General features: G+C 38.5%; 3 protein-coding genes across 13 annotated transcripts; 2 read left to right on the top strand and 1 right to left on the bottom strand.

Annotated features, from left to right (window-relative positions):
• The first annotated feature begins 26,110 nt into the window (after nucleotides 1–26,110).
• Nucleotides 26,111–30,300, top strand: LOC110879610 (xylose isomerase). Of its 10 annotated transcripts, none has more exons than XR_004867848.1 (10): nucleotides 26,111–26,720; nucleotides 26,930–27,015; nucleotides 27,398–27,632; nucleotides 27,715–27,823; nucleotides 27,911–28,002; nucleotides 28,123–28,173; nucleotides 28,377–28,788; nucleotides 29,109–29,258; nucleotides 29,358–29,431; nucleotides 29,693–30,300. XR_004867848.1 is itself a non-coding variant. In XM_022128100.2 (10 exons), the coding sequence occupies exons 3-8, from the start codon at nucleotides 27,615–27,617 to the stop codon at nucleotides 29,162–29,164; spliced, it is 378 nt and encodes a 125-aa protein (XP_021983792.1). In that variant the 5' UTR covers nucleotides 26,111–26,720; nucleotides 26,930–27,015; nucleotides 27,398–27,614; the 3' UTR covers nucleotides 29,165–29,258; nucleotides 29,358–29,431; nucleotides 29,693–30,300. The 10 variants fall into 10 exon arrangements, 9 of the variants coding, with proteins under 9 accessions (XP_021983792.1, XP_021983791.1, XP_021983796.1 ...); XM_022128100.2 differs by having other exon boundaries at nucleotides 28,377–28,428; XM_022128099.2 differs by adding an exon at nucleotides 27,256–27,311 and having other exon boundaries at nucleotides 28,377–29,258.
• A 2,536-nt stretch (nucleotides 30,301–32,836) lies between these two features.
• On the bottom strand, nucleotides 32,837–33,757 carry LOC110876768. Its single transcript, XM_022124929.1, has 2 exons — nucleotides 33,176–33,757; nucleotides 32,837–33,082 (listed from the first exon to the last, which is right to left on the bottom strand). The coding sequence occupies exons 1-2, from the start codon at nucleotides 33,755–33,757 to the stop codon at nucleotides 32,837–32,839; spliced, it is 828 nt and encodes a 275-aa protein (XP_021980621.1).
• Nucleotides 33,758–39,663: 5,906 nt separating this feature from the next.
• On the top strand, nucleotides 39,664–57,816 carry LOC110879611 (cytochrome P450 83B1). Of its 2 annotated transcripts, none has more exons than XM_022128108.2 (2): nucleotides 39,664–40,597; nucleotides 41,585–42,238. In XM_022128108.2, exons 1-2 carry the CDS (start codon nucleotides 39,707–39,709, stop codon nucleotides 42,191–42,193), a joined length of 1,500 nt encoding a protein of 499 aa, XP_021983800.1. In that variant the 5' UTR covers nucleotides 39,664–39,706; the 3' UTR covers nucleotides 42,194–42,238. The 2 variants fall into 2 exon arrangements, with proteins under 2 accessions (XP_021983800.1, XP_035833767.1); XM_035977874.1 differs by lacking the exon at nucleotides 41,585–42,238 and adding an exon at nucleotides 53,358–57,816 and having other exon boundaries at nucleotides 39,683–40,597.
• Nucleotides 57,817–72,089: the final 14,273 nt, after the last annotated feature.

Here is a 72,089-nt window from a genome sequence, read left to right as displayed (position 1 = left end):
ACTTAAATAAGTTTTAAATAACCTTTTATGGTTTTATATTCACAAATAAGCCACTTGTTGATCAAGTGTAGCCGTTTGTGTATTTAATTGAAAGTTTGCGCAATAAAGGGTTAAAAGCGTCAACATGTAAATTCTTACCTCTGAGTGACCTTTTAACAAACCGAGAGCTTCATCATATTTGATTATGCTCTCGAGAATGCCAATCGTTGGCCGTCCAAGGATTTTGTGCCTTTAAGTGACGTTACGCGCAACTTTGTAAGTATAAGGGACTAAAAGTGTCAATATGTTTAATTATACCTCTGAATGACCTTTTAGAGAACCCGAAGCATCGTAATGTTTAATAATACTTTCAAGGATGCCTAATATGGATTAGATGAGGCTTCAATGCTAATAAATGATGAAATGCGCAAGTTTGCGCAATAGAGGGGCCTAAAGCGTCAACTTTTAAATCTACGCCATTCGGTGACCATTTAAGCAAACGGGAGCGTAGTAATATTTAAATATATGCTTGGGAATGATTATTATGGGCCATGGAAGGCTTAGATATCATTAAACGGCATTTCGCGCTACTTTGCGCAATTAAGGGACTAATTGCGTCAAACTGCAAAAGGAGGTCGAATCGTCTGGTAACGGACCTTCCGGAATATGTCCATAAGTTAAACATACCCTATTTATCCTTTATATAGCTTAGATATAGGTTTAGAGGTGTTTGGTACGCAAAAATAAACTTTTATGTCATGCAGGGACTAAAAGTGTCAAAAAGTGCACAAGTTTGCACTTTTGCGCATATCTCGCATTCTGAATATCCCTGGACACCCAAAAATTTATGTAAGCACTAAAATATTTTATTTTAGTGATCGCCATGATAAAATTCCATTCGTCGCGTCGTTTGAATCATTTTTCGCGTCCGTCCGTGTTCCATCGTAATTAGCCGAACAACATGACCGTACGACCAAACGAACCGACATCCGGCATATTTTTGAGCATGTTTCATATTCCCTATGCTTAGGCATCATTTTATAGCCTTAAAAATGGTTTAACGGGCCTCAAACGCATCAGAAAGGGGCTAGAAGCATGCAGGGACCAAAACTGCCATTTCAGAAACTTGATTTCCAGTTGTTACCAGCTGTTACCAGCTGTTACAGCCGTTTTAATCAATTGAAAATGGTTTTCTTCAGTCCTTGGGCAGCCCATAGATTGCTAAAACAAGGGGTAAAGGTGTACGGTTCAGATTTGATCACATTTATCGAGGAACGATCCTAACGGTCATCTAAATCCTATAAATACCCATTGAATGTTTGGCTCTCATTTGCACCTCTCCTTTAATCTGATAAACTCTCTTTATTGTGAGGATCTTGAACTCTTTTGAGAACCTCCCTCAGTCCTTTGGACCCTTTGTAAGTCCCCTTTCGTGCTTAGTTTAATTATTTAGCGTTTATAGCCGAAAAGTCAAGCGTTTTCGATAAACGCTTTGACTTTCAAATGGCTGAGCCATTGTTCGCAACGAACATGGCTACGTGACCGTAATTAGGTGGGTGTTAAACCCTCAAAAGGGCACCTCCTAATTACCACGTTTACTTAGTTAAATTGTCGGGTCAAATAAAAGTCAAACGGGTTAGTTTTAAATAAATACATAACTATTAATATAGAAGCCATAAAATCAGTTTTCTCATATTAATAACTTGGTAATTATTAATTGAACATGTCTAAGCATGTTCAACCCGACAATTCTAAGTATAGGCTCGGTTCGGAACCGAAAGTCGCAAAAGTTGACTTTTGCTTTGACTTTCAGTTCTGACCCGATTTAGCTTAGTTTAGATATGCCTTAGGATTCCATTAGGACCATATTATAAGTTAGTATAACCCTCCGAGGTTATACAACTTGGTTCCATAGAAATCCTAGTTCATGCATGTTTCCGTTAAATGCCTAAATGTTGACCGTTATGCCCTTTTGACCCTAAAACGAGAATTTTGAAAATGTGAGAGGACAGTAATCTTTATTTCTGATTTATAGACTTGTCCCTAAAATTTGACATTAGTTTGAGGTCTAGAATAGGAGTTATGCTCAATAGCGTAATTAGAAAGCCTTTTATTAATTAAACGGCGTAATTAGCGTATATCCTATCTAAACCCAATTTTTGATACCAAACTTTTTACCTACTGATATAAAATAATATTTTGGGATTTTAAAGATTTTTATTTATTTTTAGGCTGAGCATAACATAGGGTTATAGGCTTGATTCGGTAATTGCCGGTTTTGCCCTTTTGGGCTATAAAATGAGTTTTACAAATCCTTTTGACCCCAAACCTTTTTCTACTGATCTAATATGATAAATAAAATATTTTGAGCCTTCTAGAATAATAAAAATATCAGCTTTCTATACAAAACCCGGAAATGGCTCCAAATCGCCTTTTTAAGCGTTTATAACGCATAGTATGTATCGAAACTAGTTTAAATATATAAGGGTTGATGCCTACTGATATTTTCAGTAAATTTCTATATTTTAATAGTAAGCAAAAGTTTTAAACTCAGATTCTCTGTTTTGGCCTTTTAAGCCTATGTGAAATTACCAAAATGCCCCTACGGTGCATAATATGGTTATAATTAATAAATTTCACATATGTATGATACCCCACTGTTATAACTTATTAAGTTAAGTATATTTACTAATTTAATCAGACCTGTAACTCAGATTAATATTTAATCTCTTTTATAACCGTTAAAAATGACCGAAATACCCCTACGGGGCATAAATTGGTCCTTAATTCGTTTTGGGCATAATGGAAGGTATCTTACTGATATCACAACATATATAAGGCATATTAACTTTGGAAACCTGTATATGACTCTTATGGTTACCCGTTACGCTTCTTACGCGTTCGGTTCGGTTTATGTAACTAGTTTGCATAAATTAGCCAAAACGGGTCAAACCTTATCATTTTTATCTCAAAATCCAGAATGTGTTTAGTTTACCATATTATACAAGTCTTCAAACTTGTCGGGTCTAAATCACATTCTATTCCGGTCTTCGCTTAATCGTGCGTAAGAACCGTGAACCGTTCCTTAAAAACTAACCGGTCTAAGTTACGACTTAAATAAGACCCGTTAGGAATCTAATAGGTTAATAAAACCTCTGTTCCAGATTAAGAGCCCAGTAGAAGTACTTGTGCTTGCTGATTTGAATATACGGTTGAGTATAAATTGCATTGCTAGCTCAGGTAAATACGTTTAACTTATTTTCCCTATACGGGCTTGGGGTACGATATATAAAATACCGCTTGGTCGGGGAATTGACCTTAACCAGTTGATGGCTAAGTGTTGTCAAATTAACCTGTTTAAAAATGTTGTTTTGTTTGTTTAACGCCTTTGGGGGTTTAATGACCATGTCCCGGATATCCTTGGCTCATTTAAAAAGTGAATGGCCACAACGTAAGCACAAGGTGTAGGCATAACACCTCCTGTTGCTTATGTAAAGCATATACTCACTCGTAAGGGTGTCTTCTTGTGAGATTATATTTGTGGTGTGTCTATTAATTTTGACCGGCTTGTACTATCATCGGCCTTATATGTTGGCCAAACATGTAAATCGGATACAAGATTTTTATTAATAAAATTATCCCAAGTTACAAAAATATTGTGTGCCTTGTGCATTCAAATCAATTTTCTAAACGTTTTCAAAATGAGTCAGTTAAATTGTATTTACCAGTGAAAACTGACGTATTTTCCAGAAAGGTTAAGTGACAGGTACTGTACGTAATTGGCTGGGAGCTCAGGGCGTCAATAGGGAATCTTGCAAGTTTTAGATGCCCAAAGTCTGTTGAACAGTTTTTTTTATTTTGATCCGCCTGTGGATCCCTTTGCATACAGTTTGTAATACTTTGATATTCTCATTCGGTTGTAATAAAATTATCTTTTGCTTCCGCTGTGCATTTAAATTGTGTTGTTTGACTATGATGATATCAATTACGTCACGATACTCCCCACCGGGCCCACCGGTAATATATGGAAATTTCGAGGTGTGACAGGTTGGTATCAGAGCCAACATTGAGTGAATTAAACACTAGCCTTTTGTGTTTAGTCTCAATGACACAGTAGCACTGTAACGCCCGGCTCTTTTGTACTTTCCTTTTATAGAAAGTTTTGTTCGTATTTCTATTTTTGGAAACCTTGTATTCTTGTAATCGTTCCTTTCATTGTAATCATTATCAAACCGAGACTTGGATCATTAATGAAGCTTATATTTTGTTACGTTTATGTTATACGCATTCTATGTGTGCTCGTATGTTCGATTTGGTGAATCAATAGTTGTTTAATCGTTATTTTTGGAAACTATGTGCGAAACTTGTAATTAATCTAAACTTATGCATTGAACGTGTTTTGAACGAGAACGATACTTGGTTATGATATTTATACGCTTAATTATACTTTGATTTTGATCGTCGTACTTGATTTCACCTTATACTATGCTTTTATATCAAAACAAGTCCCTAAACTATCAAAAATGCATCAAAAAGGATCAAACCTAAACTTCAGGGGCCAAAGTGCAAAAAAATGAAACTTGTCGGAACTAGGGCGCCGCGTGACGCCAAGCCCCCTCGCGTCACGCTAGGCCCCTGTTTCGGCAGAATGTGTGTTTCCTGGAGCTGCATGCACGAAATCCCATTAATCTAACCCACCCAATCACCTTTAATCCACCTCTAATCACCTCCAATCATCTTATAACTCTTCCATTATAAATACCCACCTTCTCCAACCCATTTGACACTTTCACAACTTTCTAATCTTCACAAAATCACTCTTAATCTGCAGTAAATCTGAGTTTTGGACAGATTCTTGTATCTTCACAAAAGTGAGTGTAACTTGCTCATTTCTCAACCAAATCACTTGGTTCTTCTTCCTGTTGCTTTGTTATGTCCTTGGGTTTGAATCCTTGGTTTTTCCTTGGAAGAATCATGCTTGGATTTGCCCTAAAATGGACTGAAACTTTCTGTTTTGTTTATTATTAATCAACAACTTGTTATTTCTTATCCAACTTGTGTCTAACACATCTCACACCAATGTCATAATGCTTACAACCTCTCCTATGGTTGGGTAAGCTTAAAAACATGGTTGAGACACTTAAAATCAGAGGATTAAACCTCATAAACTTGGTGTTTTGATTAGGGTTTTAACCCACAAGTCATGTCAAACTTAGACTTTGATACATGAGTGATTATGGAACAACTTGGGTTGTCCAAACATACAATCCTCACATGATTTGATGATTTCTATTAGTTAGTTTATCTTACATATTCGTATAAACCTTAGTTCGTGACCCTCCTTGGTTGTCTTTACATCAAGAGAAGTGGTGAACTTCAAAGGGGTGCCTAAATGGAAGCTTAGTCTTCCTACCCCATACATGACATCCTTGTAACTAAGAGGTGCCTAAATGGAGATTTAATCTTCTACCTCCTACTTGAAATATTGGACCTAAATAATATGTAATATTTAGCCTAAGTATAAGCATATACTCATTCGAACCTTTGATGTTAAACTTGTGTTTACATGTTAAAGAAGTAGAATATCATCCAAGACCTAAACCTTAATATGATTCTAGTGGGTTCACTACCCATGAAAAACATTAAATAACCATATTGGTTACCTAGTGTCATATGATGGTTATAAAGTCTAAAAGATGATTATTTTCACATACACATATACTTTCGTTATACTAAGTTATTTCCACATTCTTAATCTTCCGTAAACGCCAAACTCACACACCTACGTTTCCTCGTGTAGAAGGACTAGGTGCTCCAAGCTAAATCATCCACCAAACTTACTCTCGGATCTTCCAAGTCAAGACTTGTAAACCGTGAGTATACTCGATCCCTTTTTCCCCTTTACACTTTGGGATGCAACATGTATACCTATTCAAAACAACTTTTATGCTTAAACAAAACATACTTTATCTATGAACGTGACATGAAACTATTATGAATATTTGCTATGCTTGTATGCTCTATGAACGATTTGGAATGTTATATGCTCATTAACTTTGCTAGCCCACCTTAACAATTATAGCGCTATATGATTAACGCCCCGCCCGCTATTCTAATTGGGTATTGTTAAGTTAAACATTACCACCCCGCTGAACGATTGGGATTAGGCTATTTTTATGCGTTGTATTCATGGGTTTGATCATATTGTACGCCAAAAATTGCATTGCTAGTAAATTTATTCACTTAGTAACATGTTGGATATGAGTTTTATTCTATTATGCTATGTAGTCAAACTTGTATACTCGCCTTTGCTTTTGCATTGAACTCTATTTTAATACATGTTGCAGGTTAATTATTGAGATGATACTCAAGACGAAACAAGATTTAGGGTGGACTAGATACACACCTAGATTAATCTATCTTTTGTTGTTATGTTACAATTTGAAACAATGTTGTTAATTCTATTTGAATCTTGTATGACAATTTAGTTTTGAAACGAAATTTGAATCTAACTAAATATTGTCACATAGTGTTATGCGTCTCTAGCAATCTATACACACTTCGTCTCATCCCGATGTTTCCGCCAACGGTTGGGGTGTGACAGATTGGTATCAGAGCCATAACTATAGGGAATTAGGAAAAAAAATTGCCATGCTTTTGCCCTAATTTATAGTTCTAGGAAATTTTGCCTCTTATTTGTTGTTTAAAACTTTTGTGCTCTACCATGCATGCTTCCTAACTATACTTTCTATTAAAATTATGTGCCTTCCCTAAGGCTAACACTAATACACTTATGCTATTTTTATACTCTTGTAACACCAACGAGAAGAATTTACCAAAATAGGCGTGAAACCCACAATTTGGTAAAAGACTCTCATTCTACCTTTAATCTATTTTGCACGAAATTTCACCATTAAGCTAGGAGTGACATCCACAACTTAATGGTAATTTCCATTTCAACTCTAGTGGACCCTCGTCAAAGTGTTAAAATTTTATTTTGATCGACGAGTACCAACCACATTTAGGGTACGAAATCGTCAAGTTAGGGGTGAAACCCGCATCTCGTCGATTAAGTCCCATTCCTCGATTTTTATTCTCGCCAAAGTCCCGAATGTTTCAATCATTTAGAGATGTGTAGTAACCGGAAGAGTAAGATACCGTTAATCGCTTCTCGACGAGAGTATCTTACTTATAGGCCATAGCACAATATCTCTAAATCGAAAGAACTTTCGACCCACTTTGGAATAGTCGACGTTTCTCTACCCGAAACAATCCAATGTTTTATTGAGCCTCTCTTTTATGTATCTCAATTTACATGTGATTTTATACTTGAACGTTCATTCATTTCCAAATGTCGTTTTAATCATTTCGCACGTTATCGCAATCACAAACAATAATAATCCCTCGTGAACAAACTAAATTTACAATGCTTTCGTTTATTCATGTTATGCTATGTGGAATTCATGACTATGCTATATGAAACGTTTGAACTTTTATGCTATGTAAATCAAGTTGAACCTTTCATGCTATGTGAACCTTTATGCTATGTGATCAATTTCGTTTTCTTAAACAAACATTATGACCAAGTCTCACCTATTCGTTCTTTTGAATCTTAGATGTCTTCTCGTCACTCCAACGCGTCTAGGAAGTCAAAGTCTCGCTCCACCAAGAAGATGATGGTTTTCATGACCGATCAATTTGCTCGCGTCGTTCCAAAGGTCATTTCCGAGATCCGAGCCTCTGAAACTCCTCACTCTTCCGTCGACTCTAAGGTCGAAGCACGCAAGCCCGTCTCGTTCAATTTCAAGCACTTTTCATCGTGCAATCCAAAGCCATTCACTGGCAATGATGGGGTGACCGCCATGCTTGAGTGGTTTGACAGCATAGAGGTCACATTCATCAATAGCGAGTGCCCTGACGAGCTCAAGACGCGCAGCGCGACTGGGGTATTCCAAGCCCGAGCTCTCGATTGGTGGACGAATGAAAGAAACATACGTTCGAACGAGCTGGCATATGCTTTGACATGGGAAGAGACTAAGGCCCTAATGATGGATGAGTTTTGCCCTCCGCTTGAGCAACGAAAGTTGGAGGAAGAATTTTGGGTATTAAAGCAGATTGGTGATGACAACCTAGCCTATACCACCCGTTTCAAACAACTCTGTTTCATTGTCCCTCACCTTGTCTCGACCCCTGATCGCAAGAAAAGCAAGTATATCAATGGTTTACCCCCTAGTATGCGTGACACAATCGAGGCAGCCAAACAATATAGCATCGAAGACATTTACCGTTTGGCCGCGTCCTTGAACAACAACCGTGTTCGCGATAAGCAAGCCGCAAACCCCGTTCCTTCGAAGCCAGCCAATCAAATCACCCAACAATCGAATAACAATAGGGGAAAGAAGCGAAAGCAATCCAACCTCGTTTGTAACGCGATTGTGCCACCTGTTAACCTAAACCCTGTTGCTCCTGATAACGCCCAAAGGTCGTACACTGGGATTCACCCCAAGTGTGCCACTTGTAACTATCATCATCCCGTCAACGCTAGGTGTCGCCGTTGTGGCATTTGTAACCGTTACGGACACGACACCGCCTTTTGTCGATACCAACAACAACAAGCACCACAAGCTCAGCAAGCACCACAAGCTCAGCAAGCGCCACAAGCTCCACCTGCTCCTCAGAACGCAAGACGACCTAGGGCATGTTTCAAATGTGGGGATGTTAATCATCTTCGTCCCCAATGCCCTCAATGGATCCAAGAGCAGCAGCAACCTCCTCGTGGACACGCCTTCAACCTAAACGCGAATCAAGCACGCAACGACAATGATGTCGTTAGTGGTACGTTTCTTGTTAACCATCTTTATGCTTCGATACTATTTGATACTGGTGCGGACAAAAGCTTTGTGTCCCTAGAATTCGAATCATTGTTAAATTGCACACGCTCTAAGCTACCTAAGTCGTTTTCCGTTGAAGTCGCCAATGGCAAGTCCATCTTAGTCGATTCCATTCTCCTCGATTGTCGTCTTACTCTTAACGAGCATGCTTTCTCTATCGATCTTATACCCATGCAATTGGGTAGTTACGACGTCATCATAGGCATGGATTGGCTTCAAAAGAATCATGCTGAAATTGCTTGTCACGAGAAATTCGTTCGCTTACCTCTTCCATCCGGAGACGTTTTGCACGTTTATGGAGACCGACCTTCAAGGGGACTAAAGTTGATGTCCTGCACACAAGCGAACAAGTACTTACGCAAACAGTACTTTGCCTTTTTAGCCCACGTTGTGGAAGAAAAGGGCAAGGGAAAAAGTTTAAGTGATGTTCCGGTGGTGCGCGATTTCCCTGACGTCTTTCCTGAAGATCTACCCGGTCCTTCTCCTCCTCGGTCTGTTGATTTTCGTATCGACCTCGTACCTGGTGCGACTCCTGTTGCCAAGGCTCCTTATCATCTTGCACCTTCCGAGATGCAAGAATTGTCTTCTCAGCTTCAAGAACTCCTCGATAAGGGCTTCATTCGTCCCAGTACCTCTCCTTGGGGTGCTCCTGTGCTCTTCGTTAAAAAGAAAGATGGTTCTTTCTGCATGTGTATCGACTATCGTGAGCTCAACAAACTCACCGTTAAGAATCGTTATCCTCTTCCGCGTATCGACGACCTCTTTGATCAACTTCAAGGCGCTACCTGTTTCTCCAAAATCGATCTTCGTTCTGGTTATCACCAACTTCGAGTCCTCGAAGAGGACGTTCCCAAAACCGCTTTTCGCACTCGCTATGGACATTACGAGTTCGTGGTTATGCCCTTTGGCTTGACCAACGCACCCGCTGTGTTTATGGATCTCATGAATCGTATTTGTAAACCATACTTGGATCGCTTCGTGATCGTCTTCATTGATGATATTCTCATTTATTCTAAATCTCGAGCCGATCACGAGCGTCATCTTCGCCTTATACTTGAACTTTTGCGTGTTGAACGTTTATATGCTAAGTTTTCTAAATGCGAGTTTTGGATCAAAGAAGTTCAATTCCTTGGGCACGTTGTTAGTGAAAAAGGAATCCATGCCGACCCTTCAAAAATCGAAGCCGTGAAGAACTGGACCGCGCCTAAATCTCCTTCTGAAATCCGTTCTTTCTTAGGATTGGCGGGTTATTACCGTCGATTCATCTCGAACTTTTCAAAGATCGCCGTTCCTCTCACTTCGTTGACTCAAAAAGAGAAACCTTTTGCTTGGGGTCCTGAGCAAGAGGAATCTTTTCAAACTCTCAAGGACTTGCTTTGCAACGCTCCTATCCTTGCTCTCCCTGATGGGAATGATGATTTCGTAGTGTATTGTGATGCCTCAAATCGTGGTCTAGGTTGGGTACTCATGCAACGAGACAAAGTCATCGCTTACGCCTCTCGACAACTCAAAATACATGAGAAGAATTATACTACCCACGACCTCGAGCTTGGCGCAGTTGTTTTTGCGTTAAAGATTTGGCGACACTACCTATATGGTACTAAGTGTGTGGTTTTCACTGACCATAAGAGCCTACAACACATCTTTGACCAAAAAGAACTCAATATGCGACAGTGATGTTGGGTGGAGTTGCTCAACGACTACGACTGCGAGATTCGCTACCACCCTGGTAAGGCGAATGTCGTGGCCGATGCACTTAGTCGTAAGGCTCATGTAGATGTCATTCGTTGTTTTCATATCTCGAGCGATCTTCACAATCGCATTCGTGAAGCGCAGTACTCCTCTATCAATGAAGGTTCCATGGCTGTAGAAATACGTGGAGCATCTGAAAGTCAACTCGTTTCAAAACCTGATGGTCTCCTCTATTGTTGCGATCGCGTTTGGATACCAGATTGTGACAATCTTCGTGACCTCATCATGAACGAAGCACACAAATCTAGGTACTCAATTCACCCTGGCGCTGACAAGATGTACCATAATCTACGTGCATCCTACTGGTGGCCTGGTATGAAGAGAGACATTGCTGTGTACGTTTCCAAGTGTCTTACCTGTTCAAAAGTCAAAGCCGACCTTCTGGCCTACTCGAACAACCCGAAATTCCCGTTTGGAAATGGGATAGCATTGCGATGGACTTCATAACTAAACTCCCACGTACGCCTTCTGGTTACGATAGCATTTGGGTAGTCATTGATCGTTTGACTAAGTCCGCACAATTCATTCCCATTCGCGAAGATTTCAAAGTTGAACGACTTGCTCGTGTCTATACCAATGAAGTCATACGCCATCATGGTGTTCCTCTCGACATCATTTCTGATCGTGATGGTCGATTCACTTCGCGTCTCTGGCAAACTTTTCAGTCCGCTATGGGTACTCATTTGAATCTTAGTACGGCCTTTCATCCTCAAACGGATGGACAGACTGAACGTACTATCCAAACCCTAGAGGACATGCTCCGTTCTTGTGTCATCGACTTTGGTGGTAGTTGGGATGTGCATTTACCTTTGATCGAGTTCTCGTACAACAATAGCTACCACTCCAGTATTCAAATGGCTCCTTTCGAGGCATTGTATGGTCGCAAATGCCGATCTCCTTTAAGCTGGCACGAGATTGGTGACAAACATTTTACTGGCCCTGAGATCATACAAGAAGCAACGGATAAGATTCTCCAAATCCATGACAATCTACTCAAGGCTCGAAATCGTCAAAAGAGCTACGCAGACAAGGGACGCAAACCTATGGAATTCGACGTTGGGGACCATGTCCTACTCAAGGTGTCTCCTTGGAAAGGAGTGGTTCGTTTTGGTAAAAAGGGAAAACTTGCCCCTCGCTATGTTGGTCCTTTCAAGATACTCGAAAGGATTGGTAAGGTGGCTTATGGACTTGACTTACCTCAAGAGCTCAGCAATGTTCATCCAACGTTCCACGTCTCTAACCTAAAGAAATGTCTCGCTGACGAAGGACTTCAAGTTCCTCTCGAAGATCTTCAAATCAACGATACTATGCATTTCGTGGAGAAACCTGTAGAAATCGTGGACCAGCAAGTCAAGTTACTAAGGCGCAGTAAGATTCCTATCGTCAAGGTTAGATGGGAAGGAAAACGTGGCGCCGAATTTACTTGGGAACTCAAAAAGGATATGAAGCCAAAGTATCCTCATCTTTTCCCTACGTCTTCCAAAATTTCGGGATGAAATTTCCTAAAGGAGGGGAGACTGTAACGCCCGGCTCTTTTGTACTTTCCTTTTATAGAAAGTTTTGTTCGTATTTCTATTTTTGGAAACCTTGTATTCTTGTAATCGTTCCTTTCATTGTAATCATTATCAAACCGAGACTTGGATCATTAATGAAGCTTATATCTTGTTACGTTTATGTTATACGCATTCTATGTGTGCTCGTATGTTCGATTTGGTGAATCAATCGATGTTTAATCGTTATTTTTGGAAACTATGTGCGAAACTTGTAATTAATCTAAACTTATGCATTGAACGTGTTTTGAACGAGAACGATATTTGGTTATGATATTTATACGCTTAATTATACTTTGATTTTGATCGTCGTACTTGATTTCACCTTATACTATGCTTTTATATCAAAACAAGTCCCTAAACTATCAAAAATGCATCAAAAAGGATCAAACCTAAACTTCAGGGGCCAAAGTGCAAAAAAATGAAACTTGTCGGAACTAGGGCACCGCGTGACGCCAAGCCCCCTCGCGTCACGCTAGGCCCCTGTTTCGGCAGAATGTGTGTTTCCTGGAGCTGCATGCACGAAATCCCATTAATCTAACCCACCCAATCACCTTTAATCCACCTCTAATCACCTCCAATCATCTTATAACTCCTCCATTATAAATACCCACCTTCTCCAACCCATTTGACACTTTCACAACTTTCTAATCTTCACAAAATCACTCTTAATCTGCAGTAAATCTGAGTTTTGGACAGATTCTTGTATCTTCACAAAAGTGAGTGTAACTTGCTCATTTCTCAACCAAATCACTTGGTTCTTCTTCCTGTTGCTTTGTTATGTCCTTGGGTTTGAATCCTTGGTTTTTCCTTGGAAGAATCATGCTTGGATTTGCCCTAAAATGGACTGAAACTTTCTGTTTTGTTTATTATTAATCAACAACTTGTTATTTCTTATCCAACTTGTGTCTAACACATCTCACACCAATGTCCTAATGCTTACAACCTCTCCTATGGTTGGGTAAGCTTAAAAACATGGTTGAGACACTTAAAATCAGAGGATTAAACCTCATAAACTTGGTGTTTTGATTAGGGTTTTAACCCACAAGTCATGTCAAACTTAGACTTTGATACATGAGTGATTATGGAACAACTTGGGTTGTCCAAACATACAATCCTCACATGATTTGATGATTTCTATTAGTTAGTTTATCTTACATATTCGTGTAAACCTTAGTTCGTGACCCTCCTTGGTTGTCTTTACATCAAGAGAAGTGGTGAACTTCAAAGGGGTGCCTAAATGGAAGCTTAGTCTTCCTACCCCATACATGACATCCTTGTAACTAAGAGGTGCCTAAATGGAGATTTAATCTTCTACCTCCTACTTGAAATATTGGACCTAAATAATATGTAATATTTAGCCTAAGTATAAGCATATACTCATTCGAACCTTTGATGTTAAACTTGTGTTTACATGTTAAAGAAGTAGAATATCATCCAAGACCTAAACCTTAATATGATTCTAGTGGGTTCACTACCCATGAAAAACATTAAATAACCATATTGGTTACCTAGTGTCATATGATGGTTATAAAGTCTAAAAGATGATTATTTTCACATACACATATACTTTCGTTATACTAAGTTATTTCCACATTCTTAATCTTCCGTAAACGCCAAACTCACACACCTACGTTTCCTCGTGTAGAAGGACTAGGTGCTCCAAGCTAAATCATCCACCAAACTTACTCTCGGATCTTCCAAGTCAAGACTTGTAAACCGTGAGTATACTCGATCCCTTTTTCCCCTTTACACTTTGGGATGCAACATGTATACCTATTCAAAACAACTTTTATGCTTAAACAAAACATACTCTATCTATGAACGTGACATGAAACTATTATGAATATTTGCTATGCTTGTATGCTCTATGAACGATTTGGAACGTTATATGCTCATTAACTTTGCTAGCCCACCTTAACAATTATAGCGCTATAGGATTAACGCCCCGCCCGCTATTCTAATTGGGTATTGTTAAGTTAAACATTACCACCCCGCTGAACGATTGGGATTAGGCTATTTTTATGCGTTGTATTCATGGGTTTGATCATATTGTACGCCAAAAATTGCATTGCTAGTAAATTTATTCACTTAGTAACATGTTGGATATGAGTTTTATTCTATTATGCTATGTAGTCAAACTTGTATACTCGCCTTTGCTTTTGCATTGAACTCTATTTTAATACATGTTGCAGGTTAATTATTGAGATGATACTCAAGACGAAACAAGATTTAGGGTGGACTAGATACACACCTAGATTAATCTATCTTTTGTTGTTATGTTACAATTTGAAACAATGTTGTTAATTCTATTTGAATCTTGTATGACAATTTAGTTTTGAAATGAAATTTGAATCTAATTAAATAATGTCACATAGTGTTATGACGTCTCTAGCAATCTATACACACTTCGTCTCATCCCGATGTTTCCGCCAACGGTTGGGGTGTGACAGATTGGTATCAGAGCCATAACTATAGGGAATTAGGAAAAAAAATTGCCATGCTTTTGCCCTAATCTATAGTTCTAGTAAATTTTGCCTCTTATTTGTTGTTTAAAACTTTTGTGCTCTACCATGCATGCTTCCTAACTATACTTTCTATTAAAATTATGTGCCTTCCCTAAGGCTAACACTAATACACTTATGCTATTTTTATACTCTTGTAACACCAACGAGAAGAATTTACCAAAATAGGCGTGAAACCCACAATTTGGTAAAAGACTCTCATTCTACCTTTAATCTATTTTGCACGAAATTTCACCATTAAGCTAGGAGTGACATCCACAACTTAATGGTAATTTCCATTTCAACTCTAGTGGACCCTCGTCAAAGTGTCAAAATTTTATTTTGATCGACGAGTACCAACCACATTTAGGGTACGAAATCGTCAAGTTAGGGGTGAAACCCGCATCTCGTCGATTAAGTCCCATTCCTCGATTTTTATTCTCGCCAAAGTCCCGAATGTTTCAATCATTTAGAGATGTGTAGTAACCGGAAGAGTAAGATACCGTTAATCGCTTCTCGACGAGAGTATCTTACTTATAGGCCATAGCACAATATCTCTAAATCGAAAGAACTTTCGACCCACTTTGGAATAGTCGACGTTTCTCTACCCGAAACAATCCAATGTTTTATTGAGCCTCTCTTTTATGTATCTCAATTTACATGTGATTTTATACTTGAACGTTCATTCATTTCCAAATGTCGTTTTAATCATTTCGCACGTTATCGCAATCACAAACAATAATAATCCCTCGTGAACAAACTAAATTTACAATGCTTTCGTTTATTCATGTTACGCTATGTGGAATTCATGACTATGCTATATGAAACGTTTGAACTTTTATGGTATGTAAATCAAGTTGAACCTTTCATGCTATGTGAACCTTTATGCTATGTGATCAATTTCGTTTTCTTAAACAAACATTATGACCAAGTCTCACCTATTCGTTCTTTTGAATCTTAGATGTCTTCTCGTCACTCCAACGCGTCTAGGAAGTCAAAGTCTCGCTCCACCAAGAAGATGATGGCTTTCATGGCCGATCAATTTGCTCGCATCGTTCCAAAGGTCATTTCCGAGATCCGAGCCTCTGAAACTCCTCACTCTTCCGTCGACTCTAAGGTCGAAGCACGCAAGCCCGTCTCGTTCAATTTCAAGCACTTTTGCTAAAGATCCTTTCTTTAATAGTCCTTATAAGGACATATTTATCTTTTAGTCCCTTCAAGGACAACATCATTCTTTTCAAGTCCCGTTTAGGGCAGATCTGTACTCTAATTTTATATAGTAGAATGATTAACTTTAAATTTTCATGCTAAAACATGAAATATGAAATAAATAAAAATAACATTCCTTTTATAAAATCTACCATTTTAATAGAATGGCAAAAATCTAAAAAGGACAAGACCTAGCCACGTGTCATGTAAAGACAGGGCCAAGATGGTAGTTCCTCAATCAGATTCAGATCCTTATTAACATCTTAATTTAGGATTGTTCTGCGTTAAATATTAAAGAAAATCTTAAAGGGCATAACCTAGCTTGAATGTCATTAAAGACCTGGCTAAGATGGAAAAACCTGTTTAAAAGAGATTTAGATTCTTGTTAACACCTAAGAACATGTTAGCACTCCTGACAAAAGTGATTCGAGAAAATCACAATAATCATTCCTATATTGGAATTCTTCAAACTTCCTGATCTAGCCTAATGATCCAGAAATCATGGCTTATATCATCCTATAAGATGATCATATTATAAACATCCATTAGTGATGAAGTGCCTACGGGCTAAACTTATTGTCTGATAAGACAACGACAGTGGTGGTCTTTACCCCCTGTCTAAAGACGTTGGATTGCGTCCAAGCATAATAGTCGGTAGGATCTATACGATCTCGACTAATAGCATCTGAAAAGATAATCATACCATAAACATCCCTCAGAAGGGAAATGCCTATGGGCTATATCTATTGTCCCAAAAGACAAAAAACAGTTGTAGTCTTCGACTCTCTGTCAAGAAAGGTAACTAACTATGTTCAAACCCTAAATGCCTCGATCCCATACGATCATAGCTTATAAATTCAAAACTATCCTTGTGATTAGGCCTTTTGTGCCACTTTAATATCCTTAATGATTTATAACTAGGATAAATTATAATGAAAATACTAATTAAATATAATTAATAAATTAACCCATATGGTTCATATTACCATGGTTAATGAGTCATCAAAAATGATAATCCCGTAATAACCTTCGAATAAATCATTGTCTATATTTATGTAGCAATCAAGCTACATGGCTGGGTCAGACGAGGTTAACAGCCACCCGAAGGAGAACAATGATACTACCAGAATTAATATAATTGGTGCAGAACTACAGGCATTAATAGATGACGCTGTTACTCGAGCTCTCGACAGACAAAATAATGAATCAAGGGATGCACACTCTAAGACTCTATCTGTGGCTCGTAGTAAGCCCCCTCCTAAATCACATGAGTCAGAGGAAGACGATGTTCATCACTCATCAAATCAGAGGAGTGTCCCGTCTGGTCGGGTTGTGCTTCATCAAGAGGCACCAGTTAAGAGCTGCTCCTATAAATATTTTGTCTCCTGCAAGCCCAGAGACTTTACAGGAGAGAAAGGAGCCATCGATTGCATGACATGGCTCGATTAAATGAACACTGTTGTTGACATAAGCGGTTGTGCAGAACAGGATGTTGTGAAATTTGTTTCACAATCATTCAAAGGAGAAGCGTTGGCATGGTGGAGATCATTGCTCCAAGCCACGGGAAAGACCCTACTTTATAACTTATCTTGGGATCAATTTGAGGCATTGATCAAGGAAAACTATTGTCCTCAGCATGAGGTAGAAAAGATAGAATCAGACTTCTTGACTCTGGTTATGGAGAATTTGGATTGTCAGGCATATGTGACAAGTTTTAACACTATGTCCCGCCTAGTTCCATATTTAGTCACCCCTGAACCTAAACGCATAGCGCGTTTTATTGGAGGCCTAGCACCAGAGATAAAGGGGAATGTTAAAGCATCTAGGCCTACCACATACAGGTCCGCGGTGGACTTATCCCTATCTCTCACCTTAGATGCAATCAGAAATAAGTCTATTAAGGCTTCTGGCGAGGGAAAAAGGGAAAGAGAGGAGGAAAACTCTCAGCAATCTGACAGGAAGAAAAAGGGAACTTTTAAGAGCAAGAAGGATTCCGAGTTTAGGAAAAATTCGAGTCAATCTAATGACAAACCCAAATGCAGTAACTGTAGAAAGCAACATTCTGGAAAATGTACAATTGACCCAAGTGCTAAACTGTGTGGAATTTGCAAGACCAAGGGTCACAAGACTTTAGATTGCAAGGAGTTAAAGAACGCGACATGTTACAACTGTAACGAGGAAGGACACATCAAAACCAACTGCCCAAAACTTATAAAGAAGCATGGAGGGGCCAGGGAAACAAGCGCGTGATTCTTCCAGATGAATGCTCAGGAGTTGGTGCAGAATGACGACGATATAGCAGGTACCTTTCCTTATCAAGAGTTTATGCAGAAATTTATTTGATAACCAACACAGATAAGTCTATTATGGACAATAAATGTTGTAAGCGATTGTATCTGCCTAGAAGGACCTTAGGCATATAGCGCAAGGTGGAATTGGCCGATGATACTCTAGAGACTGCTTCAACAACCTTAGATAGATATTTTATACTAGGAATCACTCTTATCAAACATCCCTATGTCAAGCTTTCAAGCTATCCAAAATCATCAATATGCTCAAGACAGATGCGACATTTTGATCCTCTGTCAAAAAGGGTGATGGACTAGGTCCAAACCTTAAATGCCATTGATGGTCTTTTATGACCTAGGCTAAGTAATATTGATGTATATTCTTTTAAATAACGTTCATTAAGAATGTTAGTGCTATATTGGCCTGCATGGTTTAATGATGCCATGGTTAGTATATGCTAAGGCCATCAGGGTGATGAATAGCAACTGTTGGACTGCAACTAGGAAATCGATTCATTTGGTAATAAGAACCAAAACTTGAGTATGACAAACGCGGATAAGACAGCAGTCAATCGCGCCATTGATAATACGACGCATGCTAATGATGTTACAATTGAGAACCTCAAAATTGACAAGGATATTCTTCTAACTATGATAGACGCAGCTGTTGGAAAAGCTGTGAAGGAGTCAGTGAAAAAGATGCAAGAGCTAAATGCTACTTGCTCCAAATCCTTCATAAACCTTAAGTGAAGAAAACTTTTAAAATCTCTCTCGGGAACCTTAGATACTAAGTGTAAGGTAAAACTTGCAGACAAAATTATAGGAACCATTTCTTCTGTTCCGTCAGAAATCCCCAGTCATGAAATTCTAACGTACCCTCTCTCCAGATAAAGTGCATTCATATGTAATTGATATCTCTTCAATCCCTATTGATTACGAATACCAAGTGGTATGACAAAAGCTACATATGAGGATTGGTGTATCTTAATATGTTCCATAGATTGCTTCCATGCCTGATTAGTATGGAGGTTTAATGCATGGAACCCCAAAGATATTCCAATAATCATATGACACTAAAAGTCAACTAATGGTATTCAAGGAAGATATCCAGAATGGAATTGTCCAAGTAAATGTTCCCGATTAAGAAATTCGTGGACTTGTAACCTAAATGTGTCGCTTATTTGACACAAGCATTGATGGATGAACTGGAGCCTGAGATATGGAAAATCTCTATAACCTCCTTGTATCTTGATTATCTTCTCCTAAGATTACCCTGTTTACCTCCTTAGAGGCAAGTAGAGTTAAGATCAACATCCCGCTTAAGGCTGCATTATTGCGAAATCTCCATGATGACTGGTACCATCATTGGAAGAATCGGAACCCTGATTAAATGAGTTTTAAGATAGAGGTTCATATAGCCTAACTCGATATTCTGAGGATTTGATACGGTTAAGTAAGAAAGACGGTTCATTTGTTTATGCATTTGATTACCGCAACCCTATTTAGGCAACGATTAAGAATCGTCGTTAGCTAGCCAGGATCGTCGATTTGTTCGACTAGCTGTGAGGATTAGTTATTCCTTAAGATTGGTTTTAAATGGTTGGAATAACCATCTCACCTTAAAATAAGCTTTTCTATAATAGTTGTTATATAAGTATCAAGGTTGCTCCTTTGGAGACCTTATATAGATGGAATGTTAAACATCTATTGTTAGAACAATAGATTGGTAAGTCCAATTATCAGGATCTGAAAGTAACATTGGAAACAACAAATAAGATCATTTGAATTCATAATCATCTTAAAGTTGCCAGTAATCGGCAGAAAATTTAGGATTGATAAAAGTTGCAACCTTCTTAAGTCCTTAATAAGGAATAAAGTTCAATCGAAGGTATCACTCTTAGAAGGGTGTGCAAAATTTTAAATTTCTCAGGAAAAGTTAAGTCCTGGATATACAGGAGCATTCGGAAATCGAATGCAACAAAGGTCAATAGCCTATAAGCTAAAACCTATGTAAGGAGCCTAGTGGAGTTCGCAATGTGAACCACACTGATAATTTAAAGATAGGTTTCGCCAATAAGTCGAAACACATTATCGCGTAATGATAGGCAGATTAATGAAACTTTATGATATAATAAGAACCCGTATCGATCAAGGATCGGTAGGTTAAGAATGCTCTAAAGGGATACATGTACCAATTATAGAAGTCAACTTGGGTGCTTGGAGAGGCCCCAAGTATGCTATGAAAATTAAGTCCAATATAAGGGAGAAGGTACTTCCATTACTTTAGCAAATCTCGAGGTCAAGATTTATTTTAAGGGGGTGAGGATGTAACACCTCGTAAAATCACGTCCAATGATGTATTGACACGTGTAATAAACCCTAATAAAGTCAAACCTTGGGATTTAGGGACTAATTTTTCAAGAAATCGAAAAACATTTAATTATAAACAAACTAGAAGTATTAACAAAACTTAAATAAGTTTTAAATAACCTTTTATGGTTTTATATTCACAAATAAGCCACTTGTTGATCAAGTGTAGCCGTTTGTGTATTTAATTGAAAGTTTGCGCAATAAAGGGTTAAAAGCGTCAACATGTTAATTCTTACCTCTGAGTGAGCTTTTAACAAACCGAGAGCTTCATGATATTTGATTATGCTCTCGAGAATGGCAATCGTTGGCCGTCCAAGGATTTTGTGCCTTTAAGTGACGTTACGCGCAACTTTGTAAGTATAAGGGACTAAAGTGTCAATATTTTTAATTATACCTCTGAATGACCTTTTAGAGAACCTGAAGCATCGTAATGTTTAATAATACTTTCAAGGATGCCTAATATGGATTAGATGAGGCTTCAATGCTAATAAATGATGAAATGCGCAAGTTTGCGCAATAGAGGTGCCTAAAGCGTCAACTTTTGAATCTACGCCATTCGGTGACCATTTAAGCAAACGGGAGCATAGTAATATTTAAATATATGCTTGGGAATGATTATTATGGGCCATGGAAGGCTTAGATATCATTAAACGGCATTTCGCGCTACTTTGCGCAATTAAGGGACTAATTGCGTCAAACTGCAAAAGGAGGTCGAATCGTATGGTAACGGACCTTCCGGAATATGTCCATAAGTTAAACATACCCTATTTATCCTTTATATAGCTTAGATATAGGTTTAGAGGTGTTTGGTACGCAAAAATAAACTTTTATGTCATGCAGGGACTAAAAGTGTCAAAAAGTGCACAAGTTTGCAATTTTGCGCATATCTCGCATTCTGAATATTCCCGGACACCCAAAAATTTATGTAAGCACTAAAATATTTTATTTTAGTGATCGCCATGATAAAATTCCATTCGTCGCGTCGTTTGAATCGTTTTTCGCGTCCGTCCGTGTTCCGTCGTAATTAGCCGAACAACGTGACCGTACGACCAAAAGAACCGACATCCGGCATATTTTTGAGCATGTTTCATATTCCCTATGCTTAGGCATCATTTTATAGCCTTAAAAATGGTTTAACGGGCCTCAAACGCATCAGAAAGGGGCTAGAAGCATGCAGGGACCAAAACTACCATTTCAGAAACTTGATTTCCAGCTGTTACCAGCTGTTACCAGCTGTTACAGCTGTTTTAATCAATTGCAAATGGTTTTCTTCAGTCCTTGGGCAGCCCATAGATTGCTAAAACAAGGGGTAAAGGTGTACGGTCCAGATTTGATCACATTTATCGAGGAACGATCCTAACGGTCCTCTAAATCCTATAAATACCCATTGAATGTTTGGCTCTCATTTGCACCTCTCCTTTAATCTGATAAACTCTCTGAATTGTGAGGATCTTGAACTCTTTTGAGAACCTCCCTCAGTCCTTTGGACCCTTTGTAAGTCCCCTTTCGTGCTTAGTTTAATTATTTAGCGTTTATAGCCGAAAAGTCAAGCGTTTTCGATAAACGCTTTGACTTTCAAATGGCTGAGCCATTGTTCGCAACGAACATGGCTACGTGACCGTAATTAGGTGGGTGTTAAACCCTCAAAAGGGCACCTCCTAATTACCACGTTTACTTAGTTAAATTGTCGGGTCAAATAAAAGTCAAACGGGTTAGTTTTAAATAAATACATAACTATTAATATAGAAGCCATAAAATCAGTTTTCTCATATTAATAACTTGGTAATTATTAATTGAACATGTCTAAGCATGTTCAACCCGACAATTCTAAGTATAGGCTCGGTTCGGAACCGAAAGTCGCAAAAGTTGACTTTTGCTTTGACTTTCAGTTCTGACCCGATTTAGCTTAGTTTAGATATGCCTTAGGATTCCATTAGGACCATATTATAAGTTAGTATAACCCTCCGAGGTTATACAACTTGGTTCCATAGAAATCCTAGTTCATGCATGTTTCCGTTAAATGCCTAAATGTTGACCGTTATGCCCTTTTGACCCTAAAACGAGAATTTTGAAAATGTGAGAGGACAGTAATCTTTATTTCTGATTTATAGACTTGTCCCTGAAATTTGACATCAGTTTGAGGTCTAGAATAGGAGTTATGCTCAATAGCGTAATTAGAAAGCCTTTTATTAATTAAACGGTGTAATTAGCGTATATCCTATCTAAACCCAATTTTTGATACCAAACTTTTTACCTACTGATATAAAATAATATTTTGGGATTTTAAAGATTTTTATTTATTTTTAGGCTGAGCATAACATAGGGTTATAGGCTTGATTCGGTAATTGTCGGTTTTGCCCTTTTGGGCTATAAAATGAGTTTTACAAATCCTTTTGACCCCAAACCTTTTTCTACTGATCTAATATGATAAATAAAATATTTTGAGCCTTCTAGAATAATAAAAATATCAGCTTTCTATACAAAACCCGGAAATGGCTCCAAATCGCCTTTTTAAGCGTTTATAACGCATAGTATGTATCGAAACTAGTTTAAATATATAAGGGTTGATGCCTACTGATATTTTCAGTAAATTTCTATATTTTAATAGTAAGCAAAATTTTTAAACTCAGATTCTCTGTTTTGGCCTTTTAAGCCTATGTGAAATTACCAAAATGCCCCTACGGTGCATAATATGGTTATAATTAATAAATTTCACATATGTATGATACCCCACTGTTATAACTTATTAAGTTAAGTATATTTACTAATTTAATCAGACCTGTAACTCAGATTAATATTTAATCTCTTTTATAACCGTTAAAAATGACCGAAATACCCCTACGGGGCATAAATTGGTCCTTAATTCGTTTTGGGCATAATGGAAGGTATCTTACTGATATCACAACATATATAAGGCATATAAACTTAGGAAACCTGTATATGACTCTTATGGTTACCCGTTACGCTTCTTACACGTTCGGTTCGGTTTATGTAACTAGTTTGCATAAATTAGCCAAAACGGGTCAAACCTTATCATTTTTATCTCAAAATCCAGAATGTGTTTAGTTTACCCATATTATACAAGTCTTCAAACTTGTCGGGTCTAAATCACATTCTATTCCGGTCTTCGCTTAATCGTGCGTAAGAACCGTGAACCGTTCCTTAAAAACTAACCGGTCTAAGTTACGACTTAAATAAAACCCGTTAGGAATCTAATAGGTTAATAAACCTCCGTTCCAGATTAAGAGCCCCAGTAGAAGTACTTGTGCTTGCTGATTTGAATATACGGCTGAGTATAAATTGCATTGCTAGCTCAGGTAAATACGTTTAACTTATTTTCCCTATACGGGCTTGGGGTACGGTATATAAAATACCGCTTGGTCGGGGAATTGACCTTAACCAATTGATGGCTAAGTGTTGTCAAATTAACCCGTTTAAAAATGTTGTTTTGTTTGTTTAACGCCTTTGGGGGTTTAATGACCATGTCCCGGATATCCTTGGCTCATTTGAAAAGTGAATGGCCACAACGTAAGCACAAGGTGTAGGCATAACACCTCCTGTTGCTTATGTAAAGCATATACTCACTCGTAAGGGTGTCTTCTGGTGAGATTATATTTGTGGTGTGTCTATTAATTTTGACCGGCTTGTACTATCACCGGCCCTATATGTTGGACAAACATGTAAATCGGATACAAGATTTTTATTAATAAAATTATCCCAAGTTATAAAAATATTTTGTGCCTTGTGCATTCAAATCAATTTTCTAAACGTTTTCAAAATGAGTCAATTAAATTGTATTTACCAAGGAAAACTGACGTATTTTACAAAAAGGTTAAGTGACAGGTACTGTACGTAATTGGCTGGGAGCTCAGGGCGTCAATAGGGAATCTTGCAAGTTTTAGATGCCTAAAGTCTGTTGAACAGTTTTCTTTTATTTTGATCCGCCTGTGGATCCCTTTGCATACCGTTTGTAATACTTTGATATTCTCATTCGGTTGTAATAAAATTATCTTTTGCTTCCGCTGTGCATTTAAATTGTGTTGTTTGACTATGATGATATCAATTACGTCACGATACTCCCCACCGGGCCCACCGGTAATATATGGAAATTTCGAGGTGTTAGATATATATATATATATATATATATATATATATATATATATATATATATATATATATATATATATATATATATATATATATATATATATATTATTTGGTATATTATTTAGATATATATATATATATATATATATATATATTATTTGGTATATAAAATTATGTTTATCCAACCCGTGTAATACATGGGGTTCTAACCTAGTATATATTTAGGGGAATGTTCATTTGAGAAGAAAATTTAATTGAGAAGAAAAAGAACAAAGGGTGATTTTGTAAAACATTAAATAGTTTTTTCACTTATCTTATTTATTAATATTTTTGACTAATTAATTAGTCATAAAGACTATTATCCTCCACACTAAATTTTTTTGCCTACACACATAAAAAATTATCCTACATATTTTCGAAATTCATCCTACACGTTGAAATTTTTCCTACACAACTCGTAATTTATCCTACATGACTCGTAATTTATCCTACACTTTAATTTATTTTATTTTATTTTTTTTTGAAAAAAAATATATATTTTGAAGATAAGTTACAAAAAATTTAATGTAGTTAGCTATTAAAGAGGAAGACTACAAATTAATGACCTATTTAAATTTATCAATGTACCCTTATAGTAACATTAAATACTTATATTAAATAAAGTAAAATAAAGCATTTTTATTGGTTGAAATTTCTTCTTGTTTCTTCTTACAAAAAATTTCTTCTCATTTGAATCCTCCACTATATATATATATATATATATATATATATATATATATATATATATAGGGGAAGGTTCAAATGAAAACCACTAGTTATTGTGAAAACTCGAAAACTAATTAAAAAAAGCCAAAAAACATACAAAAATTTTTTTTTTTAATTTTTTTTTTTTTTGCAATCAAAATTTCGCAGGTTTTTTAATATAAAAAAAAATTTTCAAAAAAAAAAAGAAAATTTTTTTGTGTAGTGCACATGTGTAATACTGCACATATGTATGTGTACTACACATGTGTATTATTACACATGTGCACTACACAAATTTTTTTTTTTTTTTTTGAAAAAAAGTTTTTTTTATATATATAAAAACTAGCGATTTTTATAAAAAAAATGAAAAAAAAAATTTTGTGTGTTTTTTAGGCTTTTTTTAGTTAGTTTTCGAGTTTTCACAATAAAAGTGGTTTTCATTTGAACCATCCCCTATATATATATATATATATATATATATATATATATATATATATATATATATATATATATATATATCTATACTACTTTAATAAGCATATAGGAAGGGCAAGAATGGTCATTTGCCATTGTACAACCATTTAAAGCCCATTGTACAAGCATTTAAGCATGGATGTGTTGAAAAGTTGTTTTAACATGCTGTGAAGACGCATGGATCTTACCAGATCCTGTTGACCCATTTTACCACTTTCGGATCCAATATAATGCTTGTATCTTTCTATCTACGAACCCTAATTCATTCATTCCGCCGCTCCTCCATCTCCTTCATACTTTCTCTCTGCAAACTATCTTCTTCTACCTCATCATCGCTTCCATCTATCTTCAACAAACAAATCTGAAACCCTAAAAGCAAGCTATCTACTTACAAATCAATAGAGAAGGACCCGAGAGAGAGATGGGGGAGCCATTCAATGGTTCTGACGGCCGCCGGTTTCTACGATGGCCGTTCATCACCAAGAAAAACACGGGTTCATGAATTTAGGGTTTCCAACACGTACAAGTCTTGAAAGCATCTTGTACAACACTTCAATACACACCACACTAACAAACACGGGTACATGAATTTAGGGTTTCCATAACATCCTCATTCTCCGCCCCCATCTCCCTTCCCTTCTATCTCCTTTCTCTCTCCTGGAAACCTAATTTGAGATTTGTAGATGAAAATGGCAAGCAAAACAAGGTGAGATCTGAGACTTTTTCTTTCTTTAGTTGCAATCGGTGAATGAAGATGGAACAACTTGAGGTGAAAACATCCTTCGTACACACAAACCAGTACAAACATCACTGGAAATCAGAAGGTTGAAGCTTCGGTGTAGTTTTAATCAGGTAAGTTTTTTCTATTTTCTATTGAAAGTTTTCTCAGATCTACGGTTTTACAGTTAATTTTGAAGTTTTTTGTTGTTTTATTATAGATGAAGATGGCAAGCAAAACTGTGCTCTGAGTTTTTATGCTACATATCTGAGACTTTTTCTTTCTTTAATAACTTTGCACCGTGCTACCGTTAATTTTGAAGTTTTTGGTTGTTTTATTGTAGGTGAACATGTCAAACAAAACAAGCCCAGATCTGAGACTTTTTCTTTCTTTAGTTGCAATCCGTGAATGAAGATGGAACAACTTAAGGTAAAAACATGCACTAGAGGTAAAAACAGCTTAACGAAGTAATTGTACTTTATTACATTCTTAGTTTGCTTTTTATGTGTATTGAGGTTTAGGTTTACTAATGATACTTTATTACATTCATAACTCAAAAAGTTTTATAATATATCACAATTTGTGTATAATTTTTGTAAAAATTGGATCTTTAACTGGAAAAGTCTTGTAATTTATGATACTTTGTGTTTTATGGGTTGTTTGATCTAGGTTTTAGCGGATTTGGATGAAATAACGAGTATGAAAGTTGTCAAATTGTTGGTGATGTGTGTTATCTGCTTCAGTGTGTTTCTGATTGGTTGATTTGAATGATTTAGTGTTGTAAATTTAACTATTTTGTTTTTGTTTGTAGATTTGTGAACCTTCTCCTACTTGTCCTGCTAATCTTGATGGCGATTGCGGCTCGGATGATTCAGCTGGATGGGTAGGGGAGTTCTTCCCTAGCATTCCCAAAAATATGTATGAGGTGAGAAGATTAATAGTCGTTATCGCGTTTAGATGAATTATATGTTGGCCAACTAGCAAGAATCCACTTGCGTATAAATGGTACAATCCCAACGAGGAGATTCATGGGGAAGAATATGAAGGTTAGATTTTGAAAAAGTGCACCTTTTGATTTAGGGAATTTAGAGATTATTATACATTTATACGACGTTATTGTTTGTATAGGATTGGCTGCGATTTAGTGTTGCTTTTTGGCACACGTTTCGTGGAACCAGGGGTGAGATGTGGCCATGGGAAGACGGTACTAATTCTTTAGCCATGGCTAAAAGAAGAAGTAAGAATAATTGTTTTTGAACCATAAAACGCTGCTTTATTTGTTTAGCGGGATTTCGGTTACGTACTGAATTTATTTTTGTTGCAGTGAGGGCTAACTTTGAGTTTCTTGAAAAGCTCGGAGTGGACAGATGGTGCTTTCGTGATAGAGATATTGCTACGGATGCCGAAACATTGGAGGTAACTTGACCATAATCGTTATTATAATACTTAATTGTTATTTTAGCATAGATAATAAACGTATTTATGTGATAGAGGTGCTAAATTATATACTGATTGAGCGCTTTATTGTCTTTGTAGGAAACCAAAGCAAATCTGGATGAAGTTGTAGCTCTTGCGAAAGAACTTCAGGTAATTTCTCAATATATAAAATTACGATGATGCTTACTTTTTTTTAATCAAGACATAATAATTCAGTCCCAATATGAATGAACACATATTCTCTCAGGTGACCAAGATCCGTCCTTTATGGGGCATGGCTCAGTTGTTTATGTAAATGACAATGTTTTAGTAACCTATATACATTACCTGATCTATCTATTGCTTGTTTGCAGGCATGGTTTTTTGAAGCTGCTGTAGGTTATAAAAAGAAGATTGGATTCAATGGTATTTATGCTTTTCTTTTTGATACCGTCATCAAACGTCTAGAAGGTTTCTTTTAGTCGCAGCCGAAGAACTTTCTTGGAGGAGAATGGTTGAAGAAGCTGGCGACGGTGACGACGGTTTACAAGAGCACCGCGAATCTGTCAATTAATACACTTTTTTTACTTTATATGAGAAAATCACAAAAGTAGATTTATAATTTTTTAACAAGCTCAGATCTGATGTGTTTCTTCCGAGCCATGAGTTTAACAAGTCATTACACGTTTATTAAATTCATCCATCTGTATACGACCACTCTGCGGTTATGTTGTTACCGACTCAGATTTTGATCGCGTGTCTCTACAGGGTGACCGAAAGTAGAAGGTTGGTGTGGTTGATGCTGAATACATTATTCGTGTTGTGTTGGGTTGGGCTGAGCCGCCTATGGTTTAAATGTTCTATAAATAATGATTTGAGTTAGTACGATTATGAAAACAATATTATTACAATGGTAGTAGTATAAACCCTTGAAGGTTTTGAGCATTAAAAATAGATTTTGGGCGAGTTTCTATTATTTTTACCCATTCTCTTTCAACGAATAATGTTAATATCTGACCAATATGATCCATTTGAGGTAAAATATTAACCAATTCGACCCATTCGTATGTGTAATTAGTTTGAAATTGCCATATCTAACTTTTCAGGTGGCGGTGGTGGTGGTGGTCGTGGTGTTGTGAAGCCGGCTGATGCATCGGTTTAGAAAACCATACCGGGCCTGCCAAAGGCTCAACCGAGTAATGCAGTTCCGCTCAGTTCTGGCACCTTTGGTTCTGATTCTTCTACACCTGTTAAGGGTACGAAGTTTATTACTTTTGGAGTTAAAATTTATTATTCAATCTGGAACCAAGTATGTGTTTTAAGAGAGTACTTACAAGTCATCTTTTGATGCTTAGGTTCGGCTGATGCTTCTAGGGCATTTCCTCTTTAGTTTGGGTCAATTAGTCCCAGTGTTATCAACGAAATGCAGGTGTTTATTATTGCTATGTCTAAACAACACTCTTTTACATTGTGTTAATATATTGGATGTGGTAGGATGGGCAGGTCGGGTGACAGGTCAAAGTGACCCATAAACACTTTTTACCCATTTTAATTTTTTCTTTAAATAACTTATTTGTAGATTATGATTACAAAAACAATACCATTTCGTTAAACTAAATTTTTTGAACGGTATAAAAGATAGCTAAATAATGAAAACATGTTGATATCCTTGGATATTTTTATTTTGCAGGCTCGTACTAATTCCTTAAAGGCTGCATCTTCCCAAAATTCAGATGTCTCGAAACAACGCTTGCCAAGGAAAGATCCGGGGCCTGTTGAACAACCAGGTGAGGCCTGTGTCCAGTCTCAAAAGAGAAAAAAGACGCGCTTTCTTCACCTTCTGGGCCTTTTGCAGCTCATGCTCAGAAACCTACCAATCCTCCTATATCTTCTTTCCTTCCGGCCAGGAGTTTTCAGCTTAAATGTTGCACCACTAAAAGAACATGCAAGTGCTATTGATAGCTCATCGGGATCAATTTCCACCGTTGTAAATGTTAATGTTCTTAGTGCTGAAACTTCACTAAATTTGGGATCTTCTCATGATGATGATAAAGGAGATATAATCAGAAAGTTTGATGTTGACCAGGTCAATAGTAGAAATCTATTACGGTTTATGTTCCAGAGGCTTTACCTTTGGCTAAAAAGTATTATAGAGACTTCCTACTGACATTCTCTAATCACTGTACTGATCTTCCAAAATGTTGTTTTTGACTTTTAGTGACGACAAAAGTCGCCGCTATTGCGAAAATTCTTTGTAGTGAAACTTGAAAATTATTAGATCATCTTGATTCATTGTTACATTTTTCAGACACTTGAAAGTTCTCCTAGTGAAGTCTCATGGGTTGACAGTGCAAGCATTCTTGCAGCCACTGTGGTATAGAAGCCTACTATAAAAACTATATATTTAGTATTTAAATTATTTGTTATGTAAATTCTTGACTTTAAAATGAAAAAAATACAAAAGAATGAGTTTTTTCGTAGAATTTTGTCAATCTAGCATGAAGTGAACGTGTTTCGCAAACCAATTTAGTGGGTAAACGACTGAAAGAAGGCAGCCAATTCAGTGGGTAAATGATTGAGCGCAGCCGCAACGAATAGTTTTGAGATGTTTAATAAGTGCGACCCTTTTGACCCATTTCTTTTACAACTAATTTTCTGAATTCGGTTTGATGTTGCCCAGATATGAATTACCTTGTGCCAGTCTTTCTAAATTCGAGCGCAGCCACAGCGACCGCGGCTGCAACGGTGTGGCGAGCGCAATTGCAGCGAATAGTTTTGAGACGTTTAATAAGTGCAACCCTTTAGACCCATTTCATTTACAACTAATTTTTTAAATTCGGTATGATGCTGCCCAAGTATGAATTACTTTATATATGGGGTGGTTTAGTAACAAGTTTAAACAACTAATTTTGTACTCGGATGGAACTGGTACCAAAGCACCTTTTGTAATTTTTTTTGTTTTATCTTATTATATTTAGGTGGGGTGCCCAGTAAGATTGTAAAAGCTATATCGTTTCAATAAAAATTCAGCCTTTTCCAATAAGTACCATACAATATATCACGAGATGACTGATAAACTAACGGTAAACGAGTATCCTATTGTAAATCGCCATCCCGCCGCATCGCGCGGGTAAATGACTAGTATATATATATATATATATATATATATATATATATATATATAGAGGATGGTTTAAATGAAAACCACTTTATTGTGAAAATTCAAAAACTAACTAAAAAAGCCTAAAAACACACCAAATTTTTTTTTCAATTTTTTTATAAAAATCGCGGGTATTTTTAAATAAAAACTTAAAAAAAATATAGTACACATACATATGTGTAGTATTACACATGTGCACTATAATTTTTTTTTTAATTATTTTTTTTTTTTTTGCGTGAACATGTGATTTTTTTAATATTTTTGAGAAAAAAAATTGAAAAAATATTTTGAAATGCCTAGTTCTCATGATTCTCATAACATAATGTGGTTCTTATTTTACCCTTTCCCTAAATCCATCAAGTGCTAAAGCAATACATTTATTTCTCACTACAAGAAAGTCGATCAATAGCGGCGACACAAATTCGTTTAAGGCCCATGTAATCTTTTTTCTTCTAATTCACTCTAAAAGATGATTTTGTTTAACTCTTGTATTTACGTATGCATGGTGTAATGGTTAAATGATACGTCTAATTAAAGTTACAAATAGTAGGCTTTCTGATATTTTTGCAAACAAAAAGGTGAATATATAGGATCGTAACCACACAACCGCCAGTCCCCCACCAATCTAAAAAACAAATAAATACATAATAATATTACGTATTCAGTCGATCTTCTCCACCGCCTTTTTCTTTTCATCCAAAGAGCACATGGCGTGAGATGAGGCCTTATGAGGTGGTCCCGTGCTCTTGTGGCGTTTGATTAGAAAAACTATGATGGACGATTTGGAATTTATATACATAGGATGATAGGACCGCTCTAGGGGGTAGAATAATGGTATAGGGGATTCCATTTTGATTGGTCATTATATAAAAGAGTAAAATTTATAGTTTGATTTATTTTTCCAGTTTAGTTCAAAAGTTTTATTTTTCGTGTGTGGGTCCAAAAAAGTTTCACCGTTGCCATGAGTTAACTTCATCAATTTTTTCTGTTAACGAGAAGTGCAACTCGGTCATTTTATAAGTAATTCCATTAACTAAAAGGGCAATTCGGTCATATAAAATAACCGAATTGCCTTTCTCATTAATAGAAATAATAGATGAAATTAACCCAGTGGATCCATAAACAAAAAATAAAACCTTTGACCTAAACAGAGAAAATGGCTCAAACCAATGGACTATAATGACATTTAACTCTAAACTATAGCACTACTAAAAACTATTTTAAGTTTCTACTCTTAGGGGCTGTTTGGTAGCCTCTTAATAACCATTCAGATGCCACCTCTTAATGGTTTAAAACCCCTGAATGAATAAGAGGTAACCTCAAGTCTGAATGGTTAAGAGGTAACATCTGAATGGTAAATCATCACATGTCACATTCTTCTACCTTCTCATTGGTAAAATTCCTAATGGTTCCATTAAGATGTAGGCTCTTAATGACCATTCAGAGACTACCAAACAGCCCCTTAGTCACTAAACTCGATTCATTTTGTATACCTAACACTACATGTTAAGGATACAAGTGGTTTCTTTTTTTTTTTTTTTTTTTTTTGAAAGGAGAACTTCATTAAACACCACCCGAACCCGAAGACCGGGACAGGCAAAAAGCAAAAAACATTACATATTTACAAAATTACACCACTCCGACCAAGAAACCAAACTACCCCTTCCTTTATGTTTAAACCATAAAAAAACTTAACGATCTAACCTCGTTGAAAATACTATCAACCTTGGCGTCTACATTCGAGAACACCACTTTATTACGGGCCAGCCACAGACACCAAATTGAAAAAATTGAAATGAACATAATACCATGAACCACCTTCTTAACTTCAGCCCTGACACTCTTGTGATTGTGGACGTTTAATAGATCAGCAAAAGAAAAAGCATAGATTGGAGCCAAGCCGCACCACCGAGAAACCTTCTGCCACAATAAAACAGCCACGATACAAGAGGAAAATAAGTGGTCCACGGATTCGTCAGCCGACTTGCACAAAGGACATAAACCATCGCTCACCTGGATACCTCTCTTCCGCAGCGAATCGGCCGTCGGGATACGGTTCAACTCCGCTCTCCAAATAAAAACGTTGCACTTTGAAGGGACCCACTTGCACCAGTCGATGACAAACCTATTATTGCTATCCACAGCACCATCCAACAAAGTCTTAACAGAATGAACAGAGAAGGAACCTGAATTATCAGGCAGCCATTTCCATTCGTCCGGCCTGTTCATCAAAGAAACAGCCGCAACTTCAGCGGTAAGAGAATCCAGCTCGATGACTTCATTTTCCAAGACGGGATCATGCTTCCACAGCCAGACACCACTCAACCTATCCCTGACCGAACATTTCTTGACCGACTCCAAACGATAAAGATTTGGAAAAGCTTCCATTAAGGGGACATCCCTTAACCAAGGATCAAGCCAGAAGAGAAGTTGCTCACCATTCCCGACTGAACCCCTAAAGAGGTTACGAAGCCGAGATCGCCCAGCCACCGGATTATTAATGACGGACACGATACTAGACCAAACACCACCAAGGGACTTCTTTAACGGAAGAAAAGACCAGCCCGACCCATTAGAGTGAATCGCCTCCACCATCTTAACCCAAAGGTTGTTTTTTTTCCTTCTTGAACCTCCAACCCCATTTACATAATAGCGCGATGTTAATATTCTTGAGCTTACTTAAACCCAAGCCCCCAGATTTCTTAGGCAGCGAGACTCTATCCCATGCCACCCAGTGTGATTTCCGAGCTTCCTCCGAACCTCCCCATAGGAACTTCTTAATCATACCCTCAAGGACCTTAATCACTTTAACAGGAGCCTTGTAGAGGGAAAAGTAATAAGACGGCAAGCTTTCGAGAACAGAACGAATGAGGGTAATTCTCCCCCCGATAGACAGAAGATTGGATTTCCAAAGAGCAAGCCTAGCCTCGAAGATGTCAATAACAGGACCCCAATTATTAACGCGGTTCAATTCGACCCAACCCTTAACCCAAGATACTTGAAAGGCAAAGACTCATGCTTACATCCCACCATGTCCGCAAGACTCACCGCCTCCTCATCGTCGACCCCTATCCCGAACAGACAAGACTTACCTAGGTTGATTCTCAATCCAGAGCAAGCGTGAAAACACCTTAGAATTCTAACAATATTTAACGCATTCTCTTCATCCCATTCCCCCAAAATGAGAGCATCGTCTGCGAAGAATAAGTGAGAGAGAACAGGACCTCCATTCGGAAGTTGAATACCAGAAAAAATACTCGATTCCTTAGCTTTCTCAAGAAGACACGACAGAGCCTCCATAACCGCAACGAATAAAAAAGGGGAAATAGGGTCTCCCTGCCTCATCCCTTTCCCGCATTTAAATTCGAATGTAGGGGTCCCGTTAACGAGAACCGAGGCCCGAGCGGACGCGAGAATTCCCCATACCCAAGAACACCACCTCGGGCTAAAACCCATTTGGCGAAAAATGCCAACCACAAAACCCCAGTTGATATTATCGTAAGCTTTTTCAAAATTGATTTTAAAAAGAAAGGCTTTCTTCTTCTGCTTTTTAATCCATGAACAAACCTCGTTGATAATAAGGGGCCCGTCAAGAATGAATCTACCACCCAAGAAAGCAGACTGGGAATCAGAAACTACCGACCCGAGAACTCTCTTCAGCCTGTTAGCAAGGACCTTGGAAATAACCTTATTAACCACACCCACGAGACTAATGGGTCTGTAATCGTTCAGACCCGAAGGGTCGCTCTTCTTAGGAACCAGAGCAACAAAAGACGAACCACATCCGATATTAATACGACCCGACTCGAAAAATTCGGCCATCAGTCTCATAAAATCCGACTCAAAAAGCCTCTAAAAGCGCTTAAAGAACCTGAAATTAAAACCGTCAGGACCAGGGGCACGGTCATCACCGCACTCGAACACAGCCGCTTTAACTTCCTCTACCGAAAAGTGCTCATCCAACCACGTGATATCAGAACCCGAGATTTTCCTCAAGTTGGAACAAGATAAAACAGGACGATTCACACACTCCTCCTCAAACTTGGCCCTAAAAAATTTAAATACATTACAACAAAAATGGTATTACATGCTACAATTTATCTCCATAAATGATTCAACGGTAATTACAGATGAGTCGCCTATGGTACCAATAAAAACCTACAAAAATTCAAAAAACCCGAGTAATCCGTTGTTTATTACCGACGAACACCATAACCTAGGAGAAAAAAAAAAGATAATTGTCAATGGATTCTTGGCACGGGTATGTCTGGATCTGGCCCTTTTTTTCCTTATTCTTAATATTTCCTGCCCTCACAAGTTATTACAAATATAACGAATAAAGTACATATTAAGGTCAAATATAGAAAAACATCACTTAAAAGGGTGTTTGGATTTGCAGTTATGAAAGTGATTTTGTGATATATTATAACAAAACGCGCTATAGAAAATAGTTTTTGAACTGGATACTATTATTTGAAGTTGCACTAATCAGATGTTAAATGCAAATCAGTATTAATAGCGCCTCAAATTAGATTTTGTAGACAATATAGACCCTCTACACACTCCAATGATTAAGTAAGTATATCATATTGTATGTTTTCAGTTTATTTTTTGGAACCTCTATTTATCCTTTGTTTTCAGGTTGTCTAGCATTTATATCGGGGGAAATGAAAGCCACATGAGCCGGTAGGAGCAGTGGCGGACTTACAATCTTAGTAAGGGTAGCACGGGCTACCCCTCAACCCCGTCTCCTTAGTGTAAGAGTACCCCTTAACTCCATTTTCGTAGTGTAAAAATACCCCGCAACTTCGTCTCCGTTATACAAAAGATGCCCCTGGTCTAAAAAATAAAAAATTTGAATACCCTTAAATTTTTTAGTTAGTTTCGCGGTTGGGTAGAAGAGTTTTTCAACTTCTTGAGTGTGTTTCTTTAATGGTAGAAGCAGAAAAAAAAAGTCCTTTGGGGCTAATTTTGTAATTTATATTGTTATTACTCTTGTACTCAAAAGGAAAGAGTAGGCTATTTAAGCTACCTTTCTTATAATATTTATTAGAAGGTAACAATTACCTAAACACAACAAATACACAAGTCGGCGGGAATAGTGCCGTCAATTGATTGGGTGAAATGGGCGGTGGGGAGAATAGTGTCAGGCAGCTGCCTGGCACTCCCCTATTGGCCCAACAAAATTACGATTTTACCCCGGTTTAAAATTACGATTTTGCCATCAGTGTAAAATTATTTTTTTGCCCCCACTTAAAAATAAAATTACGTTTTCGCTCCCATCTAAAAATTTCAATTTTGCCTTGGGTTCAAAATTACGACTTCACCCCTTTTAAATTTAAAGTTTTGCCATTAGTTTTTTCCCTTATAACTATGATTTTGCCATCAGTTCAAAGTTATGTTTCTACCCCGACTTAAAAATAAATTTAGGCTATTACTCCCAGCAAAAAATTTCAATTTTGCCCTCGGTTCAAAATTACGATTTTGCCCCGTTTAAATTTACAGTTTTCCCATTAGTTTTTTTCCCTCATAGCCACGTTACGATTTTGCACTCAAATTAAATGTACATTTTCTACATCGTTTTTTTTGTTTTCCTGGTTAAATTACAATTTCCCCCCAGTGTAAAATTACAGTCATGCCGACAGCTGTCAGACACTCTCCCATTGGTCCATTTAATTTACGATTTTATCCCTGAATAAAAATTATGGTTTCACTCTCGGTTCAAAGTTACGTTTTCCCATTGTTTTAGTTTTTTTCGCAAAAGTAGAAAACTTTTTTTAATTGGTTGACTCGATTTAATGTTTTCCCGTGTCAAGGAGCTGTCTAGCACTAGCTCATTAGTCCTGAAAATTTGCAGTTTTGCTCTGAGCCGAAAAAAACGGTCTTACCATCGTTTTAGTTTTTTTAGTGATAAAATTATAGTAGTATTTTTTTAATTGATTGAGAATTATTCGGTTATCGCCCCGCAACGCGGGCGAGGCATCACCTAGTTTACAACAAAAATCAAAGGAAGGAAGAGGGCATTATTACTTTTTGACTGACGAGCTTTTCAAGTCATCATACTTTACTCAAGACCATCTCCAATAACACATTTGTTTGGGTTGTTTTTTGGCATTTTTCCACCTCATCAGTTTGTCATTATTGTGGGTGTCATTTTTACCCTTTGTATTTGAGATGCATACTTCACGAAGAATGCATATTTGAGAAGCTTTTTGTCAGGTGGTGGGGCCAAAGGGTGGGGGGTTGGGTGATAAATTAAAATTAAATGTAAAATGTGGTGATGATGTGGCAATGTTTTTAAGTGTTTTTGTGTTTTCTTATTGGGTGGGTTTTTGATGTTTTGAAGGGTGAGTGTTTTTCTGATGTGGCAGCTGACTGGACATGTTTTTAGGTGTTTTTAGGTGTTGTTATTGGAGATGCTCTAAGGACAATTTTGATTGTTTTTTTTTTTTTTTTTTTTTTTTGAACGGCCAACAGAAACTTTTTTATTACCAAACTAGCAAGAAGTTAGACACCAAATATACAATGGACACCAATCCGCCAAATACAAGATTAAAGAACTACATACCAACTACATTACAAAACTAAAGTTTCTCCATTCGCCCCAAGACCAATTAGCCGACTTTAGCCTATTTTTAATCCACAAGAATGACATTGATTTAGATTCTTCTATCACGCTTGACATAGTTGGCTCGACCTGTCGGAAGATGACCTCATTCCTCAACCTCCAAATACTCCAAATCACAACTTGAAATATGGCGTTGATGAGCTTCTTTTTTCTCTTTGAACCCGATACAGCAAATAGAATATCCACCACATCCTTAAGGCTAAACAAAATCGGTGGTGGGACTTTACACCATTGTGCAATCACCAACCAAATCGCTTGCGAAAAGTGACATGCCGCAAATAAATGATCACTAGTTTCCGGGTAATCATTACATAGCGGGCATCATATATTCCCCACATCTATATTTCGAGTCTCCAATGCAGCTTTTGTTGGTAGCCGTTCCGATAAGGCACGCCACGAGACAATGCCCACCTTTTTCGGAACCAAGTTATTCCAAAAAAACATAAAATCTGGAATGTTTCTATTAAAACTCTCGGCTGCCTGTTTGATCGCAGCCACCGAGAAGCCGAAAGAGGACTGCATCTTCCAGATCCAAGTGTCCGATCCATCATGAGGACGAAAAGAATTGAGAATGTCGAGGAGGTTTTGTAGTTCAAACATTTCATCATCACAGATTAAATTCCTTTTCCATAACCACATGAAACTTGCACCCCCAGATTCCCAAACCACCCTTTGAGGAATATTACACAGTTTATCAACTTCAAGAGCGAACATGAGAGGGAACATAGTACAAAGCGGTTGTGCACCAATCCAATAATCCAACCAAAACAAAGCCTTTGACTCGGAGCCCACATTACACCAAATAAGATCCTGCAGATTTATACCAATTAAATTAAGAGGTTGTTGGACACTCACAATTTGCTTACAATTTTGATTGTTAAAATGGTAGAAGTAGAATTTGTTTAATACACTAACAAAAGAAGCCATCCTATGAGCCTTCTTCATGCTCATAAATGACATCCAATATATTGTATTATGTTTTCATCATATGATGGGCAATTGTAAGTCCCTTTATCACGAGTAAAAATCAAAGATGGAGTCAAACTACTAATATTAAACATGGATGGCAAACATATACAAATAAAACAACAAATGTGGTATACAAAGAAATCTTTAACAACTTGTGATTTTTTCCGGATTCATTTCTTTCAATTCATTATAATTCATATTTACCTAAGTAATGAGACGTTTCAATTCATTGTAATTTACATTACCTAAGTAATAGAATGTTTTTTTTTTTCATTTAAAATATTATGTCAACGCTGTTAAATAATATAATTTACTTTGAGACCACACGTGTAACACACGGATATTAAAAGATGAAGAGTCGTATGTCTATCATACAAAAATTGAATAAACTATAGTTGGAAAGGTTACAAAAATTACTATTACTATCTATTAACAATTTAGGTAGCATCTTGGCTACAGTAGCCAATTAAACCTTCATTATAAACATATTTACTAAAGTACCATTTGAGTATCATCTCTTTCATCAAACAGATCCAAGTATTGGATGATTTTTTTTCTTTTGTTTTTTCTTATAGTATAATTTAAATTTTTATTCCTTTGGGTATTTAGTTGGGTATTTATTTTTCTCTACAAAGTTGAGTTCGTCTATATTTTACGTCAGCTCGTGATATAAGTTTGAGTTTGTTTTTCCTACGTTTTATGTCACATGATCGTATAATTCGTGTTTTTGTTTTCCAATTTTCCGGTTTTGATTGTCGTTTCCTTAATATGGTTTTACGTCTCCGCGCCCGTAACGTGGGGTTAAACACTAGTTGAAACTAAAAGATGAAGAGTCGTATGTCTTATCATACATTCTTATCTTTTTTCTTGAAAATATCATACATTCTTATCTATATGTAACCAAATTAAACTACTAGCTAGTTGTGGTTCACAAAACATCTTTAACCATGTCACTACTTCTTCTTCTTCTGTTTCTTCCCCTCTTATCTCTCATCTACCTTCTTCCCAAAATCATCCTAAACAAATCAAGATTCAATCCACCAGGCCCTCTTGGACTACCTTTAATCGGTAACTTGCACCAAATCGAACAATCAAGTCTCCATACTTCCCTATGGAATCTATCCAAATCATATGGTCCAATAGTATCCCTCCGGTTCGGTTTCATCCCGGTTATTGTTGTATCTTCAGCAAGTTTAGCGAAAGAAGTAATGAAAACCCAAGATCTTATATTTTGCAGTAGGCCTTCATTAGTTGGCCAGCAAAAGGTATCTTACCATGGGCTCGAAGTCATATTTTCACCCTACAATGACTACTGGAAAGAGATGAGAAAGATTTTTATGCTTCATTTGTTAGGCCCTAAACGAGTTCAATCTTTTCGCCATATTCGTGAAGATGAAGTCACAACTGCCATGAAGAAGATCCATGAGTTGGCTCTTTCGTCTAAGGAGGTAAACTTGAGTGAAATGATGAAGAGTGTAGCGAGTACTATTATGATGAGAGTTGGTTTTGGCAAGACGTACCAAGATGGGCATGACAGAACGGAAGTTCTTCATCGATTAACCGAAGTTCAGGCGATGATGGCGGATTTTTTTGCTTCAGATCTTTGGCCGGGTTTGCCTTTTGTGGGTTTGGTTGATAGGTTATCGGGCAAGACGAAACGACTAGATGAATGTTTTCGATATTTTGATTTGTTTTACCAGAGTCTCATTGATGAACACCTCAAGCCTGAAAACACCAAGTCACGGGAGGGAGAAGAGGATTTTGTTGACATTTTACTACGGCTCAAGCAAGATCAACTCTTCAACCTCACGCACGATCACATTAAAGCCATGCTGATGGTAATAACTTCTTTTTTCTTTTCATTTTTCTAAATTTTAGGCTTACAATTAATGAAAAAGTTTGGTGTGGGAGGCAACACCTTGTAGGTGGTTTCAAAACTGAATCGGCTCGGGCTCAGAAACAGTTTTACTGGTTTTACCAGGTGGTTCAACCGTGTGATTAGTATAAATATGAAGTTTTAGTTACCAATGGAGCGTTTAAAACTCAAAAGTTGAGCATGGGTATAAACTCGTTCATTACCGTCCGGATTGTTTGGCAATTCAAAAACTAAACACCCTAATTAGACGGGGCTCTTTCGTACCGGTGATGTCTCCGGTAGCCAATTCAACCTGTAATACCAACCGGTTTTAACCATTGCTTGTAGGGAGCTTGCCAATTTTTTGTAGTAGTTGTGGTAGTAGTAATGGTAGGGATAGTCTACACGAATTAGTCAATTGGGTCAAACAGGCAACAATTATATAGCTTATTAAAATAAAAAGGGTTCAAATAGGTTAATATCAACCATGTTCATTATTTTTCACCACCTACTCCTTATCGTTGGCACCTCCGCCATCGTTGTCAACGACGCGCCAACCATCACCACTCCACCACCTTCGTCTCTGTTTCGCTGTCGCCTCATCATTGACAACACTGGCCACACCACTTTGTACTTGACCACACCACCATTGCCCCACAACCATCTCCACCTTTGCCACTGGTCAACATAAAAAAAGATACGGTGAACTTACTTTTGTATTTTTTTTTTCCTAAAATGACTCATTTCGGACCCAACTGTATTTTAGTTTAAACGCCTTTTGACCCGAATCAAATTGATATATATTAAAACGACCCGTTTTGCCGAAACCATTTAGCTCAGAAATCATAATACCTGAAACCATTTTGACCTATCACCGTAAGCATCCCGTCTAGCTAGTTTTTCAGGCTTAGAATCCTCTGTGTATATTTTGAGTCTTGGTGTCTTAACAATTTCCTTTTGTCATTTTTAGGATGTACTTGTAGCTGGAACAGATACTAGTTCCGCTACAGTGGTTTGGGCGATGACTGCCTTAATAAAGAACCCTAAAGTAATGAAAAAAGTACAAGAAGAAGTGAGAAATGTTGTTGGAAAGAAGAGTAAAGTAGATGAGGATGATCTTCCAAAACTTATCTATATGAAGGCAGTAGTAAAAGAAATCTGGAGGTTATATCCTACTGTTCCTCTTCTAGTACCTCGAGAAACAACAAAAGAAACCACCCTAAATGGATATAAAATTAAACAAAAAACCTTAGTTTTCATCAATACATTAGCTATAGGAAGAGATCCTAAATCTTGGGATAGCCCGGAGGAGTTCTTGCCAGAGAGGTTTTTGGGTAGCGATATTGACTTTAAAGGGAACGACTTTGAGTTAACTCCATTTGGAGCCGGTAGGAGAATATGTCCTGGAATGACAATGGGAGTGGTTACGGTGGATCTTTTGCTTGCTAATCTTCTTTACTTGTTTGATTGGAGTTTACCTGATGGGATAAAGAAGGAAGATATAGACCTTGAGGTTATGCCAGGAATAACCATGCACAAGAGGAATGAACTTTGCCTTTTACCTCATGTATACTTGTAAGCACAATTAAGAAATTGACTATAGTATCTACTTCTTGCCTAGAAATTGTTCCTACTATAACACATACACACACACACGTGTGTGTAGAGAGTCATGTTTGATTCAGACTTGTTGTTGCACTTGTGTCTGTACTTTGTCTTTATTCTGTATGATATAAGACGATGCCCTTTGTTAGTCTTGTAAGTTTGACCAGGTCAACCATCCCCCTGGTTTGACTTGGCCAAACAGTTAGAACCTGATTGTAACATGTCTGTGTCGAAGGATGTCTCATCGAAGGATAGTTTAGATCCTTCGATGAGCTCGAAAGATAAACCTTCGATGGATGTTGATGGACCTCGATAGATCAACCTTCGAGGTATATGTAGATCCTTCGACAGGTTTCAGATCGATAGATGATCCTTCGATCAGTCTATCTGATCCTTCGACCAGACGATCTGTGTTGGGTATATATACCCATGTAATGTGTTCACTTCATTTTAAGCAAGCAAGGGGAGAGACACATTCTGCAGAGAACACACACACACTTAGAGAGTTTGCAAAACAGATTTGTAGACATTGAGCTTGTAACCGAACCTTTCATACGTATTAATACAAGTGGTGTTAATCGGTGAATAGTGTGTGTCTTGTATTTGCTTGTTTCATCTGGGTTTGCCATTCCGGTTGGATTCCGCACAACCGGGTTGGTTAGCATACAAGGATTAGGAAACCTCATCCTCCGAGGGACCTACAAGTGGTATCAGAGCTTTGGCTGTCACAGCCCCCAATCCCTTGTTCCCGGGAGCGGGCGGCCGTGAGCCAGTTTCGGTGGTATCACATTTATTTGTCCAATTTGGCAGCGAAAATTTTCATCAGGACCGTAGTTAGGAAATATTTTAATCAGAGTAAACCACCATGTTTTATAACATTAAACATATGGGTAAAACCCAAGTTTTCAATACACACGTTTCATAGGAATAAATCCTATTTATTTGAATAAAAACATCCATTTTATTATTAGGTAACTTTATTGCCACTTTTCCAAGCCTCCAGTGCTGTCCGGCTGGCTTCTATTTGGCTTTCACATTTTGTTACCTGAAACGCGTTTTAAAAACATTTTGTCAGTGGGAAATACTGGTGAGTGATCCCCAGTTTAATCAAGTTTAAGTAAAAACCAATTTGCAGTATTGAGGGCACATCCGCAATTACATTTGTATCCAAGACATCACAATTAACATCAGTGGTACGGTCATACTCAACATATGGGATGTTACCACGCCAGTAACCAATTTTGTATACAAAACCCCAACATATCCACTATAATTGTATTCTTTACAAATACTCAATAACTGCTTTGTATATATGTAATTAAGTGAGGTTTTGTAAAAACAGTAAACAAAAAGGTTTACAAAAAGTGAATCAACTCACATTGTTGTTTTAGGTTTTTCGTAAGGGTTTCCTGGAGATAATCTATAAATTACACAAATGCACGTGTGTTAGTATAATAACCCATTTTAACATTAGTAATACCCTCCCCGAGACGGCATTCCAACGACTACGTCGGGCAGAACCACGACAGCCGTTACGGAACCCTAGATCAATCGGGCAGCGTATCTAATACGTCTCCAGGAGTTATAATACTTACATCGTAGCAGAATCTCGCTATTTTAGGGGGTATAATGCCCGGGTATAGTGTATACTATTCAGAAAATTAAGAAAGAAAGAAAGAAGTTGAGCGAACGGACTGAAGGCCCGTTGCCTTCTATTTATAGTGCTGAAATCGGACATCCTCGCGGCCTGCGTGAAGTTAAGGCCAGGCCTTACGCAGCCCGCATGGCATAAGGGTCTAGGCTAGCTGATTCGGGTCACCACCTAGGTTCAACGCGTGCTATGACACGTGGCCTCTCAGGGTCGTGCCACACTCCAGATCGCTCGCGGCCCGCATGGACTTAAGCAATCTTGCTCGCGGCCCGCTTTATCTTTAAAACCCAAACAAATCCGGATCACATCCCCATGCGGCCCGCGTTAAATATTGGGGTGGGTCTATGCGGCCCGCCTCAACTTAATAGTTATTGTTTTTAATTTATTTTATATGTTATTTTGTATTTTGGGCTCGGTTTTCACATACGGGGCACATATAAAGACATATTGAGATATTTAAAGATATATTAGGGTGTTTAGAAATATTATGAGGGTGTCGGTTTTATCGAGGGTTGTTATATCCTCCCCACCTTGTTTTAGAGCTCGTCCTCGAGATCTACTGGAACAAGTGTGGATATTTCTTTTGCATTTCTGATTCCAGTTCCCACGTGTATTCAGGTCCTCTTTTGGAGTCCCATTTCACTTTGACCAGAACTAATCTCTTATGCTTGAGATTTTTAATTTTTCTATCTTCAATCTGTAGAGGCTTTTCTACAAATTTGAGTTGTTCATTAACCTCTATATCTTTGAGAGGTACTACGAGTGATTCATCAGTTAAACACTTTTTGAGATTAGATACATGAAATACATCATGTATTCCTGCCATTTCCTCTGGCAGTTGTAGCTGATAGGCTACAGGTCCTATTCTTTTAAGAATTTTGAAAGGTCCAATATACCTAGGACTTAGCTTTCCTCTCTTGATGAATCTTACCACTCCTTTCCACGGAGAGACTTTCAATAATACTTTATCTCCTACTTGAAATTCTAATGGTTTGCGTCTGTTATCGGCATAACTCTTTTGTCGATCACGTGCTGCTTTCAGTCGTTCCTTGACTTGAATGATTTTGTCAGTTGTTTCTTGTACTACTTCAGGTCCAGATAATTGTTTTTCCTCAATTTCTGCCCAACAGACTGGGGTTCTGCACTTTCGTCCATAAAGTGCTTCGAATGGTGCAGCATTGATACTTGTGTGATAACTGTTATTATAAGAAAATTCTATTAAAGGTAAGTGTTCGTCCCAATTACCTCCAAAATCAATTACACAAGCTCTAAGCATGTCCTCCATTGTCTGAATTGTCCTTTCACTTTGTCCGTCCGTTTGAGGATGATAAGCTGTGCTTAGATTTAACCTGGTTCCCATTGCTTTTTGGAAACTTGACCAAAAATGAGAGGTAAAACGGCTATCCCTATCAGAAACAATTGATAAAGGAATGCCATGTAATGAAACAATTTCATTTACATACAATTTGGCTAATTGTTCCATACTAAAGGTTTCCTTCATTGGTAAGAAATGAGCTGACTTGGTTAATCTATCTACAATCACCCAGATTGTATCATTACCTTTCCTTGTTTTAGGCAATTTGGTAACAAAATCCATTGTTATCAATTCCCATTTCCAAACTGGTATTTCTAATTGTTGTAACAATCCTGAGGGTTTCTGATGTTCAGCTTTCACTTGTGAGCAAGTTAAACATTTAGAAACATAAGCTGCTACATCCTTTTTCATTCCTATCCACCAGAAATTTTTCCTTAAATCCTGGTACATTTTATCACTTCCTGGATGCATCGTATATTTAGACTTATGGGCTTCTTCTAATATACGGTGACGTAAATTTCCTAATTTAGGTATCCACATTCTCTTTTTATGGAACCTCCAAATTCCATCTGTTCCTTGTTCTAATTCCTTAATCATTCCTTTTAATTTTTCAGTATCCTCCTTGATTACTGATTTTTGTGCTTTTCTAATTTGATTGTTTAAATCTACTTGTAGATTTAATTTAAGAGAACGTACCCTTTTTGGCTTTTCGTGATATTTTCGACTTAAAGCATCAGCCACCACATTGGCTTTTCCTGCATGATACTGGATATCACAATCATAATCACTAAGTAATTCCATCCAGCGTCTCTGTCTCATATTATTCTTTTTGCCCGAAGACATATCTTAAACTCTTATGATCCGTGAATATGGTAAACTTACTACCATAAAGATAATGTCTCCAAATCTTAAGGGCAAAAATTATGGCTCCTAATTCCAAATCATGGGTCGAATAATTTCCTTCATGACTCTTAAGCTGTCTAGATGCATAAGCTATAACCTTTTGACGTTGCATCAATACGCATCCATAACCTAACTTAGAAGCATCACAAAAAACTACAAAGTCTTCAGTTCCTTCTGGTAACGCTAGTATGGGTGTATGGGTTAATCTTTGCTTAAGGATTCTAAAGGCTTCTTCTTGTTTTGGTCCCCATTCAAACTTAACAGATTTACAGGTTAACTTAGTTAAAGGAATGGCTATTCTAGAAAAATTTTGAATAAATCTTCTATAATAACCGACCAATCCTAAGAAACTTCTAACTTCAGTTGGTGACTCTGGGGTTTTCCATTTGGTAATTGCCTCGATCTTTGTTGGATCTACATGAATTCCTTCATGGTTAACTAAATGTCCGAGGAATTGTACTTGTTCTAACCAAAACTCACACTTTGAAAATTTAGCATAAAGCTTTTCCTTTCTCAATAGACTTAAAAGTAAATGCAAGTGCTTTGCATGCTCTTCTTTACTTTTAGAGTAAATTAGAATATCATCTATGAAAACAATTATGAATTTATCCAAATATGACTTACATATTCGGTTCATCATGTCCATAAATGCGGCTGGGGCATTGGTTAAACCAAATGGCATGACAGTAAATTCATAATGACCATACCTTGTTCTGAATGCGGTTTTAGGAATATCCTCTTCCTGTACCTTTAATTGATGATATCCTGATCTTAAATCGATTTTAGAGAAAAATCGAGCTCCTTGAAGTTGATCAAACAAATCAGCGATCCTCGGTAATGGATACCGATTCTTAATTGTGACTTTGTTCAATTCACGGTAGTCAATGCACATACGCATTGATCCGTCCTTCTTTTTAACAAATAAAATCGGCGCTCCCCATGGCGATGAACTTGGCTGTATAAATCCTTTTTCCAACAATTCGTCTAATTGTTTCTTTAGTTCTTGCATTTCAGCGGGTGCCAAACGGTAAGGTGCTTTGGCAATCGGTGCTGTTCCTGGTAACAGGTGAATTCTGAATTCAACTTCCCTGTCTGGCGGTAGTCCTGGCAATTCTTCTGGAAAGACATCTGAAATTGGGACACTACTGGAATGTCTTTTAATTCTTTTCCTTTAGTGTTAGTGATTATAGAAATCAAATACACTATAGATCCTTTCCTTATACAACTTGCAGTTTTCATTACAGAGATGAATTTAGTGGATCTAGATGGTTTATCTCCTTTAATTGTGATCTTTTCACCTCTTGGTGATTTTATCTGTATTGACTTTTGATCACATAAGATATTGGCTTTATTGGCTATTAACCAATCCATTCCTAATACGACATCAAATCCTACCAGATTCATTGGGTAAAGGTTTGCAATAAATTTTTGATTAAAAATTTCTATTCTCGCTCCTTGCAAGATTTCAGAAATCTTAATGGTTTCTCCATTTGCTGTTTCTACTAGACATTCTTGTGGTAGTTTAGTTAATGATTGATTTAGGAGTTTGCAAAATGAAGTATTAATAAAACTTTGGTTGGCACCAGAGTCAAATAATACTTTAACAAAAATATCATTAACTAAAAACGTACCAGCAATGACGTCCGGAATTAGTCTAGCTTCGTCTGCAGTTAGCACGAATGCTCTAGCATTTTTAGGATTTTTGTTGGTTGCAGCCGGAGCCAATTTCGGACAGTTTGTCCTAATGTGACCTTTTTCTCCACAATTGAAACACATTCCATTACTGTATTTCTTCTTGCAATTCTCTTCCTTGTGTCCTGGGGCCTTGCAAAAATTACAGTAAGTAGAGCATCTTCCAGAATGCTTCTTTCTGCAGGCTTTGCAGTAGGGTGCAGAGGTAGAACCTACATTCCTACGATTGGAATTCCCAGAACGGAATTCTTGGGTAAGCCTTTGGGTTAGGTTTCTCCTCTGGTCTTCTTCTCTAGTACGGATTAACTCATCTGTCAAGGTATTGGCTAGTTCTACAACTTCCTCTATGGTTTGGGGTCTAACTGCCTTGACTACATGTCTAATCTCTCCAATTAATCCCCAGATATAACGGGAGATTAATACCGGTTCAGGTGATGCAAGGGTAGGTACTATCCTAGCATATTCAAAGAATGTGGTAGTGTAACCCTTACTGTCTACTCCGGTCATTCTTAGATTCAGAAACTTATTTGCTATTTGTTCCTTTTCATTGGGAGGGCAGAATTTCCTTTCTACCATATTCTTAAATTCCTCCCATTCCATGTTATAAATTCTATCACTTCCTCTTGACTGGAGGATAGTGTTCCACCATTCTAAGGCTGCGTTTTTAAACAGATTTGAAGCAAACATTATCTTATCTTCTTCAGCACATTTGCTTATTTTTAAAACGGCCTCAGTTTTCTCCATCCAGCGTAGAGCTGCAATGGGTCCTTCATTGCCCGAAAATTCTATTGGTTTACAGGACCAGAATTCCTTGTAAGAACAACCATATGACATGGTTCTTCTTCTTTTGGGAATGGGCGCTTGAAGTACGGGTCCATTGTTCACGCTGTGTTCCGGTTCACTTGGTCGTTTACTGCTATGCTTACTTTTATTATTCGCTTCTTGAACCGTTTGAATAATAAATGGCATTGCATCTATAATTCCTTGTGCCACTATATGTTGAACGGCACTATTATCCATTTGGTTTCCATTGTTATTGTTGTCCGGATTCTCATTAACCACGTTAATGTTACTCTGGTTATCGTTATTCAGATTATCTTGATTTCCTTCGTCGGCCATCTGAATTTTAAACAATTTACCAAATATTAATATCACAATTAATATTTGAATATAGCCAATTACATGACACGCACGTTTAACCAAAAACGTCGAGCATTGCGACTTTTGCTCTATTTATATAGTATGCATCATTACACACTAGTACTGAAATTTAAATTACAATACCGGCTGAAATGTAAAGCTACAATGCTAATAATAAGCATCCGTAGTTTTTTTTTTATATAACACATACACACATATATTATTTTATTATTATTATTATTACTACTACCGTTTCTGCCATCACCTTCACTGATATGGATTCATCAAAAAATCCATATTACGCTCATCGTATTTCCATACGAGGCGTTCTCCCACCTGTCGCATACGATCACTGCTTTCTAAAATTTCCTCCCCAAAAGTCCTAAGTTCCTGGACATTTTCTGCACTCATTGGGGGTGCAGGTTCTAGGACTGGGTTTGGAAACTGAGGTACGGGTTCCTGATACGGAGGCATAGGGGCCTGGTACGGGTATGGATTCTCTAAAATTTCCCTAACGTATGCGTCACTAATGTTGTAGGGATCTTGAGGATCTAACCCTGGATAAGCTCCTAAGTTGGGCATTGGCACATTTTCCTGTATTGGGTTTTGTTGTACGTAGTCCCTAACATCGTCCCACCAGGGGTCGTAATTGTTTGGGTCTAGAGGATCAGGTGCAGGTACCCTAGGTATCTCCTCCGGGTTGTAATCAGGCATTTCTATCTGGTCTTCTACTTCCATGGGTTGGTCAGGATTTTGTGGTTGTGGTGCTAGCATTTGTTCCAGGTTTGGGTCAGCAGCAGTGGTTGCTAAAATATGGATATTAGCGATACCCCTATTGAGCATATCCTGATTATAAGCATCAGTTTCTCTTTTTGCTGCGGCTAACACTCGCTGTTCCTGCAACTTTTTCATTCTTTTCCTACGCTCGTGCGCTCCCCTACTGAACCATCCCCTCTTTTTCTGAGGAAATGGCTCTTCAGACTGAGCCTTAAACACAAAGATCCCTTCTTCTGTGTCAGCAGAATACCCTGAGAGGGCAGGCTGAGAAGAAGAGGTGCCTTCGCTCTTAGGCGAACCAGACAGTTGACGATAGGCGTCAGAAGGTCCTTGGTCACTCATACTGTAAACTAACAAATAGTCAGACAACACATAGCAAGAAATACAATCATACACGTATTTCCATAATTTATTTCCTAACACTTTGAATTTTGATGTCAGCAGAACACTTCTGTGGCTGAATCAGTGGCATAGCTCTGATACCACCTTACAGCCCCCAATCCCTTGTTCCCGGGAACGGGCGGCCGTGAGCCAGTTTCGGTGGTATCACATTTATTTGTCCAATTTGGCAGCGGAAATTTTCATCAGGACCGTAGTTAGGAAATATTTTAATCAGAGTAAACCACCATGTTTTATAACATTAAACATATGGGTAAAACCCAAGTTTTCAATACACACGTTTCATAGGAATAAATCCTATTTATTTGAATAAAAACATCCATTTTATTATTAGGTAACTTTATTGCCACTTTTCCAAGCCTCTAGTGCTGTCCAGCTGGCTTCTATTTGGCTTTCACATTTTGTTACCTGAAACGCGTTTTAAAAACATTTTGTCAGTGGGAAATACTGGTGAGTGATCCCCAGTTTAATCAAGTTTAAGTAAAAACCAATTTGCAGTATTGAGGGCACATCCGCAATTACATTTGTATCCAAGACATCACAATTAACATCAGTGGTACGGTCATACTCAACATATGGGATGTTACCATGCCAGTAACCAATTTTGTATACAAAACCCCAACATATCCACTATAATTGTATTCTTTACAAATACTCAATAACTGCTTTGTATATATGTAATTAAGTGAGGTTTTGTAAAAACAGTAAACAAAAAGGTTTACAAAAAGTGAATCAACTCACATTGCTGTTTTAGGTTTTTCGTAAGGGTTTCCTGGAGATAATCTATAAATTACACAAATGCACGTGTGTTAGTATAATAACCCATTTTAACATTAGTAATACCCTCCCCGAGACGGCATTCCAACGACTACGTCGGGCAGAACCACGACAGCCGTTACGGAACCCTAGATCAATCGGGCAGCGTATCTAATACGTCTCCAGGGGTTATAATACTTACATCGTAGCAGAATCTCGCTATTTTAGGGGGTATAATGCCCGGGTATAGTGTATACTATTCAGAAAATTAAGAAAGAAAGAAAGAAGTTGAGCGAACGGACTGAAGGCCCGTTGCCTTCTATTTATAGTGCTGAAATCGGACATCCTCGCGGCCCGCGTAAAGTTAAGGCCAGGCCTTACGCGGCCCACATGGCATAGGGGTCTAGGCTAGCTGATCCGGGTCACCACCTAGGTTCAACGCGTGCTATGACACGTGGCCTCTCAGGGTCGTGCCACACTCCAGATCGCTCGCGGCCCGCATGGACTTAAGCAATCTTGCTCGCGGCCCGCTTTATCTTTAAAACCCAAACAAATCCGGATCACATCCCCGCGCGGCCCGTGTTAAATATTGGGGTGGGTCTATGCGGCCCGCCTCAACTTAATAGTTATTGTTTTTAATTTATTTTATATGTTACTAGGTTAGTTCCCCGTGTGTCACACGGGTTGAACAATTTAAACTATATAATAAATACTTCTTGTAAATGCAAATCAAAGACGGAGACATTTATATATATTTGATAAATAATGAAACTAATAATAATAATAAAAAAATCTCATACATGTGTACAGAGTCGTCTGTAAGAATTCATTTACCCTGTTTGAGCTCGAAAAAATATGTTCTTTCGTAATGTTTTAGTATTATAATTTAATTTTAAAATAAAATGGGTATTGGGCTCAGTAAGAGAATGTTTGGTTATGTTTTTTGAAACAACTTATAGACTTATTGGGGTTTTGGAAAAATCAGTATGGAGTGACTTATTGACTTATTGGTTTTTTCCTCTCACATACACCCATATTGTCAAACATCATTTTGTAGAATTTTGACTTTTCAAAAAGCCAATAAGTCAATAAATTTTTTCAGAAAGCTTAGCCAAACATGCCCTAAAGCTAATGCCAATGGGTATTGGGCTCACTAAGAGCATGTTTGGTATGCTATTTTAAAAAATTAACATAGATATCGGGTTTTTTTTAATAAAAAACACGTGCCCCTCGAAATCACAGACCCTGTGCGGTGGTCCTCCCCGTACACCCTTATCACCGCTCATGCATGTGTATACTCATTTAAGTAATCGATATACATTTGATGATATCCTATATTTTTTTTGTATTCAATTAACATTTTTTCTATTTAGTATTATTTGCAATTATTAACATTTTTCTAAATGTATATATAGAGTATGGATGTTACTGAATTTTTGAAGAATTGAATTTTTGAAGAATAATTTTTAATTTTGATATATATATTCAAACTTATAATTATATAATATAGTCATGAATTTTAATAAAATCTAAAAAAGCGTGAAATCCTTTTCAAATTTCAAAGGGATAATTATCAGATAAACATTTTTCTATTTAATATTATCTACAAATTAGAAGATAAATTATTAGAAAATAAATATGAAAAAAAAGGCGGGAAAACCCAAAAATAGGTGCATCCAATGAATGACACGTGTCACACATTGGTTTACTTTATTATATGTATAGATTTTGTATTTTGGGCTCGGTTTTCACATACGGGGCACATATAAAGACATATTGAGATATTTAAAGATATATTAGGGTGTTTAGAAATATTATGAGGGTGACGGTTTTATCGAGGGTTGTTATATTGGCTCTTTTCCTTGTTAAAACCGAGTTTATACAAGACTTTGGAGTGTTTGGACACATGGTTTAGCACCCGTTTTTAGTGTTTTTCTCGCATTTCTTGACGTAAAAACGTGTTCTAAACTAACCGGGTGTGTTAAAGAACGGGTTGGGTAACTTAAAACTTGTTTTTAAGAAACTTGGTGATTTCCGGCCAAATTCCGGCTTACTCCGGTGACCGGTTTCTGGATAAGATCCTTCCATTTTTGGTAATATTTTATTAGTCAAATCTGATTTGGTAGAAAAGGTATGGTCTGAACATACCTTTCTGCCGAAAGTTTCTACCAACCAATCACCTTTTCACCAACCTGTCACCTTTTTGTCAACTGTGTCAGTAGAGATCGAAGGATATCCTTCGAAGTCGAAAGATCATCTTTCGATCAAAGGAAGTTCGATAGATAATCATCCTTCGAACATCCTTCGAAGACTGAGACTTATCCTTCGATCCAGGGAATCTTTTCGAAGGATATATATTCGAAAGATAAGGATCTTTCAATTGTGAATCTTTCGAAATCATTGTTCGAAATTCAACAGTGATCTTTCGAACACTGTTGATCCTTCGAATAAGTATTGATCCTTCGATCTTAGTCTGTTTAGGTTTAACAGGTTTGTGTTTTTCAGGTCTTTAGATCAGGGATCCTTCGGCTGGCTGTTATCCTTCGAGATATTAACATAGAATTCATTTTTCTTATCAAACATGAACCCAAGTTGGTGGGGAACTCCGGCTCCAGATAGTGGAAAATACACAAGTACAGGTTCAACTCCCTCATGGTGGGGTACACCGGCTCCAGATAGTGGAAAGTACACAAATACAAGTCTATCTCCTTCATGGGCCGAATCTCCGGTATCGACATCTTCACAAGCAAATGCCATATCGACAGGTCAATGGGCATTAGTATCAAATCAAACTCCGAGCATTCAAAGTATCTTATTGAGCGAAAGCGAAACCGGAAGTTTGAATCGACCTCCAAAGTTGATGCACTTAAACGAGTATCCGGGCTGGGTTGATAGATTTCGTACATACGTTCTTGGTCAAAATACCGAACTGTGGATACGTTTCACTACAGATTTTGATCAAGCTATAGAGGTTGCTGCTTCAGATACTGCTACGTTTGCCGATCTTCCTGAAGATCAAAAGAAAACGTATGATCTGGAAAAGAAAGCATACGCCATTCTCACTCAGGCGTTAAGCAAAGATATCTATCACCAGTTTGTCAGTTTCAAGACAACGAAGAAGTTGTGGGACGGGTTGAAAACCAGAGGAGTAGGGAATGAAGCAACACGTCAATTGCGTCATGATCTTCTCAAGAAAGAATTTGACGGTTTCACGTGCATGGATAAGGAGTCTTTGGGAGACATGACAAGCCGGTTTTATCACTTGCTTACAGAGTTGAACAATTTTGGAGTAGCGACAACTACAACAGAGGTGGTGAAGAAGTTTGCTGATGCTTTGCCTCCCCAATGGAATAGTTTCTTGGAAATCTTGAAGTATAACGGAGTTTTGAGAACTACAAACATCAACGACTTCGTGCAGCTTTTAGAAAACAAGGATCAGGAGGAAACATTAAAGGCAAAAAGAGTTCCAGTGCCACAAAATCCAGAAATGTATTATGGAACTTCCAGTTCTTCGTCTGCAAGAACCGGTCCACATGCTCCACTTCAAACGGCGTTTGTCACAAGCACAGATATGTATGGCAATCCAGTACAAGTTCCTGTTAAGCCAGCTCCCACCACAGACATGTATGGAAATCCAATACAACCACCTCCTCCTCCTCCTGCTTAACAACAAGCGTGTTATGGAGGGACATCATCTGCTGGTCAGCAATCAAAACCAAACACAGTACAGCTCGACACTTCAAGCTTCTCTAAGGTCGGTGTAGAAGTAGCAAGGGAACACATGGAGCTGCTTAACACTGTAGTGAGCGCGTACTGTGGGTTAGTGGAAGGTCAGATTGGCAACATTAATCTGACACAAGAAGACTATCGGCAGATTGATAAGGAAGAGATGGACTTGATGGATATCAAGTGGGCCTTTGCTAGTGCTGTAAGAAGGGCAAAGGATTTCATGGAAAGTACTGGCAGAACCAGCTTGGAAAGCAAGAAAGACACCAAGTATGGTTTCGATAAACAGGCAGTAAAATGCTTCAATTGTGGTGAACGGGGTCACTTTAAAAGGGAATGTACAAAGCCAGCACAGCATGGGAACCAGAATCCCTTCAGAAACCAAGGCAATCAGCATAACCAGAACAGGAACAATGAACGTACATTGATACCTGTCAACAACCAGAGTCAAGCTGGAACATCAAATGCCAACAGGGCACTTGTGGTTCAAGTGGATGAAGGTTATGACTGGTCAATCCAGTTGAGTGGTGATGCTCCAGATGGAACAGCATGTTTTGCTGAAGTGGTTAAGGATTTAGTTCACACCAGTGGTGGAGAATCTTCCGCCAATGGTGGTGAATCTTCTTAGGATGAAGACTCTTCGGGATATAGCAGGAGTTCAGATGAAGAATCCTCAAGTTCAGGCGATGATCATGTGGGTGAGACATCAAATGCGTCAGTCGATACAGATATTGATGAGCTTTTGGAGGAAACTGCAGCAGGAACTCAAAGAAGATCTATCCTGGTGGATCAAGCTGCTTATTCTTCGTCTTCTCTCCATTCAGCCTTTATGGCTAATGTCGACAGTTCATCAAGTCAGGTATGTGTCGATAAACCCACTGCTATTAATTGTGATAATTGTGATAGTTTGCATGTTAAATGTACTGATTTAGAGGCAAACATGTCTGAGTTGCAAGGCAAACATGATGCTTTACAAGCTAGTTTGTTTGACTTGCAAGACAAACATGTTTCTTTGAATGCCAAGTGGTGTGAATTGCAAAGCAAACACGAGGCTTTGCAAGAAAAGTATGATGTGACATTCATCCACAATCAAAAGTTGACCGTGGATCTTTCAAAATGCACTGAAGCCAATATGTTCTATGAAAACCATGAAAAGGAGTTTAAATCGGTAATTGAAAAGTTAAAGAAAGATAAAACCGAGCTAACTAAAATGGTTTCCAGAAAACAAACTGACATTAATTTGTATATATCTCGCCTTGAGATTATGCAAAAAGAGATGGCTTGTGTGAAAACCGAAAGTGAGGCGATCCAACTTAAGCTAGACAGTTATTTGAGCTCTAGCTATGTGTTGGATCACATCATTGACGTTCAGAAAGAGAAACGGGATGTCACATGCATAGGCTACAAGAAATGTCCACCACCAGTGAGACACAATTATGATGCAATGCCTGACGAGGAGGATAGAGTGTTCTTTGAACCATCTGTTCCTCTAGATGTAAAGGAGTTTGCTACAGGGCTCGGATACAAGAAAGAAGTATCATCAGATTCATATGTATTAGCAGATACATGTGTGTCATCTGCTGAACTGAATCAGGATCCTCTAGTCATTACTGAGGATGCTGATTCTTTTGATGATGAATCTGATGATGCTGTCCCAGCAAAGTCTGATGCGGTAGTCAAAGATGAGAACATACCTCTCGAGAATTACATTCTATGTGATCCTCCTACAAAACCCGCTAAGACTGTTGCAATCGAGTCCTCGTCTGCAAAAGAGTCGGAGAGTGTGAACTTGCTGTACACCCTTGTTGGTGATGATAAAATCTACTCTGACAAAGATTTTCCTATTAAGAATGTTAATCAATCTTTAATAAGTAAAGTCTTTGAAAATTCGACAAGTAAGTTTTTAGGAAAGACAGGACCATGTGTTACAGTTACACAGTGTCCTCCTATTCCAAAGGCCGAAACTCGAAAACAATTTGGCAATAAGAAATTACCAACAGTGCAGAAACAGCAAAATCACACCAAGCCAAAAGGAAAATCACCGACTCAAACACAAAAGAAGCCGAATCAAAAGAAGAACAAAAATGTAAACTTTGTGAAATCGACGGGAACGGACAAAATCGAAACGTTTGAAAACAAATCTAACTTAGATTTTGTTAAGAAAGCAACTGTACAGAAAAGAAATGAACCAAGTAGTTCAAAACCTAGTACCTCGGGATCACAAAGTTCATCATCATCGGCAAGACAATCACATGATACTTCGGGGTTTGTTGAACGAAGATCATGTTTTGAGTGTGGAACAATTGGACATATAATTCGAAATTGTCCATATCTTCATAAACAAAAAGGAAAAGTTGATGTTCCCCGTGACCAAACTGACCACAGGCAAACTGTTTCGGTAAAACAAGATCCCCGCCTTGTAAAAGAAAGGGAAAAGAAACAGAAACGCCAACAGGTCAAGAAAATTGAAAAGGCGATTAAAACCGATGTGGTTAACAAAACATCTGTTTCTGTCAAACCAGAAAATTCAAAAACTTCAGACAACCATGAAGTTAAAATTTTAAAGAATAACACTGGTAAAACAAAACAGACCTGGAAACCAAAAACGGTTACTGAATCAGGGGGACCATCACAATTTACCAATCATCAAAGACAAGAAGTTATTGTTATTGATGAAAATGGAAGACCCAAGACCACAATGGCTTGGGTCCCCATCTCCAACTAATCAATTAAGTTCATGTGCAGGGTGTTCCAGGAGGAACTATCAGTAGTCATTGGATTGTTGATAGTGGGGCATCCAGGCACATGACAGGCGACATGAAGCTTCTCTACGACGTCAAATCTATTAGAGGAGGTTATGTTGCTTTTGCTGGAGATAAGGGTGGTTATATTACGGGTGAAGGAATGATATCCAACGGGACTGTCAGCTTTGACAAGATCAACTTTGTGCAACAACTTGATCACAATCTTCTTAGTGTTTCTCAAATTTGTGACAAGCAATTCTCAGTACACTTTGATGCTAATGGATGTTATGTGCTGAAACCCGGCTTCAAAATTCCAAAAGAATGGATTCTCTTGTCAGCTCCAAGGATAAATGATTTGTACGTCCTTGATATGAGCCAAGCTATTACTACGTCTGCACAAGTGTAACACCTCAAATTTTTGTGTCCAATAATGTGTTAACACGTGTCATTTGTTTACACGTGGCATTGATATTAAATAAAGGACTAATATTGACAAACCTTGAAAGTATATAAATTCGAGGGTTATAAATGTCAAACAAGGGTAAATATACTGTATAGTAACCCTAAATGGTGCTTGTACCTTCAAACGAATAAATCATGGATCGTACGGAAGCGAAACACGGAAGAAAGTGAGAGATTACAAGCTACAGGGGTTAACTGTGTCAACATGTTTAATAATACCTCTGAGTGACCCTTTAACGCTCCCGAGGCTTTGTAACAGTATTATACGCTCACTAGAACATATAGTATAAATTCCGCGAAGTTCCGTTTTAAAACGAGAAAGTTATAATCAAATTCGTATGAGAAGGGTTAAAAGCGTCAATAATGAAAGTTAAGACTTTCTGAATAATTAATAAACTAACCGAGACTCAACAACGCGGGTAAATAACACGAGGTCCTTAGTTGTAATTAACCGAGGGCCAAACCGCAAAGTTACCCCTTCAAACCCGAAAGGTCAGGTAAATCATTACGAAAGATTTCGTTATTAATTACCGGATTCTGATAATCATTACAAAAGATTTAAAATTTCTGGAAATCTAACCTCTCGCGACCCGCGTGAAGATTCGGGTTAAGTTGAGGCGGGCCGCGAGCCATCTCTTTTACTCGCCTGATATTTGAATCTCAGGCGACCCGCATTAAACATGCATGGAACTCCCATGCGGGCCGCGTGGGACGCCCAGATGCAGAATGTTTGGACAGACTTGCCTTTTGAACTTGTGAACGATCTTTTGGACAATTAGTGCAGCATGGGTGCCCCCTACTCGACCCATAACCCTCTAGGACACATGCCAGCCATCCATGATCAGTTGTAGGGTGTTGTGTGATGATCTTGGACCTTGACATTGGCTATAAATAGCATACTTGTGTTCATAACTTTCATCACAACACAACAACACTTCTCTGGTCATTCTAAAGGCTCTCAAGTGTTCTTCATTGCTCTCTAAGCAAGTCTTAACTTCTGTAAGTTCATTAGATCCTTTGTAGTTCAATTTATGCTTAGAAAATCACTAGAAACCAAACCGTCGTAAATACGGTTTGACTTTAAAATAAATCCGAGATGGTTCAGTCTTATGACGAATCAAAGGTAGTTATGAGTTGGTATTAATGTGGGTAATAAACCCCTAAAAGGGTTCCCTCTGATCACCACTCTAACTATGTCAAATATCGAGTCAAACGTGCACTTAAAAAGCCAACAGAAAGCTATTCTGCCGTTTTATACATAATCTGTAATGTATATGTTAGGAAACCTGTTTTGACACTCATAAAACATGATATTAAGTATATAAACTTGTTTACGCTTGTTTGAATCGACCATTTGCTATATTGACCCGGTTCGGAGCCGAATGTCGCAAAAGTTTGACTTTTGCTTTGACTTCAGTTCTGACCCGTTTTAGTGAGGCATAGATATGCCTTAGGACTCTCTTAGGACCAGGTTACATGTTGGTATAACCCTCTGTGACCGGTTCAAGAGTTATCCGAGTCTTTTGCGCATTTTCGTTAATCGCCTAAAAGTTGACCGTAACGGCCTTTTGAAAATAAAACGAGTATTTCGGACACGTGAACGGACCAGAACCTTGCTTATTAAATTATAAGCATGTCGTTAAAGTTTCACGTCAATCCGAGGTCTAGAATGAGAGTTACGCTAAATGGCGCATTTATAAGAAACTTTTGTAATAAACGGCGCAATTAGCATAACACCCATCTAAACCAAGATTTCGTCACCAAAACTTTTACCCACTGTTATAAATTAATATTTTGGGAATTTTAAAGATTTTTAATAATTTTTACCTTGCCCATAACCTGCGGTTATGGCTACGGTTCGGTAAATACCGAATATGCCCTTTTCGGCCAAAACTTGAGTTCTACAAGGTCTTTTGACCCGAATCCAGTTGCTACTGATTTTAAATAATAAATAAAGTATTTTAGATTTTATAAACTGTTGGGGAAACTCAGATTTCCTGTAGAACTCGAAAAGCCCTTTAAAAGTCTTTAAAATGACCGAAAAGCCCCTACGGGGCATAATATTAACTTAAACTCGTTACGGGCATCACGGAAGGTATCCTACTGATACCACAACCTCTTTAAGGCATATTGACTTAGGAAATAAGCGTAAGACTCTCACGGTTAACCGTTTCGCCTATTGCGCGCACGGTTCGGCTTATGAAACTAGTTTTCGTAAATTAGCCGATACGGGTCAAATTATATTATTTGGACCCCAAAATCCAGAGTGTGAACCTTGAACCCATATAAAACAAGTCTCTGAACTTGTTTGGGGCAGAATCACATTCCATTCTCGGTTTTCGCCTTTTCGCGCGATTAAACCATATTTATATTCCGGAACCAACCGGTCTAGGCTACGGCCAATATAAAGACCCGTTAGGATTCTAAGAGGTTAATTAAAACCTTCGTTCCAGATTAGGAGCCCGGTAAAAGCTATCGGTGATTTAATCAAACTAAGGAATAATACTTGCAAAGGTAAATACTTTTAACTTATTTCCCCTATACGGGCTTGGGATACGGTATAATAATACCGCTTGATTGAGCATCATATCTTCCATCACTGAGGTGGTTAATTTGTATAATGTGATCGGCTCATTTAAACAGTTTTGTTGCTTAAAAGCCTTTGGGGGGTTAATGACCGTTGTCCCGGATATCCTTGGCATCATTTTATGAAATGGCCACGACCATCGACATCCCGGTGTATGCGTACACCCGGTATATATTGTCGACATTTAATTAAAAGACGTAGCCGTTGGTTTCTATACTACGGTTTTACGCAATGTGGTGTGTCTATTAATCTTTAACCCGGCACGACCCGGGCTACTGAACGCATAAAAGAACATGTAAAACGTTCACAAGATTTTAATAATTTTCCCAAGTTATAAAAGAGTTTGTGCCTTGTGCATTCAAATCAATTTTAATAAACGTTTTTCAAATGTGTCAGTTGAATGTATTTACCAGTGTAAACTGACGTATTTTCCCCAAAAGATTAAGTGCATGTACTATTCGAAATTGGCTGGTATTAGCTTCCTAAGCATCACGGATAGTCTCGCAAACTCGATGTCGTATCTGAATGAACAATATTTTATTATTATTTTGATCCGCTGTGGATATATTCGACTTCTGTAATACATTTGATATTACAACCAGAGGTTGAAGTATATATTTATCTTTAAAGCTTCCGCTGTGCATTTATATAATTGTGTGGTTTGACTATATTGTTGCCAACTACGTCACGGTAATCCCCCACCGGGCCCACCGGTGATACACGTGGAAATCGGGGTGTGACAGGTTGGTATCAGAGCCAACATTGAGTGAATTAAACACTATCCTATTGTGTTTAATCTCAATGACACAACATACTTGAGTCTAGACAAGAACTTAGGACGAATTCGAATTGTTATTCCAATTTTGTCTTTTTCTTTTATTATTGGTATTTAAAGTTTTATAAAGCAGGAAAAATGCCACCTGTTATATTTCGAGGAAGAGGAAGGGGAAGAAGAGGCAGAGGAGATATCGTGACACATCACGATCACGAAGCTGGACCGTCTGGTATGAGACCTCCTTCAATGACAAGGAGCGAAGAACCACAACGACGAAGAGACCTTTACGAACCCGCGAGGCATTCCACCTCGCACAGCTCAACGCCATCCTACCGGCACTCCTTTGGGCCAAACTCAGAAAATGATCCCAACAACCCGCAACCTTCTTTCATACCTCTACAACGCTCGGTATCGCACCGGAATTATGACGACCCTACTCCATACTTCATAGGTCAGTTTAATCCAGCTGACTACATACAGGAACCTTCAAGTTTTGTTCCACTAGGGCCACAAGATCACTTCTCCGAAGACCATATGGATGAAGATACTGATCCAACAGAACCTGCTCGTGGTACGCCCACGCATCCGATAGAAGTCTCTGATGGGTCATCCTTCCATGGCACACCCTATCAGGGGCCAGACAGTTTCCAAGCGTTGTTTGACCGACATGAGTGGTACTACACACCACCTCAACAGACATCACAACAACCGCGACATCCACAAGATCCCTCTGAGGATTCACGCTTTGTGGCAGTTACGCCACCACCTCCGCCACCGGCGCAACCAGTAATACCTGATCCGCCAAGGCGTAGGAGGACAAATGCTCGTATGTCCACACGAGGAGGAGGGGGTATCCACTTCAGCACCCCTCGACACTCTAGTAGTAGCCACTATCCGCCACTACAAGAAGAAGGACCTTCAAGTCCTATACAGGAGGCGAACTCCGCACCAGCTGCACCAAATTCGCTACCATTTGGGTATGACCAACCCATACCTGCTTACACGGGTCCAACGGCTTACAACCCGTTCGAACCGTCACAAGCACATTACAACTACAATTATGAGCGCGACCCATATGTGGTGTCGGCTAGATATAATGCACGCTACCCTGACGGAGCTCATGGGAACATGGGAGCACCGGACTACTCAGCTCATGGGTATCCAATACCTCCCAGACCTCCAGTTCCGCAACAAGCGCCACAACCACGATTCTCTCCTCCTGAACAGGAAGAGATACTCCATCGACTAGATCGTGTGGAGAGAGAGTTCGAAGAAGAGAAAAAGAGCCACCGAGGATTTCTCAAAGGCTTGGCGAACCTACTAAAGGGCAAAAAGAAGAAACGTGACCACTAGCCCTTAATAGTTGTACTAATGTAATTTCTACTTTAAAAGAAGTCCCTACATGGACATTTATCGTATTTCAGTCCCTACGTGGACTTATCTTTTAGTCCTTGCTTGGACACCTATCTTATATTAGTCCCTGCGTGGACTTGTCACTTATTTTAAACCTCTATGGAGGTATGTACTATTTAAAAGACCCGTTTAGGGCAATACGTAATTGTATTTGAGATTATGGAATGTATGTTATGAGTTTTGTTTTAATATGTATGAAATAAATCAAAACCATTCCTTTTAAATTGATCTGCCTAGATAAAGCATCTTAAGGAGTGAAACCTAGCCTGGTGTCTTTTAAGATCCGGCCAAGATGGTAGGACTTAATTAAAAGATTCAGATTCCCTGTTAACCGCTGCAAGCATGTTAACAATCATGGCAGATGTGATTCGTTAAAATCACGCGCGTCATTCTTATACAATAATCCTTTAAGGATTTCAAAACCCAACTAAATGATTTATAAATCGTGGGTTAAATCACCAATGAAGGTGACCAATCTTATTAAATCATCCATTAAGTGATGTAGTGCCTACGGGCCAACCATATTAAAACATCCATTAGAGGTGTAGTGCCTATGGGCCGTAATAATTGTCTTATAAAGACAAAAGGCAGTGGTGGTCTATGACTCCCTGTCAGAAAGAGATAAAAGGAACTACGGTTCAAATCTCTATGCCTTTGATTCTCTGAAATCTCGGCTAATAGTATAAAACATCCTCGTGATTAGGCTTTATGCCGCCAATATTATTGTTATAGCTAAAATAGGATGTATTCAAATCCTAAGATTTAATGAGTAATAAGTTAACCAAATATGGTCTCTGTTACCATGGTTGACAAATTGTCATAAAAGACAATTATATAATAATCTCCTGAATAAAATTTTGTTATCTTCTGTAGCAGATTCAAGTTACAATGGCGGATCCCAATGGAGAGAATAGCCATACAAATGAAGATGACTACGATAATGCGCAGGTGCATCTGACCGGCGCACAGCTAAAGGCTCTGATTGACAATGCTGTTCAGGCAGCTCTTGATCGTCAATACACTGAGACTCATAGCAGATCCGTATCAAAACCACCCTCTAAACCAAAGACACACTCCAAACCACCCTCTCAACCCAAGAAGGATGACGACAATCACTTGTCAGCGGAAAATAGTATTCGTCGTGAACGAGAATACACTGATGCATCTGGTGCCAAGGGTTGCACTTACAAGTATTTTGTATCTTGTAAGCCCCGGGAATTTACGGGGGAAAAATGTGCTGTTGATTGTATCACCTGGCTAGATGAGATGGACACTATTGTGGACATCAGTGGGTGCGCAGAGAAGGATGTGGTGAAGTTTGTGTCCCAGTCATTTAAGGGCGAGGCCCTGGCATGGTGGAGGGCGTTGGTGCAGGCATCAGGAAAGTCTGCTTTATACAAGATGACCTGGGAGGAATTTATTGCTCTCATCAAGGAAAACTACTGCCCTCAGCATGAGGTTGAGAAGATTGAGGCTAACTTTGTGTCACTGGTAATGACGAACCTGGACTGCCAGGCTTATTTGACGAGCTTCAATACGATGTCTCGCCTGGTTCCGTACCTTGTGACACCGGAGTCCAGAAGAATCGCCCGTTTCATTGGGGGATTAGAGCCTGCGATAAAGGCTAGCGTAAAGGCCTCTCGGCCGACGACCTTCAGGTCAGTTACTGACCTCTCCTTGTCTCTCACCTTAGACGTTGTCCGTCTGAGGACACTAAGGAGCAAGGAGGCTGAGAAGAGAAAACGTGAGGATGATACCTCACGAAGGTCAGGGAAGAAGCACCGTGGAAACGGTGAAGGCAAAAGAGGGTCGGAGGCGAAGAAAGATGGGCAAGCTGGTGAAAGGCCCAACTGCAAAATCTGCAAGAAACCCCACTCTGGGAAGTGCAGGTTTGCATCGAATTCACAGTCACAACCAAAGACTCCTTCCTGTGGACTGTGCAAGTCCAAGGATCATAAGACAGTGGATTGCAAGAAGATCAAAGATGCAACCTGCTACGGTTGCAATGAAAAGGGGCATATCAAGAGTAACTGCCCTAAGAACGCCAAGAAGGCGGAGGAGACAAAGAAGACAAACGCGAGAGTCTTCCGCATGGATGCAAAGGAAGCAGTACAGAACGACAATGTGCTTACAGGTACTTTTCTCGTAAATAATATATTTGCAAGAGTACTTTTCGATTCTGGCGCTGATAAGTCCTTTGTAGACCAAAAGTTTTGTAAACTATTGAACATGCCGATCAAAACCCTAGATATGAAATACGAGGTAGAGTTAGCAGACGGCACGATAGAAACCGTCTCCACTGTGCTAGAGGGATGTGAAATGTCCATTAAGAACCATTCTTTTCCTCTATCTCTACTTCCTTTCAAACTAGCGGGTTTCGACATAGTTCTAGGCATGGACTGGTTATCCCGTAATCAGGCCCAAATCATTTGCGGCAAGAGGCATATAGTGCTAAAGACCCCGAGTGGTGAATCGCTTACCATTCGAGGAGACACGCAGTATGGACTGCCCGAGGATGTGTCGATGCTCAAAGCTTCTAGATGTTTGAACAGAGGCTGTGTAATTTACATGGCTCAGGTGATAATTGAAGAACCTAAGCCGAAGATCGAGGATCTTCCTGTCATTTCTGAATATCCCGAGGTTTTTCCTGAAGAACTACCTGGTTTGCCACTAGATAGACAAGTGGAATTCAGAATAGATATCATACCAGGAGCAACTCCTATAGAAAGAGCACCCTACAGACTAGCTCCGACGGAAATGAAAGAATTGAGGACCCAGTTGGATGAACTGTTAGCCAAGGGTTTTATCAGACTTAGTTCGTCTCCCTGGGGAGCACCTGTCCTATTTGTAAAGAAAAAGGACGGATCGATGCGGTTGTGCATCGATTACCGTGAGCTGAACAAAGTTACCATAAAGAATAGATATCCTTTGCCAAGGATCGACGATCTGTTCGATCAGCTGCAAGGAGCAAGCTATTTCTCGAAGATCGACTTGAAGTCGGGCTATCATCAGCTAAGGGTCAGAGATGAAGATGTACAGAAGACAGCATTTAGGACTCGCTATGGTCATTACGAGTTCCTAGTGATGCCTTTTGGGCTCACAAATGCACCGGCTGCGTTCATGGATCTCATGAATCGCGTCTGCAAGCCGTATTTGGACAAATTTGTCATAGTCTTCATCGACGATATCCTTATATATTCCAAAAGCCAAGCTAACCACGAGAAGCACCTCCGTTGCATTCTCGAATTACTATAGCGTGAGAAACTCTACGCCAAACTCTCGAAATGTGAATTCTGGCTGCGAGAGGTTCAGTTTTTAGGTCACGTTGTAAGTGAGCGTGGTATCCAAGTGGATCCCGCTAAGGTAGAGGCAGTCATGAACTGGCAAGAGCCAAAGACGCCTACCGAAATTCGTAGTTTCCTGGGGTTAGCAGGATACTACAGGAGGTTTATTGAGAATTTTTCGAGGATTGCTGCGCCCTTGACTTCCCTAACCAAGAAGAAAGAAAAGTTCATTTGGGGCCCAAAGCAGCAAGAATCCTTCGAAATCCTGAAGCAAAAGCTGAGCAACGCACCTGTGTTGACCTTACCTGAGGGTACAGAAGAATTCGTAGTTTACTGCGATGCATCACACACGGGCATGGGGTGTGTGCTTATGCAGAAGGGCAAGGTTATTGCCTACGCTTCACGACAATTAAAGGTGCACGAAAAGAATTACACCACCCATGATTTGGAGTTGGGTGCCGTTGTATTTGCACTGAAATTGTGGAGGCATTACCTTTATGGTATTAAATTTGTGATTTATTCTGATCACAAAAGCCTCCAGCACCTGTTCAATCAGAAAGAGTTGAACATGAGGCAGCGCCGTTGGATGGAGACCTTGAATGACTATGATTGCGAGATCAGGTACCATCCCGGCAAGGCGAATGTACTCGCTGATGCCTTAAGCAGGAAAGAAAGGGTAAAACCTATTCGAATCAATGCCAAGAGCATTGAGGTCAAGAACAATTTAATTGAAAGGATTTTAGCTGCACAGCGAGAGGCTGTGTTGGAAGCTAATTATCCTAACGAAAAGTTAGGAGTAACTGAGGAGCAGTTGACTCTTAGCAAGGATGGAGTCCTTAGACTGAACAGACGAATATGGGTTCCGATTTATGGAGGACTACGAGATGTTATCCTCCAGGAAGCCCATAGTTCCAAATCTTCGGTCCATCCTGGTGCAGACAAGATGTATCAAGACTTAAAGGCAAACTATTGGTGGATAGGCTTGAAAAAGTCTGTGGCCGCCCATGTAGCAAAGTGCTTGACTTGTGCTCAAGTCAAAGCCGAGCACCAAAAGTCGTCTGGCTTGCTACAACAGCCTGAACTTCCCGAGTGGAAGTGGGAATGCGTAACTATGGACTTCATAACCAAGTTACCCAAAACCAGGAAAGGAAACGATACAATATGGGTCATAGTCGATAGGCTGACTAAATCAGCTCATTTCTTACCCAGCAAGGAGACGTATAGCTCCGATATGTTAGCCCAACTGTATGTTGATAAGATTGTAGCTTTACACGGCATACCTGTGACTATTATCTCCGACAGGGATACCAGGTACACGTCTCACTTCTGGAAGAGTTTCCAGCAATCTTTGGGTACGCGTTTGAACTTCAGTACGGCTTACCATCCACAGACGGACGGTCAGAGTGAGCGTACCATTCAAACGTTAGAAGACATGCTTCGTGCATGTGCGATCGATTTAGGTGGTAACTGGGATAAGAATCTACCCCTAATCGAGTTCTCCTACAATAATAGCTACCATACCAGCATAAAGGCTGCGCCTTTCGAGGCATTATACGGTAGGAAATGTAGATCGCCTGTTTGTTGGGCGGAAGTAGGAGAGGTCCAATTATCGGGACCAGAGATAGTTTTCCAGACGACGGACAAGATTGTCCAGATCCGGGAACGTCTCAAGGCTGCTAGAGATAGGCAGAAAAGTTACGCTGATCCAAAGCATAAGGATTTTCACTTTGAAGTGGGTGAAAAAGTGTTGCTTAAAGTATCACCCTGGAAGGGGGTGATGTGTTTCGGCAAGAAGGGCAAGCTGAGTCCGAGGTACATAGGACCTTTTGAGGTCATTGAACGTGTCGGGTCAGTTGCCTATAAGTTGAACTTGCCTGAAGAGCTCAATGGAATTCACAACGTGTTCCACATCTGCAATCTCAAAAAGTGCTTCGCCGATGAATCATTGGTGATTCCACACACAGATGTGCATATACATGAGAGCTTAAAATTCATAGAGAAACCGTTGTCGATTGAAGATCGACAGGTGAAAAAGCTTCGCAGAAAGCACGTACCGATTGTAAAAGTCAAATGGGATGCTCGTAGAGGTCCCGAATATACGTGGGAAGTCGAAGACACAATGAAAGAAAAGTACCCCTATTTATTCGAGTAAATCTCGGGTCGAGATTTATTTTAAGGGGGTGAGGATGTAACACCTCGAATTTTTGTGTCCAATAATGTGTTAACACGTGTCATTTGTTTACACGTGGCATTGATATTAAATAAAGGACTAATATTGACAAACCTTGAAAGTATATAAATTCGAGGGTTATAAATGTCAAACAAGGGTAAATATACTGTATAGTAACCCTAAATGGTGCCTGTACCTTCAAACGAATAAATCATGGATCGTACGGAAGCGAAACACGGAAGAAAGTGAGAGATTACAAGCTACAGGGGTTAACTGTGTCAACATGTTTAATAATACCTCTGAGTGACCCTTTAACGCTCCCGAGGCTTTGTAACAGTATTATACGCTCACTAGAACATATAGTATAAATTCCGCGAAGTTCCGTTTTAAAACGAGAAAGTTATAATCAAATTCGTATGAGAAGGGTTAAAAGCGTCAATAATGAAAGTTAAGACTTTCTGAATAATTAATAAACTAACCAGGGACTCAACAACGCGGGTAAATAACACGAGGTCCTTAGTTGTAATTAACCGAGGGCCAAACCGCAAAGTTACCCCTTCAAACCCGAAAGGTCAGGTAAATCATTACGAAAGATTTCGTTATTAATTACCGGATTCTGATAATCATTACAAAAGATTTAAAATTTCTGGAAATCTAACCTCTCGCGACCCGCGTGAAGATTCGGGTTAAGTTGAGGCGGGCCGCGAGCCATCTCTTTTACTCGCCTGATATTTGAATCTCAGGCGACCCGCATTAAACATGCATGGAACTCCCATGCGGGCCGCGTGGGACGCCTAGATGCAGAATGTTTGGACAAACTTGCCTTTTGAACTTGTGAACGATCATTTGGACAATTAGTGCAGCATGGGTGCCCCCTACTCGACCCATAACCCTCTAGGACACATGCCAACCATCCATGATCAGTTGTAGGGTGTTGTGTGATGATCTTGGACCTTGACATTGGCTATAAATAGCATACTTGTGTTCATAACTTTCATCACAACACAACAACACTTCTCTGGTCATTCTAAAGGCTCTCAATTGTTCTTCATTGCTCTCTAAGCAAGTCTTAACTTCTGTAAGTTCATTAGATCCTTTGTAGTTCAATTTATGCTTAGAAAATCACTAGAAACCAAATCGTCGTAAATACGGTTTGACTTTAAAATAAATCCGAGATGGTTCAGTCTTATGACGAATCAAAGGTAGTTATGAGTTGGTATTAATGTGGGTAATAAACCCCTAAAAGGGTTCCCTCTGATCACCACTCTAACTATGTCAAATATCGAGTCAAACGTGCACTTAAAAAGTCAACAGAAAGCTATTTTGCTGTTTTATACATAATCTGTAATGTATATGTTATGAAACCTGTTTTGACACTCATAAAACATGATATTAAGTATATAAACTTGTTTACGCTCGTTTGAATCGACCATTTGCTATATTGACCCGGTTCGGAGCCGAATGTCGCAAAAGTTTGACTTTTGCTTTTACTTCAGTTCTGACCCGTTTTAGTGAGGTATAGATATGCCTTAGGACTCTCTTAGGACCAGGTTACATGTTGGTATAACCCTCTGTGACCGGTTCAAGAGTTATCCGAGTCTTTTGCGCATTTCCGTTAATCGCCTAAAAGTTGACCGTAACGGCCTTTTGAAAATAAAACGAGTATTTCGGACACGTGAACGGACCAGAACCTTGCTTATTAAATTATAAGCATGTCGTTAAAGTTTCACGTCAATCCGAGGTCTAGAATGAGAGTTACGCTAAATGGCGCATTTATAAGAAACTTTTGTATTAAACGGCGCAATTAGCATAACACCCATCTAAACCAAGATTTCGTCACCAAAACTTTTACCCACTGTTATAAATTAATATTTTGGGAATTTTAGAGATTTTTAATAATTTTTACCTTGCTCATAACCTGCGGTTATGGCTACGGTTCGGTAAATACCGAATATGCCCTTTTCGGCCAAAACTTGAGTTCTACAAGGTCTTTTGACCCGAATCCAGTTGCTACTGATTTTAAATAATAAATAAAGTATTTTAGATTTTATAAACTGTTGGGGAAACTCAGATTTCCTGTAGAACTCGAAAAGCCCTTTAAAAGTCTTTAAAATGACCGAAAAGCCCCTACGGGGCATAATATTAACTTAAACTCGTTACGGGCATCACCGAAGGTATCCTACTGATACCACAACCTCTTTAAGGCATATTGACTTAGGAAATAAGCGTAAGACTCTCCCGGTTAACCGTTTCGCCTATTGCGCGCACGGTTCGGCTTATGAAACTAGTTTTCGTAAATTAGCCGATACGGGTCAAATTATATTATTTGGACCCCAAAATCCAGAGTGTGAACCTTAAACCCATATAAAACAAGTCTCTGAACTTGTTTGGGGCAGAATCACATTCCATTCTCGGTTTTCGCCTTTTCGCGCGATTAAACCATATTTATATTCCGGAACCAACCGGTCTAGGCTACGGCCAATATAAAGACCCGTTAGGATTCTAAGAGGTTAATTAAAACCTTCGTTCCAGATTAGGAGCCCAGTAAAAGCTATCGGTGATTTAATCAAACTAAGGAATAATACTTGCAAAGGAAAATACTTTTAACTTATTTCCCCTATACGGGCTTGGGATACGGTATAATAATACCGCTTGATTGAGCATCATATCTTCCATCGCTGAGGTGGTTAATTTGTATAATGTGATCGGCTCATTTAAACAGTTTTGTTGCTTAAAAGCCTTTGGGGGTTAATGACCGTTGTCCCGGATATCCTTGGCATCATTTTACGAAATGGCCACGACCATCGACATCCCGGTGTAGGCGTACACCCGGTATATATTGTCGACATTTAATTAAAAGACGTAGCCGTTGGTTTCTATACTACGGTTTTACGCAATGTGGTGTGTCTATTAATCTTTAACCCGGCACGACCCGGGCTACTGAACGCATAAAAGAACATGTAAAACGTTCACAAGATTTTAATAATTTTCCCAAGTTATAAAAGAGTTTGTGCCTTGTGCATTCAAATCAATTTTAATAAACATTTTTCAAATGTGTCAGTTGAATGTATTTACCAGTGTAAACTGACGTATTTTCCCCAAAAGATTAAGTGCAGGTACTATACGAAATTGGCTGGTATTAGCTTCCTAAGCATCACGGATAGTCTCGCAAACTCGATGCCGTATCTGAATGAACAATATTTTATTATTATTTTGATCCGCTGTGGATATATTCGACTTCTGTAATACATTTGATATTACAACCAGAGGTTGAAGTATATATTTATCTTTAAAGCTTCCGCTGTGCATTTATATAATTGTGTGGTTTGACTATATTGTTGCCAACTACGTCACGGTAATCCCCCACCGGGCCCACCGGTGATACACGTGGAAATCGGGGTGTGACAACAAGCAACTTGTTTCGTTTCCAAAGCCACAGAAAAAGACTCTATCTCTTGGCACAGACGTATGGGTCACATTCACTTACGCAAAATGAATCATTTGGTTTCAAATGAATTGGTGAATGGTGTTCCTCTTAAAAACTTCCATCTTCAAGACGTCTGTGTTTCGTGCCAGAAAGGAAAACAAACGAAGAAACGACATCTTTCTAAGAAGATCAACACGGTGGCAGTTCCTCTTGAACGTTTGCACATGGATTTGTTCGGTCTTGTCAAGCACAAGAGTATTCGGAATGATCAATACTGTCTGGTGATAACTGATGACTATTTAAGATTTTCTTGGGTGGCGTTCATGGCACACAAGAGTGAAACCTTTGGTATTATCAAAAACTTGATCATTCAGATTGAGAATTTGTATAAGTTGAAGGTTAGGCGGATACGTAGCGACAATGGTACTGAATTTAAAAATCATGCCATGGCGGAGTTTTGCACTTCAAAGGGTATTCTTCATGAGTTTAGTGCAGCTTATACTCCTCAACAGAATGGCGTCGCTGAACGTAAGAACCGCACATTGATCGAGACTGCTAGGACAATGTTGGTAGAGTCGCAGTTGCCCATTCCATTCTGGACTGAAGCTGTGGCCTCTGCATGTTACACATTGAACCGAGTCCTTACAGT

Source organism: Helianthus annuus, chromosome 9, assembly GCF_002127325.2.
Source record: "Helianthus annuus cultivar XRQ/B chromosome 9, HanXRQr2.0-SUNRISE, whole genome shotgun sequence".
NCBI lineage: Eukaryota > Viridiplantae > Streptophyta > Magnoliopsida > Asterales > Asteraceae > Helianthus > Helianthus annuus.
The sequence above is the reverse complement of the archived record's forward strand: the minus strand, read 5'-3'. Positions and strand labels throughout refer to the sequence as shown.

Coding starts and splice junctions, on each gene's coding strand:
- LOC110879610 (XM_035977876.1), top strand. CDS start 29,151: ATGCATCGGTTTAGAAAACCATACCGGGCCTGCCAAAGGCTCAACCGA. Junction 29,259..29,692: donor TTCTTCTACACCTGTTAAGG/GTACGAAGTTTA, acceptor TTTATTTTGCAG/GCTCGTACTAATTCCTTAAA.
- LOC110876768 (XM_022124929.1), bottom strand. CDS start 33,757: ATGGTGGAGGCGATTCACTCTAATGGGTCGGGCTGGTCTTTTCTTCCG. Junction 33,083..33,175: donor TGCGGAAGAGAGGTATCCAG/GTGAGCGATGGT, acceptor TTATTGTGGCAG/AAGGTTTCTCGGTGGTGCGG.
- LOC110879611 (XM_035977874.1), top strand. CDS start 55,408: ATGGCTAATGTCGACAGTTCATCAAGTCAGGTATGTGTCGATAAACCC.